The sequence below is a fragment of the Ranitomeya imitator genome, chromosome 2 (assembly GCF_032444005.1).
Source record: "Ranitomeya imitator isolate aRanImi1 chromosome 2, aRanImi1.pri, whole genome shotgun sequence".
NCBI classification, from domain to species: domain Eukaryota; kingdom Metazoa; phylum Chordata; class Amphibia; order Anura; family Dendrobatidae; genus Ranitomeya; species Ranitomeya imitator.
The window spans coordinates 823,338,915-823,411,003 of NC_091283.1; the positions used below are offsets into that span (position 1 = coordinate 823,338,915).

At 44.6% G+C, this 72,089-nt stretch overlaps 1 protein-coding gene across 2 annotated transcripts in view; it reads right to left on the reverse strand.

Annotated features, from left to right (window-relative positions):
- Positions 1–70,388: 70,388 nt before the first annotated feature.
- Positions 70,389–72,089, reverse strand: part of NKX2-3 (NK2 homeobox 3) — a 4,655-nt gene continuing 2,954 nt past the window's right edge. The window contains exons 2-3 of one of the 2 annotated variants that reach the window (XR_011318545.1): positions 70,789–72,089; positions 70,389–70,689 (exon numbers count right to left, since the gene is read on the reverse strand). The exon at positions 70,789–72,089 is cut by the window's right edge and continues 56 nt beyond it. Coding sequence is in view for 1 of the 2 variants with exons in the window: in XM_069753994.1 (XP_069610095.1) it covers positions 71,508–72,089 (582 nt within the window). In the remaining variant the exon portion in view is untranslated. The other variant, XM_069753994.1, reaches the window with a different exon arrangement.

Here is a 72,089-nt window from a genome sequence, read left to right on the forward strand (position 1 = left end):
GGATATCTGAGACATGGCTGGATGAGAGCCATGACTGGGCTGTTAACTTGCAGGGCTATAGTCTGTTCAGAAATGACCGTACAGATAAGCGAGGGGGTGGGGTGTGTCTATATGTAAAATCGTCCTTAAAACCCATCCGGCGTGATAACATAGGTGAATTTAATGAAAATGTTGAGTCCCTGTGGGTGGAGATAAGGGGAGGGGGAAAAAATAATAAATTACTGATAGGGGTTTGTTATAAATCTCCAAAAATAATGGAAGCATTGGAGAATATCCTCGTAAAGCAAATAGATGAAGCTGCGACTCAAGGTGAAGTCATTATTATGGGGGACTTCAACTACCCTGAAATAGATTGGAGAACAGAAACCTGCAGTTCCAGCAAAGGTAATCGGTTTTTGACAACTGTGAGAGACAATTACCTTTCACAACTGGTTCAGGACCCAACAAGAACGGCGGCACTGCTAGACCTAATATTAACCAACAGGCCAGACCGCATAGCAAATATAAGGGTTGGGGGTCACTTGGGAAATAGCGATCACAAAATAATAAGTTTTCATGTATCCTTTAATAAGATGTGTATTAGAGGGGTTACAAGGACACTAAACTTCAGGAGGGCAAATTTCCAACGGATGAGAGAGGATCTTGGTGCAATTAACTGGGACGATATCCTGAGACACAAAAATACACAAAGAAAATGGGAGACATTTATTAGCATCCTGGATAGGACCTGTGCACAGTATATACCGTATGGGAATAAACATACTAGAAATAGGAGGAAACCAATATGGCTAAATAGAGCTGTAAGGGGCGCAATAAGTGACAAAAAGAAAGCATTTAGAGAATTAAAGGAAGTAGGTAGTGATGAGGCATTAAATAAATACACAAAATTAAATAAATTCTGTAAAAAGCAAATCAAGGCAGCAAAGATTGAGACAGAGAGACTCATTGCTAGAGAGAGTAAAAATAATCCTAAAATATTCTTTAACTACATAAATAGTAAGAAACTAAAAAATGATAGTGTTGGCCCCCTTAAAAATAGTCTGGGTGAAATGGTGGATGAGGATGAGGAAAAAGCCAATATGCTAAATGACTTTTTTTCATCAGTATTTACACAAGAAAATCCCATGGCAGACAAAATGTCTAGTGATAAAAATTCCCAATTAAATGTCACCTGCTTAACCCAGCAGGAAGTGCGGCGGCGTCTAAAAATCACTAAAATTGACAAATCTCCGGGCCCGGATGGGATACACCCTCGAGTACTGCAGGAATTAAGTACAGTCATTGATAGACCATTATTTTTAATCTTTAAAGACTCCATAATAACAGGGTCTGTGCCACAGGACTGGCGTATAGCAAATGTGGTGCCAATATTCAAAAAGGGGACAAAAACTGAACTCGGAAATTATAGGCCAGTAAGCTTAACCTCTACTGTGGGTAAAATCCTGGAGGGCATTCTAAGGGACGCTATACTGGAGTATCTGAAGAGGAATAACCTCATGACCCAGTATCAGCATGGGTTTACTAGGGACCGTTCATGTCAGACTAATCTGATCAATTTCTATGAAGAGGTAAGTTCCGGAATGGACCAAGGGAACCCAGTGGATGTAGTGTATATGGACTTTTCAAAAGATACAGTGCCACACAAAAGGTTGATACATAAAATGAGAATAATGGGGATAGGGGAAAATATGTGCAAGTGAGTTGAGAGCTGGCTCAGGGATAGAAAACAAAGGGTGGTTATTAATGGAGCACACTCGGACTGGGTAGCGGTTAGCAGTGGGGTACCACAGGGGTCAGTATTGGGCCCTCTTCTTTTTAACATATTTATTAATGACCTTGTAGGGGGCATTCAGAGTAGAATTTCAATATTTGCAGATGACACTAAACTCTGCAGGGTAGTCAATACAGGGGAGGAAAATTTTATATTACAGGATGATTTATGTAAACTAGAAGCTTGGGTTGATAAATGGCAAATGAGCTTTAATGGGGATAAATGTAAGGTCATGCACTTGGGTAGAAGTAATAAGATGTATAATTATGTGCTTAATTCTAAAACTCTGGGCAAAACCGTCAATGAAAAAGACCTGGGTGTATGGGTGGATGACAAACTCATATTCAGTGGCCAGTGTCAGGCAGCTGCTACAAAGGCAAATAAAATAATGGGATGCATTAAAAGAGGCACAGATGCTCATGAGGAGAATATAATTTTACCTCTATACAAGTCACTAGTTCGACCACACTTAGAATACTGTGCACAGTTCTGGTCTCCGGTGTATAAGAAAGACATAGCTGAACTGGAGCGGGTGCAGAGAAGAGCGACCAAGGTTATTAGAGGACTGGGGGGTCTGCAATACCAAGATAGGTTATTACACTTGGGGCTATTTAGTTTGGAAAAACGAAGACTAAGGGGTGATCTTATGTTAATGTATAAATATATGAGGGGACAGTACAAAGACCTTTCTGATGATCTTTTTAATCATAGACCTGAAACAGGGACAAGGGGGCATCCTCTACGTCTGGAGGAAAAAAGGTTTAAGCATAATAACAGACGCGGATTTTTTACTGTAAGAGCAGTGAGACTATGGAACTCTCTGCCGTATGATGTTGTAATGAGTGATTCATTACTTAAATTTAAGAGGGGACTGGATACCTTTCTGGAAAAGTATAATGTTACAGGGTATATACACTAGATTCCTTGATAGGGCGTTGATCCAGGGAACTAGTCTGATTGCCGTATGTGGAGTCGGGAAGGAATTTTTTTCCCCAATGTGGAGCTTACTCTTTGCCACATGGTTTTTTTTTTGCCTTCCTCTGGATTAACATGTTAGGGCATGTTAGGTTAGGCTATGGGTTGAACTAGATGGACATATAGTCTTCCTTCAACCTTAATAACTATGTAACTATGTAACTATGAATAATTCCCGTACCCACTGTATGTATATGTATCTTCCATTCCGGTATCCTCCCCTATGTCATGACGCCACCTGCCGCCGCTCCTGCCACCGCGCCTACCGCTCTCTCTCTGCGCGCTGACATACTTACCCATCCCGGCACGCTCCAGCGTTATGCACGCGCCTTCCGGTCTCTTCTCCTGCCTCGTCGCCGGTCCCTGGCTCTCGTCAGGTGCACGTTCGTACCTCTTACTGCGCATGCGCACTTCCTCTCTCTGGTTTGCAGATGCTCTGTTCCTCCACTTTATGATTCTGGAGGATCTTGACCCGGAAGTTCTGCAGCACTCGGTCTATTTAAGGTAACTCCTTCCTCTGCTCCATGCCTGATTGTCATTTGTCCTCATTTGACCCAGGTCCCTCTGTACTTTGCTCTGTCCTGTGCGTCCGCCATACCTTGCTCTATCCTGTGCATCCGCCATACCTTGCTCTGTCCTGTGCGTCTGCCATACCTTGCTCTGTTCTGTGCGTCCATCATACCATGCCTGTCCTGTGTTTCCAGCATACCCTGCCTGTCCTGTGTTTCCGCCATACCCTGCCTGTCCTGTGTTTCCGCCATACCCTGCCTGTCCTGTGTTTCCGCCATACCCTGCCTGTCCTGTTTTTCCGCCATATCCGGTCAGCCCAGGACGTCCGCCATATCCTGCCTATTCTTAGTTTTAGTCATTGCCAGTCTGTCCTGTGTCTCCGTTATAGCCAGTTCTGCGTCTTTTCCGCTCCTACTTCCTGTCCCCGGGTATCAGCTTCTGCGGCAATGGTCTCCCTTGGGCCTACCCCAACACTCCCTGTATTGGGGGTGGTCCACCAGGCCAGCTTACCCTTTGGACGTTCGTTGTCGTGGTTCTGCGGGTTCACTTTAGGAGTTTCAAAAGATCTGACATCCTACTTGCATGAATATGCAGGTGCTTCTCACAAAATTAGAATACAATCAAAAAGTGAATTTATTTCAGTTCTTCAATACAAAAAGTGAGACTCATATATTATATAGAGTCATTACACACAGAGTGAGCTATTTCAAGTGATTATTTCTGTTAATGTTGATGATTATGGCTTACAGCCAATGAAAACCCAAAAGCCATTATCTCAGTAAATTAGAATAATTAACAAAAACCACCTGCAAAGTCTTCCTAAGCATTTAAAAACGTCCCTTAGTCTGTTTCAGTAGCTCCACTATCATGGGGAAGACTGCTGACTTGACAGATGTCCAGAAGGCAGACACACTCCAGAAGGAGAGTAAATTTTGCATTTCATTTGGAAATCAAGGTCCCAGAGTCTGGAGGAAGAGTGGAGAGGCCACAATCCAAACTGCTGGAGGTCTATTGTGAAGTTTCCACAATCAGTGATGGCTTGGGGAGCCATGTCATCTGCTGGTGTACAGTAGGTCCACTGTGTTTTATCAAGACCAAAGTCAGCACAGCCGTCTACCAGGAAATTTTAGAGCACTCCATGCTCCCCTCTGCCGACAAGCTTTTTGGAGATGGAAATTTCATTCTTCAGCAGGACTTGTCGCCTGTCCACACTGTCAAAATTGCCAATACCTGGTTTACAAAACAATAGTATCACTGGGCTTCATTGGCAGCAAACTCTCCTGACCTTAAAGGGAACCTGTCACCCCGAAAATCGCGGGTGAGGTAAGCCCACCGGCATCAGGGGCTTATCTACAGCATTCTGTAATGCTGTAGATAAGCCCCCAATGTTACCTGAAAAAGGAGAAAAAGACGTTATATTATACTCACCCAGGGGCGGTCCCGCTGCTGGTCTGGTCAGATGGGCGTCTCCGGTCCGCTGCGGCGCCTCCCATCTTCATTACAAGACGTCCTCTTCTGATCTTCAGCCACGGCTCCGGCGCAGGCGTACTTTGCTCTGCCCTCTTGAGGGCAGAGGATAGTACTGCAGTGCGCAGGCGCCGGAAAGGTCAGAGGCCCGGCGCCTGCGCACTGCAGTACTTTGTCTGCCCTCAACAGGGCAGAGCAAAGTACGCCTGCGCTGGAGCCGTGGCTGAAGATCAGAAGAGGACTTTATATAATATATGAGTTTCACTTTTTGTATTGAAGACCTGAAATAAATTAACTTTTTGATGATATTCTAATTTAGTGAGATGCATTGTACGTGTATCCTCCCCTTCCTAAGAATATATATATATATATATATATATATATATCCTCCATTCCTATGAAGAATACTGAATTGTTATCATACACAGCTTATTTTAGGAGATGCTGAAAATCAAACTCAATTTCTCTACTTTGGTGAAGGTCTACTGATATCTGTAGGAACTTAATTATCTGTTGATTTCATAAAATTGGCCACAAAAACCCAAATGTCAAAGAAGCAGCATGAGATGAATGATCAGGGCTTTCTCTTTTGCCTTGGGTTATGTGTGATGTAATACGTCAACCCTATTGAACTGTAATATGAAACACATCCTGTGCACTAGAGGGGGCGCTCTTTCTGGAAGAAAGCAGATGTTTTACCAATTCATACAAATTATTTTAAATTCCCTACAATCCAGGAAAGTTCTTACATGCGCAAAATTGTCCAATTATTTGGATGGAGGCTTATAATCTTGTTATAATAATTTTAGAAATGCCACAATTGTTTTAAAGACGATTCTCTCTGATAACATTTTTATTTTCCCTGCAGAACCGTAGTCCTGGCTAGCTGTACAGGGAAATGAAACGGACCCTATTCACTTGAAAGCGGTCTTGACTACGTCCTGATGATGAAGTTTGGGTGAGTTGTTGATGTTGCAGATTTTCTGCGCCATTTCTGCACCTATTAAGAAAAATAAGTTACTTGCGTTTTTTTAAAAATACGTAGCATAATAAAACTCACCAAAAACTCATAGTGGAAATACTTAAAGGGGGTGTCCGGAACTTGTTCTTAACGTTCCATGTGGGGTTAAGTAGTTATCGTCAGGTAGTTAACATTTGAGAACTGTTAGGCTGAGTGAGCTGTCAATCATCATGATGTCGGCAGTGACGCACAGAGCAGAGCGGAGGAGAAGGAACTGCCCTGTCACCGGAAGCTGGAGAATCACCGGCAGGAGCGGTCCGTGACCGATCTGAATTGAGAGAGATCGTCGCAGGACAGCATAGGCAGCTTGATAGGAGCTTTGTCCCCATAGGGAAAATTAAAAATAAGTCCCCGATAGCTCCATTAATGTCCCCTGCGGTGGCTCTTCAGGAGACCTGAACACTAGCTGAGGGGGCAGGATGTAACAGACAGATATGGGGGTCCTGCATACAGGTTTCCTTCTGAACTATTATCCAAGCAGCACATTGGTTCAAGTTTGGGTACAGTTCCGGTACCCATATCGAAAACTTTGGAATAAAGATTGGGTTAAGTACCTGAACCAGAACTTCCACGAGTCTGCTCATCCCTAGTACTAATTAATGAAGTTAATATTTACAATTAATTATTTATGTATTTATTATAAATTATTATGTAGCAATTTTCTGCATGTTATGTTATTAATTATTTCTTATTAATAATCTATTAATTATTGAATTAATTAAATTATAATTACAATTAACTATTGAATTGATTATTATGAATTAGTTATTAATTATGACTTCTTATAATTATGATATACTATTATTATCATCGTTAAAATTATTATTAGCATTATTTATTAAGTATGTAATAGCTATTATTTATCTATTAATGTATTTTTTATTTAATTATGTATTAATTATTGAATTCATTAAGTTAATAATTAACCAAAAAAATCCTAAAGCCTCAAAACAAGAATTAAACAAATCTATTTTATAGGATATGTCACACATATTTGAGAGGACCCCTTTCTTTTCATGTGGACCACCCTTTTCTATGGTAGAACCTGGATGGCGGTATGTGGGATGAAGAAGAGGAGTAGTGGAGAGGCAGTCGCTCCATTATAGTCTATAGGAGTTATGGAAAGAGCTGAGAGTGGCAATATAGACTATAATGGATTGTCGCATTGTTTAATAGGCGGGACCCCCTAATTCTTATTAGCAGACCCCTCTGGTTGATGCGTGCAGCAGATCACAGATTACAGCAGTGCTATAGTGAGCAGATGTAAAGCAGCGCTATCCCCTTGAACGGTATATTTAACACGACCGTCATATATTACCGCTAAGTGGATCCATGTCAGAATCATTGAGCTCGGATCCAGCCTCAATAGTGCCAGGTGGACGCTGCTGAGACAGGATTTGTATTCATCTGTCACTCCCTAAGTGGATGGAAGTGGCAGCTCTGAAATATGCTGCGGGGAGACCTGGTGGAACAGGCTCTGCTCGCAGTGGGGAAGGATCAGTCTGTTATTCCTGCATTCACAAGACCATAGAAAGAAACCTGGGTGGTCTTCTCCCCAATGAATGTATCTTTGGAGAGTCTCACCCTGCAGAACATTTGTATTGAGTGCCCTTGTCCAAATAACCTGTTCACGCTGAGCTTCGTCGAGGGCCGCTGTAAAGCGTGCGGCCGCCATGAGCACCATATTCCAGTGTACATATAGGAGAGGAGGAACTTTCTAGAACCATTATGTGAATTATCTTTTATTTTCTCTTTTAATCTTCAAGCTTCAGAGCTGAAATCCATCAGCATTTGTTTCTTAATTAGATTTTCTCACTAAATATGGGATAAATATATGATCCCAAAGATGGCGGTGTGAATGATGCAGTAGTGCACGTGCTATCTCCATCAGTCCCATAGAAGGTGATGGAGCAGTGGTCCATTTAATCAAGGTCTTTGGGACCCATCAATCCAATAATCACGCATTTATCACCTCGTATGCATAGAGTAAATTTGTAAATATCTTGCATTCAGAGCCGTATCTAGAGTGGGGGGGGCAGGCGGGGCGGCTGCCCTGGGCGCGTCCGGCAGGGGAGTGCCATTGGGCCACATAACGCTGTGGTCTGAAGTGTCACCCTGACAGCTACATTATATTGCCCCCAATGTGATCACACTGCTGACGTCACTCACCGACACAATGCAGCTGCGCACATTGGTAGTAAGTGCTCCAGTGGAGCTGAAGATACCAAAGATTCAGTGGAACAGAGGAGAATTAGGGTGGGGATACTTAGTTTGTGTGGAAGCTTTATGGTGGAGGTATTTAGTGTGTGGGAGAGATTTAGTGTGTGAGGGGGAGATCAGAGGACACAAGTTCGGGAAGCAAGGAAGGGACTGGTGCAAAAACAATATTGGGGAACAGGAGAAAATTGAATACACAAATACAAATACACAAATACAGTATGAGGAGCAAATGGGGAGATAGGGGGCATCTACGAGGAAACAATATGGGAGGATGGGAACAGGCACAATATGGTGAGTGGGGGTTGGGTGTGGACACAGCATGGTGAGAGGGATGGTGCAGACACAATATGGTGAGTGGCGGTTGGGTGTGGACACAGCATGGTGAGAGAGGGATGGTGCAGACACAATATGGTGAGTAGGGGGATGGGTGTGGACACAGTTTGAGGAGAGAGGGGGAATGTATGAGGAGGATGCGTGCAGACACAGTATGGTGAGTGGAGGGATTAGTGCAGACACAGAATGGGGAGACTGGGTGCAAACACAGTACGAGTAGCGAAAGCAGGAATGTTTGCTGACACAGTATAATGAGTGAGTGAGCGTATGGGTGCAGACACAGTATGGTGAGTGGGTGGATGGCTGGGGATACAGTATGAGTAGAAAGGGGAAAAATGGATGTGGACCAGTATGGGGAGTGAGGGTGATGGGATATGTGCAGACACAGTATAAGTAAAGACGGTGATGGGATGTGTGCAGACACGGTATGGGGAGTCAGAGGGGATGTTTGAGGAGGCAGTATGGTGAGTGAGGGAATACATTTATGAAGAGACAATATGGTTAGCAGGGGAAGTGAGAGAAGGAAAGGGGAAATGTGCGAGGAGACTATTTAGGGGAATAGTGTGATGAAACAATATGGGGTAAAAAAATGTGAGCAGGCACAGAACAGAGACTGAGTAGTGTGTGTGTGTTTTGTGATACTGACTAATTCTCAGATTTTTATTCATATTAACAGCATGAAAGGGGTTGTCTTACTTTGTGAGGAGTCTGCAGTCATTCTATGTGGCTGCAGACTTCTGAATTCTCACAGTGCGCACTGCACGCTGTCAAAATTCTCTGGTGTTGGTGATTTGCATACATTTGGTCAAATGCCAACTAAACATGCATGGCCTTACTCAATGAAATTGAATTGAGTGATGCCGGACACATCTAGTCGGAATGTGGCCAGAAGTATACAAATCACATGACAGTCCACTCTTGCCATTGGCAAGGGAGAATCCTAAATGTGTGCAGTGCATACTCTGTGGGAATTCAGAAGCCTACAGTGACATGGAGTGACTGCAGACTTCATCTGAAACCTGGATGCACCCTGTAATTATAAAATGAAACCATATAGAAAATCCTAACAGCGGGTAATAGCCTCACTGTCAGGATTCAGCTCTGCTTCCTGGTTCCAGCAGTCGTGACATAGCCACGTCACTCATGTATGATTTTTATACTTACGCTCACGTGACAACGAGCTTCTCTTCTGGCTTCTCTAAGTTCTTCACTGAATGTTGAGAGATTTAGAGAGCGCAGCTAATCGGCGCATTACTAAGTTTGTAAGTCACATACAGTACAGACCAAAAGTTTGGACACACCTTCTTAGTTAAATATTTTTCTGTATTTTCATGACTATGAAAATTGTAAATTCACACTGAAGGCATCAAAACTATGAATTAACACATGTGGAATTATATACTTAACAAAAAAGTGTGAAACAACTGAAAATATGTCTTATATTCTAGGTTCTTCAAAGTAACCACCTTTTGCTTTGATGACTGATTTGCACACTCTTGGCATTCTCTTGATGAGCTTCAAGAGGTAGTCACCGGGAATGGTTTTCACTTCACAGGTGTGCCCTGTCAGGTTTAATAAGTGGGATTTCTTGCCTTATAAATGGGGTTGGGACCATCAGTTGTGTTGTGCAGAAGTCTGGTGGATACACAGCTGATAGTCCTACTGAATAGACTGTTAGAATTTGTATTATGGCAAGAAAAAAGCAGCTAAGTAAAAAAAAACGAGTGGCCATCATTACTTTAAGAAATGAAGGTCAGTCAGTCCGAAAAATTGGGAAAACTTTGAAAGTGTCCCCACGTGCAGTTGCAAAAACCATCAAGCGCTACAAAGAAACTGTCTCACATGAGGACCGCCCCAAGAAAGGAAGACCAAGAGTCATCTCTGCTTCTGAGGATAAATTTATCCGAGTCACCAGCCTCAGAAATCGCAGGTTAACAGCAGCTCAGATTAGAGACCAGGTCAATGCCACACAGAGTTCTAGCAGCAGACACATCTCTACAACAACTGTTAAGAGGAGACTTTGTGCAGCAAGCCTTCATGGTAAAATAGCTGCTAGGAAACCACTGCTAAGGACAGGCAACAAGCAGAAGAGACTTGTTTGGGCTAAAGAACACAAGGAATGGACATTAGACCAGTGGAAATCAGTGCTTTGGTCTGATGAGTCAAATTTGAGATCTTTGGTTCCAACAACCATGTCTTTGTGCGAGGCAGAAAAGGTGAACGGATGGACTCTACATGCCTGGTTCCCACCGTGAAGCATGGAGGAGGAGGTGTGATGGTGTGGGGATGCTTTGCATGTGATACTGTTGGGGATTTATTCAAAATTGAAGGCATACTGAACCAGCATGGCTAGCACAGCATCTTGCAGCGGCATGCTATTCCATCCGGTTTGCGTTTAGTTGGACCATCATTTATTTTTCAACAGGACAATGACCCCAAACCCACCTCCAGGCTGTGTAAGGGCTATTTGACCAAGAAGGAGAGTGATGGGGTGCTACGCCAGATGACCTGGCCTCCACAGTCACCAGACCTGAACCCAATCGAGATGGTTTGGGGTGAGCTGGAAAGCAGAGTGAAGGCAACAGGGCCAACAAGTGCTAAGCATCTCTGGGAACTCCTTCAAGATTGTTGGAAGACCATTTCCGGTGACTACCTCTTGAAGCTCATCAAGTGAATGCCAAGAGTGTGCAAAGCAGTCATCAAAGCAAAGATGGCTACTTTGAAGAACCAAGAATAAAAGACATATTTTTAGTTGTTTCACACTTTTATGTTAAATTTATAATTCCACATTTGTTAATTCATAGTTTTGATGCCTTCAGTGTGAATTTACAATGATCATAGTCATGAAAATACAGAAAAATGTTTAAATGAAAAGGTGTGTCCAAACTTTTGGTCTGTACTGTATGTGTTTTGGGGGGAAGGGTAGCAAACTGAATTCTTGCCACAAGTGACAGAAAACGTATACTTATTATACGAAATAGGATTCTGGCTTGTTAGAGAAGGAGCGGAGCCTCTGTAGTAGCATGGATAAAGCACTGCTGTAACCCCTTTGTTACTACTTAGGTAGTGCTCCCTTCTTCTTATTAAAGAGAAGTTGTTTGCACCAAACTTATGAGCAACTTCTTTCCCTCCAACCTGTGACGCTAGTCACTGTTCACGGCCACCTGACGGAGGTGGTTCTCCAAAAACGCGCGTTGGGGTGGAGGCGTGCCCCACTGGACATCTAGACTGCACTCACTGATGGGTAATTACTATCGGTGCTATACTGCCAATTTACTGTATGTATTTTTTTCTATTGATGATGATGTTTTTCTACAGAAGACAGTTGTCCCAATGGGAGCTAAATATTCCCCATCTTTGGCCAATATGACTATGGCCTTTTGGGAGTACAAATATACATATATTCTGTGGATAATCCTTATTCCGGGGGCGTGGTCTGGTATGGCAGATACATCGATGACCTGCTCATTATATGGGGGGGAGATATGTCTGCCATACCGGACTTTGTTAAATACATGAATAACAACAGTTTTAATATTAAATTCACTCACAGGTGTGATAGGAAAAATTTCATTCCTGGATCTGGAGTTACTAGGCACAGAAGGTCATACCATTATTAGCAAAACACATATAAAACCAGTGGGAATACTGTCCTACATGCTACTAGTAGCCACCCCAAACACACCATGAAGTCGATACCAGTGGGGGAGTACACTAGACTAAAAAGAAATTGTAGCAGAGCAGATGATATGAATAAAGAATTTAAAGAACTGGAAATTAAATTAGGTGCAAGAAAAGATCCCAGATGGTCTTTAAAAAGAGCAGAAAATATAGTGGGTAAAAAACATAGAGAAAGCATGTTAGCACCTAGGAGACAGGATAGGAAAATAAAAGATCACAGAAAAAAAGAAACCATTCATCTGTTTACAATATAGCTCACAATTCAATCAAATAAAACATTATTAATAAACGCTTGCCAATTCTCTATGAGGACACTACACTATCCAATATATCGGGGGGGGGAGGGGGGGCATTAATGTGGCAGCCAGGAGGGCACCTACAATAGGAAACTTAATCTCCCCGGGACTATTTCTGACCAGAACCAAATCGAGAACATGGCTGGAAGTCAATGGCTTCTACAAGTGCGGATCCACATCGTGCAGCGCATGTGAACACGTACTTACAAGTAAAACCTTCACTGACAAGAAAAAATCATCAATGTATAATATAAAGCAATTCATAAATTGTCATACGACTAATGTGGTCTATAAAATAGATTGTGAGATCTGTAATCTAACATATGTTGGTTGCACCATAAGAAAATTAAAGACGCGCATATCCGAACATTTGAGCGACACACTAAAAGGAAATAGTAATAATCGCAATATTTCCATGTTGGCAAAACACTTTATAACCCACCACGCCGGAAATATATCAGCAATAAAAGTCCAAGGTATGGAACAAATAAAAAAATCACCGCGCGGTGAGATCTAAAAAGACGCTTCTTAACCAGAGAGGCATTCTGGATTTATAATCTTATTATTATTATTATTATTTATTATTATAGCGCCATTTATTCCATGGCGCTTTACATGTGAGGAGGGGTATACATAATAAAACAAGTACAATAATCTAGAAACAAGATATCCAAATGGCCTGAATAGGAGAAATGAATTCATGTTCCATTATTTGTAAATAGTTGTTGTATGTACTATGTCATTTATATGTATTATGACGTTCGTTTTAACGATTTGTAATTTTTCTGTGAAATTTTGATAGGCGCAGACTCTGCAATTAATACCAGGTGATCAAATCAGCTGTGTAAGAGTATATGGAACACCTTATAAGAACTAGAAGGGAGATGCAGGATTGAGCTGTGATAAAGATCTTAGTTGATCGAAACGCGTTGCTTATACCTTTCTTTTTCGCTGCCTATGCATCCATGATGTACGAGGATTGTTTGATTATGAAGTTTTAACTTGGAAAACAAAGACTTTGAATTTTAAGGAGCTGGAACTACCACTTCATTCCATATATTGTATCCCCTGCGCGTCGGGTCAGGACGAGTTCCGCGCACCTGTGGTATCCGTGAGCTGGCAGAGGCTTAGACTCTTTTTCTTTTGTTTTACTATACATTGCAGAGTATATCGACCCGGAGGAGAGATTATTGTGGATTTTGCCACCTATTGAGTAGCAGCAGACTTTATATTTGGATTTTGCCTCCCCAGGTTACATTGCAATATGTTTCTATTGTGACACATGATAGAGGCTATAAATCATTATACAGTTAGGGCCAGAAATATTTGGACAGTGACACAATTTTCGCGAGTTGGGCTCTACATGCCACCACATTGGATTTGAAATGAAACCTCTACAACAGAATTCAAGTGCAGATTGTAACGTTTAATTTGAAGGGTTGAACAAAAATATCTGATAGAAAATGTAGGAATTGTACACATTTCTTTACAAACACTCCACATTTTAGGAGGTCAAAAGTAATTGGACAAATAAACATAACCCAAACAAAATATTTTTATTTTCAATATTTTGTTGCAAATCCTTTGGAGGCAATCACTGCCTTAAGTCTGGAACCCATGGACATCACCAAACGCTGGGTTTCCTCCTTCATAATGCTTTGCCAGGCCTTTACAGCCGCAGCCTTCAGGTCTTGCTTGTTTGTGGGTCTTTCCGTCTTAAGTCTGGATTTGAGCAAGTGAAATGCATGCTCAATTGGGTTTAGATCTGGAGATTGACTTGGCCATTGCAGAATGTTCCACTTTTTGGCACTCATGAACTCCTGGGTAGCTTTGGCTGTATGCTTGGGGTCATTGTCCATCTGTACTATGAAGCGCCGTCCAATCAACTTTGCAGCATTTGGCTGAATCTGGGCTGAAAGTATATCCCGGTACACTTCAGAATTCATCCGGCTACTCTTGTCTGCTCTTATGTCATCAATAAACACAAGTGACCCAGTGCCATTGAAAGCCATGCATGCCCATGCCATCACGTTGCCTCCACCATGTTTTACAGAGGATGTGGTGTGCCTTGGATCATGTGCCGTTCCCTTTCTTCTCCAAACTTTTTTCTTCCCATCATTCTGGTACAGGTTGATCTTTGTCTCATCTGTCCATAGAATACTTTTCCAGAACTGAGCTGGCTTCTTGAGGTGTTTTTCTGTCTATTTTTGGTATTGATGAATGGTTTGCATCTAGATGTGAACCCTTTGTATTTACTGTCATGGAGTCTTCTCTTTACTGTTGACTTAGAGACAGATACACCTACTTCACTGAGAGTGTTCTGGACTTCAGTTGATGTTGTGAACGGGTTCTTCTTCACCAAACTGACAGCTTCACTGCGCCCCTGTACCGGATTGGATGGCCGAGCTGTCAGTAACTGCATTCCAGACACCGTAAGGGGTGGTACAGTGACAAAATCTTGCTTTTTCTATCAAAAGAAGAGACTTTCAGTTCACTGAGGAATAATATTACCGCTCACCATTTAAGTCTATGGAGAGGAGGAGGCAGGTGCCGCTGATCTCTGGTAAGTGTTTATTCCTGCCAGAGCAGGATTGGATTCACAGCTACAACACTCAGTACTGATGTGTAATGCCCTCCATGCTGCTGTTTCTGACCATGAGTTACATAGACAGGAGAAGAATAATTCCTCACGTCTGTCTAAGCTGTGTATGGGAGACATCATAGCATCTACAACCCCTGGCAAAATTTATGGAATTACCGGCCTTGGAGGATGTTCATTGAGCTGTTTAATTTTGTAGAAAAAAATCAGTTCACAGACATGGAACAAAACTAAAGTCATTTCAAATGCCAACTTTTTTGGCTTTAAGAAACACTAAAAGAAATCAAGAACAAAAAATGTGGTAGTCAGTAATGGTGACTTTTTTAGAACAAGCAGAGGGGAAAAATTAAGGAATCACTCAATTTCTGAGGAAAAAAATATGGAATCATGAAAAACAAACAAAAAAACACTCCAACACATCACTAGTATTTTGTTGCACCCCCTCTGGCTTTTATAACAGCTTGCAGTCTCTGAGGCCTGGACTTAATGAGTGTCACACGGGACTCTTCATCAATCTGGATCCAACTTTCTCTGATTGCTGTTGCCAGATCAGCTTTGCAGGTTGGATTCTTGTCATGGACCATTTTCTTCACCTTCCACCAAAGATTTTCAATTAGATTGAGATCTGGACTATTTGCAGGCCATGACATTGACCTTATGTGTCTTTTTTCAAGGAATGTTTTCACAGTTTTTGCTCTATGGCAGGATGCATTATCATCTTGAAAAGTGATTTCATCATCCCCAAACATCCTTTCAATTGATGGGATAAAAAATTGTCCAAAATATCAACATAAACTTGTGCATTTATTGAAGATGTAATGACAACCATCTCCCCAGTGCCTTTACCTGACATGCAGCCCCATATCATTAATGACTGTGGAAATTTGCATGTTCTGTTCAGGCAGTCATCTTTATAAATCTCATTGGAATGGCACCAAACAAAAGTTCCAGCATCATCACCTTGCCCAATGCAGATTCGTGATTCATCACTGAATATGACTTTCATCCAGTCATCCACAGTCCACGATTGCTTTTCCTTAGCTCATTGTAACCTTGTTTTTTTTCTGTTTAGGTGTCAGTGATGGCTTTCTTTAGCTTTTCTGTATGTAAATCCCATTTCCTTTAGGTGGTTTCTTACAGTTCGGTCACAGACGTTGACTCCAGTTTCCTCCCATTCATTCCTCATTTGTTTTGTTGTGCATTTCCCGTTTTGGAGACATATTGCTTGAAGTTTCCAGTCTTGACGCTTTGATGTCTTCCTTGGTCTACCAGTATGTTTGCCTTTAACAACCTTCCCATGTTGTTTGTATTTGGTCCAGATTTTAGACACAGCTGACTGTGAGCAACCAACATCTTTTACAACATTGCGTGATGATTTACCCTCTTTTAAGAGTTTGATAATCCTCTCCTTTGTTTCAATTGACATCTCTCATGTTGAAGCCATGATTCATGTCAGTCCACGTGGTGCAACAGCTCTCCAAGGTGTGATCACTCCTTTTTAGATGCAGACTAACGACCAGATCTAATTTGATGCAGGTGTTATTTTTGGGTATGAAAATTTACAGGGTGATTCCATAATTTTTTCCTCAAAATTGAGTGGTTCCATAATTTTTCCCCTATGCTTGGTTAAAAAAAGTAACCATTACTGACTACCACATTTCTTTTAGTGTTTCTTAAAGCCAGAAAGTTGCCATTTGAAATTACTTTAGTTTTGTGCCATGTCTGTGATCTGCTTTTTTTCTACAAAAGTAAACAACTGAATGAACATCTTCCAAGGCCGGTGATTCCATAATTTTTGCCAGGGGTTGTAGTTTGTGCCCACTACCTCAGAGACAACTGAAAATTGAAGCTAGAGCCTGCAGAGTGGAACAGAGGGTAAAAAAATGCAGGAAACAAGTCATATTATGGCACAAAATAGTGCTCGGCAGACGTCTGTGCAAATCAGGCTGCAATGAATGGATCCTCATATATGAAGCAATGACTCTCGGGTCGGGAGAGCCACGGCAAGTCCTTGTATTAAGGTCTGCGATCGAACCGATTTGCACAGACGTGTGCATGAGCCCTTACATCTTATTCTAAAATGTTACTGAAACGAAAAATTTACTTAAGTGCTCAAAAAATTTTTTTAGAACTCTGCTACTCAATATATCCATGAACCAGGAGGTGCAGGATGAACAGGACTACATCCCTTCCCCCTAGATATGTGATTTCAGAGCACACCTCAATGTTTGCCACAGTGTAACACCTGCCCGTGTTTTGTCATAACTCACATAACTCTTTTTCTAGCTGTCACTGAATACAAGGTCTCATTTGTGGGTGAGATGTCGCAGCTTCCGCTCTTAACACAAGTCAATTGAAAGTGTAAAATGTCTGAGACACGAGGCGTGGTAAGGAACGATTGTTCTCAAAGAATCGGGAGTAAAAACAAACAGCGTGGATCTTGCAGCGCCCCCTCTATACAAAGCTATTGGCAGAAACTGATTCTGTTTGTCCTCTGGAAATAATAGATTCCCTCCCCGGTGATGTATGGCCCTGACTAGTGCCTTCACCTTGTGCATTAAGTCGTGTACTTACTTTTCACTGAATGGCAGGCATCACTGAAGCCAGACAACAGGATCGGAGCAGGAAATGCGCTATCAATACAGAAAATGCCAGAAACAGCCACAAATGTAGCTATTTCAGAAGTGTAAACACGGGCTGACATCCCAAATAGCATGCTTCCGCACCCTATAGCGTGCAGACACAGCGCCACCGTCTATGCACTCTAAAATTATAGCGCAGCACAAGTTTTGGATGTTTATTTAGAAGGTAATGCATGAGAATTAAAGGGGTTCTCCAGGGCTAAAAAAGGCCATCAGTATCAGATCTGGGGGGGGTGGGGGAGGCAGACATAAGTATCTCACTTCGTTGCGCACCCTGACTTACGCAACTTGCACAGACTTCAATATGGGAGATGAATGCTTCCAGACTGCGTGGTGCTGAAGGTTTTTTTTTGGCAAAAGCCATTCCTTATTTGAAGCCTTACCCATTTTCTTACCTTCTCGCCTCCCTCCTTGCCCTGGTCACCTTCTCCTCCAATTAACAGAAAAGTTAAAAAGGAAACTTTCAGAATCTTTGTTTTAAAAAAAGGGCCCTAGAGATTTGCAGCCTGCACCAGGGGTCCAGAAGAGCTCCCCTTTCTCTTGGAAAATCCAAAATCTTTGGGAGAATCGGCACAGAGCCTTACTTTTAGCTGGTGTTGGTACTGTTCTACACAACGCTTGCTAAAATTACGGAGCTCTGCCTAGTTAAAGGTTATTTAGCTATTACCTTCAGTTTAGTTTTACCTACAATATTCATTCCTTGATTCATTATATGCAATTTGCAGCCTGATCCAAGTTACAGCTTTTTCTTTGAGGGAGTGTCTCTTTCAGTAATATAGGCTGGATGGGAGCTTTGTTGTCTATCCAGTGATGTGAATTCTGTGTATATCCACCTTCTATCCTGCAGTTATTTCCTCCTCATGAACTTTCCTCCTTGTTTACAGCCTGTTTTTTTCAGCCCTCTATAAAAGTTTAGATTCTTTCCTCTCTCTCCACTGTAGATCTGTGTAGAAACTCCTTCTCTGTTCTGCAATCTCTAACACTGAGAGAAGGGAGGAAGAGCAGAAAGTCTTCAGGAACAGGAGCTCGGATGGATTAATATTTTTTTTTGAACTTACAGTCATTTTTCAGAACCAAATAGGTATAAAACTCTAATGAAAGCTTTTTAGAACATTTACATTTAGTAAGAAAAAATAATTGAAAAAAATTCTGTGTGCATTACCTGCAAACGGTCTTCGACTTATTATATTGATGACTGATCATTCACGTCATTTTTCCTATTGACACCTACTGGGGGCAATTTACCCATAAGTGCATTCTTGGAATAAAGGAGAAAACCCGCACAAATGTGGGGCAAACATCCAAGCGCCATGCATACTTTGTATTTACACCCCCCCCCCCCCAACGCAGCAGAATAACAGTGCGATCCTGGAGTCACCATGCTATTGGGTAGGATTTTTTTTAATATTTAATGAGCTGTAACCTGAAATTTGTGTACTTTGAGTGCTTTGCAATGTGTAAAGGGGTGCCGACGAAGTGGGCACCCATCCTTGGGTCCAAAGGGGTCTATCATGGAACCTGAAAACCCACCTGTGACAAAACACTCTGGGATCGCCTTTGCTGGGGTCAAAGGTCACGTGGTTTGTGCATTGAATCTGAGGCGTACAGCAGGTTTCTGACCAGGCTGACCTCAGGTCAGATTTATTAACGTGAAAGCAACATGAACAAAACAAAACATAAAAATAAATCCTAGCCTGTCCGGCACTAACTAAACAAATACGTTGCTATCTCAACAACTGGGGGGGCTTCTCCCACCCAGCTAACATCACACAGATCTTGAGCACAGCTCTTCACTCACGTTTGTCTCACACAGGCAGGCAATCTGTGTGCCCCAGGCAGACACTGGAAACCCCCAGCTGGTCATCTTTTATTCCTGCAATCATTAACCCATTAGCACCCTGAAGATACTGAGTGGCCTAATTCACATAGGACAAACACCTGGGCGAGATATACCTGCCTCCAACTACCACACCAGCATGAGTCTTACATATCCCCCCCCCCTTGCTCAGACCACTCCGGTCGAGCAAGAACACTTTTGAAACAGTGCACTCGGGATAGGGCATCGGCGTTCCCCATCTGCACCCCAGGTCGGTGCTCCACCGTAAAAGAGTAAGCCTGCAGGGCAAGGAACCACCGGGTTACCCGACTATTACGGTCTTTGTGGAGGTGCATCCACTTGAGAGGGGCATGGTCTGTGACCAGCCTAAACTTCCTACCGGCCAGGTAATACTTGAGGGAGTCGAGAGACCATTTAATGGCTAGGCACTCTTTTTCAACCACCGCATACCTCTGCTCATGTACATTCAGTTTCCGACTGAGATAGAGGACCGGGTGTTCGACTCCGTCCCTCACCTGGGAAAGTACAGCTCCGACACCAGTATCAGAGGCATCAGTTTGTACCACAAACTCGCTGCTGAAATCAGGAGTCACTAGTACGGGCTGAGAGCACAAAGCCCGTTTCAGGCTGTGGAAGGCCTCTTCAGCAGCTGAGGTCCATTTTACCATGACGGAACCCTTCCCCTTGGTAAGATCCGTCAAGGGAGTAGCCATGGCTGCAAAATTGGGTATGAACCGGCGATAATAGCCGGCAATCCCCAGGAAAGCCTGTACTTGTTTTTTGTTCACTGGTTGTGGCCAGCCCTGAATTGCCTGTATTTTGTCGATCTGGGGTTTAACCACTCCTCGGCCAATCACGTAGCCCAAGTATCGGGCGTCTTCAAGCCCGATGTGGCATTTCTTGTGGTTTGCCGTTAAACCTGCATCTCGCAGGTCATCAATCACCGCTTGTACCTTCTGGAGATGAGTTTCCCAGTCCATGCTGTAAATTACGATGTCATCCAGGTAGGCAGAAGCGTACTGTCTGTGAGGCCTCAAGACTCGATCCATCAATCTCTGGAACGTTGCGGGAGCTCCGTGAAGTCCAAACGGCATATAGACATTAGGGAACAGACCTTCCGGTGTAGCAAATGCCGTCTTCTCTCTGGCCGCCTCGGCCAGAGGAATCTGCCAGTACCCCTTTGTTAAATCCAGGGTCGTAATGTATCGGGCTTTACCAAGCCGGTCGATCAACTCATCGACCCGGGGCATAGGGTACGCATCAAATTTAGAAACTGCATTCAGTTTCCTAAAGTCATTACAAAATCGGATGGAGCCATCCGGTTTAGGTATCAACACAATTGGACTGGACCAGGCGCTGTGCGACTCCTCAATGACTCCTAAGTCCAACATTGCCATCACTTCCCGGGAGACGGCTTCACGGCGGGCTTCCGGAATCCGGTAGGGCTAAATAATAATAATCTAATATATAATTGCCTAGAATACTACTTCCTGCAATTTGTGCCAACTTCCGTGGCTTTGTCCGGAGCTAATGTCCGGAGCTAATGTCCGGAGCTAATGTCCGGAGATAAGTGACGTCAACAGTGTCCAGTGTCTGATTGGTTGCCGCCTGCTGCGAGCGACCAATCAGAAACGTGCCGTACTGTGACACACTCCGCCCGCCATTTTGGTGTCATTTTTGAATTTTTACCTCACAGCAAGTTTCTACTGCGTGGAGGCGGGCCCAGTGACATTGCTCTTCAAGCTCCTGCCGAATTTCGTCAAAAAAATGATAATACCATTTACCAAAACTATATATATTTAGTTGTGAAGTGGTTCATTGACATTTTCACACCAATTTTGAACTTTTGTTTGGTGTTTTCTCCATATACTGCCTATTATTTTTGTTCTTTCTTACTATTATTTATTAATTGTATTATTCTTACATTTGAATAAATAAAGTATATATGGATTCTAGACTCCCGATTCTTTAGAATCGGGCTGCCATCTAGTAATAATAATAATAATCTTTATTTATATAGCGCCAACATATTCCGCAGCGCTTTACAGTTTAACAGTTTCAAACACAAAAGTCATAAGTAACAACGTTAACAATACAATAATTAAAGCAAAATGAACATGAACAGTGACGCCAGGCTCTGTGACAATCTCATGTTTCACCAACTTAGTCCGGCCAGGTTTTTCGGAGAAAAACTGTCGGTTCTGTAACAAAAATTGCTTAACCTCAGATTTTTGTCGTTCTGAGAGAGTCTCGGCAACCTGCACCTCTGGTATAGTAGGTGAACAAACCGGACAGGGCAGATCCGCCGTTAGGGCAGAGCGGTCTTTCCAGGATTTTATCAGATTCACATGATAAATCTGTTACGGTTTTCTCTTACCCGGCTGGTACACTTTATAGTTCACTTCACCAACTCTTTCTCGGACCTCAAATGGGCCCTGCCATTTTGCCAGGAATTTACTATCCACCGTAGGGATTAGGACCAACACCCTATCGCCGGGTGCAAATGTACGGACCTTAGCGCCTCTATCATAACTTTGCCTCTGGGCTCCCTGGGCCTGTAACATATGGTCCCTAACAATGGGCATGACAGCGGCAATACGATCCTGCATTTGTGTTACATGGTCGATCACCGTTTTAAAGGGAGTGACTTGTCCTTCCCAGGTTTCTTTTGCGACGTCCAGCAGTCCCCGGGGACAACGGGCGTACAACAGTTCGAAAGGCGAAAACCCTGTGGAAGACTGAGGAACTTCCCTAACGGCAAACAGCAAATAGGGTAACAAGTAATCCCAGTTCTTCCCATCTTTGTCTATCGCCTTCCGGAGCATCTGTTTTAAGGTTTTGTTGAAGCGCTCAACCAGGCCATCTGTTTGAGGGTGATAGACAGACGTACGCAACGGGTCTATTTGTAAGAGCCTGCAGAGCTCCTTCATTACCCTCGACATAAAGGGAGTCCCCTGGTCGGTGAGTATCTGTTTTGGAATTCCCACCCGACTAAACACTTGTACCAATTCCTTGGCGATCGTCTTGGTAGCTGTGTTACGCAAAGGGATGGCTTCCGGGTAACGAGTGGCATAGTCCACGATGACGAGGATATGTTGGTGCCCACGTGCGGATCGGGGAAGGGGCCCAACCAAATCCATCCCAATTCTCTCAAAAGGGACCCCGATGATAGGAAGGGGTACCAAAGGGCTACGGAACTGAGATTTAGGGGCCGCGATTTGGCACTCTGGACAGGACTCACAATAGTTACGCACATCATAATGTATTCCAGGCCACACAAAACAATGCAATATCCTTTCTGTGGTTTTTTGTACCCCCAGATGTCCCCCCATTATATGTCCGTGGGCCAAATCCAGTACCTTCCGCCGATAAGGTTTGGGTACCACTAACCGTTGCACTGTGTCTTCCCCTTTTTTTTCTTCCTGGTAGAGCAAATCATTTTCAAGAACCATATATGGGTACGCTAGCCTAGTGCCAGGTTCTACGAGTACCCCATCTATCATTTTTACATTTTTCCTAGCCGGAGTCAGGGTAGGATCTTTCATTTGCTCGCTGTGGAAGTCATCCACCTGGACTCCCAAATCTGGCAGGCAGGGTGCCGGATGGCTGTCTGCCTCCGCCTCTCGCTGAGGTTCCTCAGTTTCCTCTGTTTCCCCCGCCATGACAGAGAAGGGGTACTGAAGGTTAGATTCACTAACCTCCCCAGCAACATCTTCCTGTGGGGTCTCCTCTAGGGACTCGGGACCTCCAGATGGCATGGGAGAAGATTCACGGGTACAGCTACCGTGAAGGAGCAACTGATTCTCCCACAACTGCCAGAAATAGGGAAAATCCCTGCCCAGGATTACATCCTGTAACAATGCGGGGACGAGTCCCACTTTGTGCTGCACTGACCTATAGGGAGTAGAAATCCATATGACCGCTGTTAAGTACGAGCGGGTGTCACCATGCACACACGTCACAGAAAACTTGTCAGACGGACCAGACGGAAGTGCCACCAGACTAGCTTTCACCAGAGTCACCACACTTCCAGAGTCTAGTAATGCCGCAACATTTTTCCCATCAACAGATAATTCACACAGGTGTTTCGCTGTATCATTTTGACCCGCATTCACACTCACTAGCTGTGTAACCAAAGACATGCATTTTCTAGAGTCTATAACGTCGCACTGCATGGGTTCAGTGGTAACAGGACAGTTCGCAGAAACATGACCCTTCTCATGGCAGCGGAAACACCTAACAGGTCCCCTACTGAGACCACCGTCCAATACTCTTGGTCTCGGAGTGCGAGCAGTCCCGGACTCCTCCCCCACAGTTTTAAGCGATTTTCCTTCACCCGTGGTCCCTGGAACAGTCTTACCGGTTCCACGAGGAGGAGGCACAGACCGGGGTTTGGCGGTGTCGTCGGGAAGTCCTTCTGCCACGGAATAACGCTCGACCAACTCCACAAGTTGATCCGCTGTCGTGGGATTTCCTTGGCTTACCCACCTTTTCAGCGCTGGGGTAGTACTCTCAGGTACTTGTCCAGGACAACCCGCTGGATTATTTCGGGTATTGTCAGTACCTCAGGTTGCAGCCATTTCTTTGTCAAGTAGATCAGGTCGAACATCTGAGACCACGCCGGTTTATCTTGCTGGTATGTCCACTGATGTACCCTCTGTGCCCGGACAGCCGTCGTCACACCCAGCCGGGCCAGGATCTCAGCTTTCAGTTTCTCAAAGTCCTGAGCGACCTCCGGGTCCAAATCATGGTAAGCTTTTTGGGCCTCGCCGGAGAGAAACGGGGCAATCAAATCGGCCCATCGTGCCTTCGGCCACTTCTCTCTCAACGCCGTCCGCTCAAACGTTGTCAGGTATGCCTCGACATCATCTTCTGCAGTCAGCTTTTGCCAGTATCGACTCACATGGATCCTTCTGGACTCTGCTTCCGGGTCAGCGTCAGGCATGCTCACCAGGCGCTGCGCCACCTGTTGGAGAAGTTGGCGGTCTGCAACCGTCATGTCCAGTAACTCCTTCAGCTGTGCGGCCATCAAGTGATTAGCTTCGTGCTGTACGGCAGTGGACTGTACTAAGGCTTTCACCACGTCTTCCATGCTGTCGCCTGTGCCACGGTATGCCCGCGTTCTCCACCACAATGTGACAAAACACTCTGGGATCGCCTTTGCTGGGGTCAAAGGTCACGTGGTTTGTGCATTGAATCTGAGGCGTACAGCAGGTTTCTGACCAGGCTGACCTCAGGTCAGATTTATTAACGTGAAAGCAACATGAACAAAACAAAACATAAAAATAAATCCTAGCCTGTCCGGCACTAACTAAACAAATACGTTGCTATCTCAACAACTGGGGGGGCTTCTCCCACCCAGCTAACATCACACAGATCTTGAGCACAGCTCTTCACTCACGTTTGTCTCACACAGGCAGGCAATCTGTGTGCCCCAGGCAGACACTGGAAACCCCCAGCTGGTCATCTTTTATTCCTGCAATCATTAACCCATTAGCACCCTGAAGATACTGAGTGGCCTAATTCACATAGGACAAACACCTGGGCGAGATATACCTGCCTCCAACTACCACACCAGCATGAGTCTTACACCACCTTTTCAGGAAAGCCTACAGCCTGCACTGACCCCGCTGCCTCCTCATCACTACCAGAGCTACCACCTCACCAACACCGGAGCTCCTGCAACCCTCAACCTACTGTCTCCTTCCCCATAATCCTGTAAAATGTAAGCCCGCAAGGGCAGGGTCCTCGCCCCTCTGTATCAGTCTGTCATTGTTAGTTTGTTTACTGTAAGCGATATCTCTTACTTGTACAGTGGGGCAAAAAAGTATTTAGTCAGTCAGCAATAGTGCAAGTTCCACCACTTAAAAAGATGAGAGGCGTCTGTAATTTACATCATAGGTAGACCTCAACTATGGGAGACAAACTGAGAAAAAAAAATCCAGAAAATCACATTGTCTGTTTTTTAACATTTTATTTGCATATTATGGTGGAAAATAAGTATTTGGTCATAAACAAAATTTCATCTCAATACTTTGTAATATATCCTTTGTTGGCAATGACAGAGCTCAAACGTTTTCTGTAAGTCTTCACAAGGTTGCCACACACTGTTGTTGGTATGTTGGCCCATTCCTCCATGCAGATCTCCTCTAGAGCAGTGATGTTTTTGGCTTTTCGCTTGGCAACACGGACTTTCAACTCCCTCCAAAGGTTTTCTATAGGGTTGAGATCTGGAGACTGGCTAGGCCACTCCAGGACCTTGAAATGCTTCTTACGAAGCCACTCCTTCGTTGCCCTGGCGGTGTGCTTTGGATCATTGTCATGTTGAAAGACCCAGCCACGTTTCATCTTCAATGCCCTTGCTGATGGAGGGAGGTTTGCACTCAAAATCTCACGATACATGGCCCCATTCATTCTTTCATGTACCCGGATCAGTTGTCCTGGCCCCTTTGCAGAGAAACAACCCCAAAGCATGATGTTTCCACCACCATGCTTTACAGTAGGTATGGTGTTTGATGGATGCAACTCAGTATTCTTTTTCCTCCAAACACAAGTTGTGTTTCTACCAAACAGTTCCAGTTTGGTTTCATTAGACCATAGGACATTCTCCAAAAACTCCTCTGGATCATCCAAATGCTCTCTAGCAAACTTCAGATGGGCCCGGACATGTACTGGCTTAAGCAGTAGGACACGTCTGGCACTGCAGGATCTGAGTCCATGGTGGCGTAGTGTGTTACTTATGGTAGGCCTTGTTACATTGGTCCCAGCTCTCTGCAGTTCATTCACTAGGTCCCCCCGCGTGGTTCTGGGATTTTTGCTCACCGTTCTTGTGATCATTCTGACCCCACGGGGTGGGATTTTGCATGGAGCCCCAGATCGAGGGAGATTATCAGTGGTCTTGTATGTCTTCCATTTTCTAATTATTGCTCCCACTGTTGATTTCTTCACTCCAAGCTGGTTGGCTATTGCAGATTCAGTCTTCCCAGCCTGGTGCAGGGCTACAATTTTATTTCTGGTGTCCTTTGACAGCTCTTTGGTCTTCACCATAGTGGAGTTTGGAGTCAGACTGTTTGAGGGTGTGCACAGGTGTCTTTTTATACTGATAACAAGTTTAAACAGGTGCCATTACTACAGGTAATGAGTGGAGGAAAGAGGAGACTCTTAAAGAAGAAGTTACAGGTCTGTGAGAGCCAGAAATCTTGATTGTTTGTTTCTGACCAAATACTTATTTTCCACCATAATATACAAATAAAATGTTAAAAAAAAAACAATGTGATTTTCTGGATTTTTTTTTCTCAGTTTGTCTCCCATAGTTGAGGTCTACCTATGATGTAAATTACAGACGCCTCTCATCTTTTTAAGTGGTGGAACTTGCACTATTGCTGACTGACTAAATACTTTTTTGCCCCACTGTATGTAACCCATTCTCATGTACAGCACCATGGAATCAATGGTGCTATATAAATAAATAATAATAATAATAATAAATCACACTATGATGGTCTTCAGTAAGTAAGAGCGGCCTCAAACTGTCCCTGGAGCTGGGACTCTAACTATCCCTGTCCCGGGGGTACACTTAAAAGTAGAGAGGCCTGAGTCTCCGATCTTACTATAGCAGAAAACCGCTATCATACAAAAGCACTAACCAACAATAGGGAGGAGGATCGGGACAGGGAGGAATAAACTAAATGGGAAAAGGGACCAAGAGATAAACACACACGTACAACAGAAAACTACAGAACACCACAACTCCAACTCCTACTACTTAGCTTTAACACACAGCACAGGAAGACGAATCACCATTAGCAACAACGATCAATTATTCATCACAGCATCTCCTAAGAGAAAGGAAGCAGAGCTTTCACCGGCAGGATAGAGAGGGTCTGGCCATGTATTATAGGAAGAGGTAAGGACCAGATCAGAAGCAGCTAAAATGGAGCTGCGTCTTTGTGACCTACATAGAAAGGGTCGTTAACGTCTTCAGCACCAAAAGAAACCAAATTCATTTAATATGGGATCCAAATGCTAAATGGACGATCTGTGATTTACAATTCGCAGTGATCTCCTACCTCCCGATCTCCCAGGTTCGTATGACACACTCGTGACATTATTCCAGCCACATAGGAAGTCCCTAGTATTATCAACGACACGAGGAAGTTTTAAGATCCTGTAACAGATATTGTACGAGGATCTCAATTCTTCACGTTACGGCTCCAAGGTAAGTCAGTAAGTCACTACCTCTCCTGCCTTATCCCAGAGTATACGATTCTTCTATCTTGATTTCACCAACTTTTATGGGTCACTATATTTTTTTCTTATGTTTGGTTAAATCATTTGTAGAAATTTGCTAAAAAAGTAAAAGACTCAGAAAAGTTTTCACTAAGGATGTATTGGACCCTAGGCTTAGTTGTTTGATTCCCTGATGGCAGCCGATTATAAACTATATACTAACCCCCCTGATGGCATCATCTCAAGGTCAGTCCTTATGTCATTCCTTGGTACCAAGACTCAAACTAAAGCCAAGAAAAAGTTGCAGGAGGATTCTCACAAGGGAAAAGTTTCATTAGACTTTTCAATCCTTGTGAACACTAAACTCGCTTAGAAGTTGGAGTCTCTGGTGGCGGCCAGTTATAAAACTTCTGATGACGTCATGATAATGTCAGTCCTTATATAATGCAATTATCATTGCACCCAACACACAAGTGAAGCCATTACCCGGCCCGGAGGTGGTCATGGCTGTGAACCACAGCGCACTTAGGTTTTTCGTATTGTCTAAGCTATTGCCCTAGAAGCACCTGCTATAAATCAATGTGAAGTCCCATTTCTACTGGCCGCACATATTCTGCCATTACTAATTAGCATCGTCCATAGCAAATGGCACTTTAAGTCCAACATCTCAGGGTGGCAAGTTCCAGCTCGGCCACTTCTGAGCCACAATGATACCTCCCATCCGTGATACATCGATGATGCATCTGCTCCAAAATTAATTACTGTTGTCAGAATGATGGATACTTTATATTTTAACACCATTTTAGCGGGTTTGATATATGGTATTGATACTGATTATCATGGTGGCCGTCCATTATTGGTAATTATAGCTCCATGTTGGCCAAATTCAAGTAACGAGCCATTGATCTAGAAGATGGCAATCTGCGCACGTGTCCTAATATTTGGACATCTGATGACATTGGTGGGATCCATAATGGGATTACAATGGAAAAAAAATGTGATTGTGATATTTTCTCTCCTATGAGATTAAAAAAAAAGTTGGCACCATCTTTTTACATCCATACATTCTGTATACTTTATTCGTTAGTGCGCGTTTTGTTTTAGCACAGTTGCCTTAGCATGAGCTCAATTGGTTACATTTTTTCTTAAAAATCACAAATCCATCCTGTCTCATCATTCCATTTTATTTCTCCATCATACTTTATACTACAGCTCTGCTTGTTGATATGTTTTCAGAATGAATAGAATTAAATAGTCAGTGATTAGAAAAGAGATTATTCCATTACTCACCTTAAAGATGTTGTCCACTGATTTATCGTTGATGGTCTATTCTTAGGATAGGTCATCGATGTCTGATCAGTGGGAGTGTGACACCCGGTGCCCCCGGTGATCCGCCATTCCTGGTGTTGGCGGCCGCCGGAGTTGCTCAGTTGCGGAGCTGCGCAGCGCCACATCTACTGTATAGTGGCCGTGGCTGGGTACTGCACCTATTGATGTGCAGTACCTGTCCGCGGCCACTATACAGTAGATGTATCGCTGTGCAGCTCCAAAACTGAGCAGTTCCAGCCGTCACCGACATCGGGAATAGCTGATCGTTGGGGGCACCGGGTGTTGCACCCCCACTGATGAGACATCAAATAGGCCATCAATGTTAAGGTAGGTGACAACCTCTTTAATAAGGTGGATCGCAAATCACTGGTAGAAATTACCCGAATTTGTAGGTTAAATTTACAAATGAAGCTACATTGGTATTAGAACACCTCTGGGTAATGTAATGTCCGTACTTACATCTCTGGGGCAAGAGGCGATTATAATGGAAATTCACATAATTTGATGTTAATATGGACGACACATAGTTTCTCAGATGTTACCCAATAGGTGATGGGAAGGGTCCGATAAGCATATAGTTAAAGGGAAGCTTTCCCATGGGCAGCCCTATCTGCAGGCACCATGTTTATATCTATATAAATAATTGTCTAAGGGGTACTTCTGTCTTTCTGTCGGAAACTTCCGTAACAGAAATTCCGCGTCGCTGATTGGTCTCGCCAGCTGCCTGTCATGGCTGCCATGACCAATCAGCGATGGGCACAGTCCGATTAGTCCCTACCCTACTCCCCACAGTCAGTGCCCGGCACCCGCTTCGTAATTCCCTCCAGTCACCGTCCCCTACTCCCCTGCAGTCAGTGCCCGGCGCCCCCTCCATAATCCCCTCCAGTCACCGCTCACACAGGGTTAATGCCAGTGGTAACGGGCCACAGGACAAAAGTATTGGCACCCTCAGCCTAATACTTGGTTGCACAACCTTTAGCCAAAATAACTGCGACAACCGCTTCCGGTAACCATCAATGAGTTTCTTACAATGCTCTGCTGGAATTTTAGACCATTCTTCTTTGGCAAACTGCTCCAGGTCCCTGATATTTGAAGGGTGCCTTCTCCAAACTGCCATTTTTAGATCTCTCCACAGGTGTTCTATGGGATTAAGGTCTGGACTCTCTGCTGGCCACCTTAGAAATCTCCAGTGCTTTCTCTCAAACCATTTTCTAGTGGGGTTTTTTAAGTATGTTTTGGGTCATTGTCCTGCTGGAAGACCCATGACCTCTGAGGGAGACCCAGCTTTCTCACACTGGGCCCTACATTATGCTGCAAAATTTGTTGGTAGTCTTCAGACTTCATAATGCCATGCACACGGTCAAGCAGTCCAGTGCCAGAGGCAGCAAAGCAACCCCAAAACATCAGGAAACCTCCGCCATGTTTGACTGTAGGGACCGTGTTCTTTTCTTTGAATGCCTTTTTTTTCTCCTGTAAACTCTATGTTGATGCCTTTGCCCAAAAAGCTCTACTTTTGTCTCATCTGACCAGAGAACATTCTTCCAAAACGTTTTAGGCTGTATAACTGAAACAAAGACAGCTGTGAAGGAGGCTTAAAACTGGGTGAGGATCAGGCAAACTCTGCTATATAGGTGAGGTTGTGGAAGACAGGTTTATGTCAAAGTTTTATGTCACCATGACAAGACTGAGCACACCAAAAAGATACAAGGTAGTTATACTGCATCAGCAAGGTGTCTCCCAGGCAAAGATTTCAAATCAAGCTGGAGTTAGCTGTGCTGTACGAACTCTTTTGCAGAATCACCAAGAAATGGGTAAAGTTGAGGACTGCAGACGCAGTGGTCGGTCAAGGAAATGTATTTGAGCAGATGAAAGAAACATCATGATTACTTCTGTTCTAAATCAGAAGATGTTCAGCAGTGCCATCAGCTCAGACCTGGCAGCAGCAAGTAAGATCCAGTGACAGCCATCTACAGGCCAGAGAAGTCTGGCCAGAAGTAGTCTTCATAGAATAATTGTGGCAAAAAAAACAACATATTTTTATAATGGAAACAAGGACACGTGACGCAGCAATGCTTGAAAACACAATAATTGGGGTGCAGAAAAATGGCAGCGGATGCTCTGGTCTGATGAGTCAGAATGTAAACTATTTGGCAGTAACAGAAAGCTGTTTGCTTCCAAGAGTTGTAGAGCGGCACAATAATGAGAATTAGTATTTTCCAAGACATAATCATAGAAGAAGGGAATGGAATTAGTGGAAAGGGTTTGTCTCACTGCCAAACTTTTCCTTGAAGGCAGTAATACAAATATTTGGTAGGTGTTTGTGTACATGATCTGTGTCATAGCGCCCTCTACTGGCCCACACACCAGCCCTAGGCAGTCCCATAGGAATTTCCTTGGATACTTAGGAATGACTGCAGTCAGTTGTGATTAATGAAGGACCAGATGAGGTTCAGCTGCACATCAAGGAGCAAGGACTGGGCACAGCACCAGGGAGGAAGGACTGGGCACAGCACCAGGGAGGAAGGACTGGGCACAGCACCAGGGAGGAAGGACTGGGCACAGCACCAGAGAGGAAGGACTGGACACAGCACCAGGGAGGAAGGACTGGGCACAGCACCAGGGAGGAAGGACTGGGCACAGCACCAGAGAGGAAGGACTGGACACAGCACCAGAGAGGAAGAAATGGGCACAGCAGCAGAGAGGAAGGACTGGGCACAGCACCAGGGAGGAAGGACTGGGCACAGCACCAGGAAGGAAGGACTGGGCACAGCACCAGGAAGGAAGGACTGGACACAGCACCAGAGAGGAAGAAATGGGCACAGCACCAGGGAGGAAGGACTGGGCACAGCACCAGGAAGGAAGGACTGGACACAGCACCAGAGAGGAAGAAATGGGCACAGCACCAGGGAGGAAGGACTGGGCACAGCACCAGGGAGGAAGAACTGGGCACAGCACCAGGGAGGAAGGACTGGGCACAGCACCAGGGAGGAAGGACTGGGCACAGCACCAGGGAGGAAGGACTGGGCACAGCATCGGGGAGGAAGAACTGGGAACAGCACCGGGGAGGAAGGACTGGGCACAGCACCGGGGAGGAAGGACTGGGCACAGCACCAGGGAGGAAGGACTGGGCACAGCACCAGGGAGGAAGGACTGGGCACAGCACCAGGGAGGAAGGACTGGGCACAGCACCAAGGTGGAAGGACTGGGCACAGCACCAGAGAGGAAGGACTGGGAACAGCACCAGGGAGGAAGGACTGGGCACAGCACCAGGGAGGAAGGACTGGGCACAGCACCAGGGAGGAAGGACTAGGCCCAGCACCAGGGAGGAAGGACTGGGCACAGCACCAGGGAGGAAGGACTGGGCACAGCATCAGGGAGGAAGGACTGGGCACAGCACCAGGGAGGAAGGACTGGGCACAGCACCAGGGAGGAAGGACTGGACACAGCACCAAGGAGGAAGGACTGGGCACAGCACCAAGGTGGAAGGACTGGGCACAGCACCAGGGAGGAAGGACTGGGCACAGCGCCAGGGAGGAAGGACTGGGCACAGCACCAAAGAGGAAAGACTGGGCACAGCACCAGGGAGGAAGGACTGGGCACAGCACCAGGGACGAAGGACTGGGCACAGCACCAGGGAGGGAGAACTGGGCACAGCACCAGGGAGGAAGGACTGGGCACAGCACCAAGGAGGAAGGACTGGGCACAGCACCAGGGAGGAAGGACTGGGCACAGCACTAGGGAGGAAGGACTGGGCACAGCACCAAGGAGGAAGGACTGGGCACAGCACCACGATGGAAGGACTGGTCACAGCACCAAGGAGGAAGGACTGGGCACTGCACCAAGGAGGAAGGACTGGGCACAGCACCAAGGAGGAAGGACTGGGCACAGCACCAGGGAGGAAGGACTGGGCACAGCACCAAGGAGGAAGGACTGGGCACAGCACCAGGGAGGAAGGACTGGGCACAGCACCAGGGAGGAAGAACTGGGCACAGCACCAGGGAGGAAGAACTGGGCACAGCACCAGGGAGGAAGGACTGGGCACAGCACCAGGGAGGAAGGACTGGGCACAGCACCAGAGAGGAAGGACTGGGCACAGCACTGGGGAGGAAGAACTGGGCACAGCACCAAGGAGGAAGGACTGGGCACAGCACCAAAGAGGAAGGACTGGGCACAGCACCAAGGAGGAAGGACTGGGCACAGCACCGGGGAGGAAGAACTGGGCACAGCACCAAGGAGGAAGGACTGGGCACAGCACCAAGGAGGAAGGACTGGGCACAGCACCGGGGAGGAAGGACTGGGCACAGCACCAAAGAGGAAGGACTGGGCACAGCACTGAGGAGGAAGAACTGGGCACAGCACCAGGGAGGAAGGACTGGGCACAGCACCAAAGAGGAAGGACTGGGCACAGCACCGAGGAGGAAGAACTGGGCACAGCACCAGGGAGGAAGGACTGGGCACAGCACCAAGGAGGAAGGACTGGGCACAGCACCAGGGAGGAAGAACTGGGCACAGCACCAAGGAGGAAGGACTGGGCACAGCACCAGGGAGGAAGGACTGGGCACAGCACCAAGGAGGAAGGACTGGGCACAGCTGCAGGGAGTGGTAATACTTTCCTATCTTATTCTATGTTGCCTTAGCATAATAGATTTCTAATGGATTCTTGTCATAAAAAGCTGCTATCATTGTAGAATCTTCCGCAATCTTCCCACTGACTGTGTGTATATATAATAATGGATTGTTGGCTAAAGGATTTTTTTTTGCATTGTTTAGAAATTCCCCCAACACATATCTAGTTATCTCAAAATATCAATATCTATCCTCTATCTTTTCCTTTATATTTATCATCTGTTATTTCTTTCTTCTACCTATCTTATATCTATTTAAAAATGTATGTGTTTACTATGTATCTATTTGTCTATTTACAATCTTTCATGTCTCTATTGTTCTATCTTGTTCTCTTTATTTATCTGCTTACTATCTATAAATAATAGGGTCCTCCCAGTGAAAGTGACACCTTGTTGTGGCAGGTGGGTACACGTGAATTAGCCAATTTTGGCACTAAGTACCTTCATTTTATTTTGGTATTTCATAATTATATTCTTTATAGCAGTAATGCAGACTAAAGTTTATATCATCGATGCTTGCATATATTTTAGTTCATACACAGTACTGCTGTATTCTTTGCTTTCTGTTTATCAATATTTATATCCATCTTCTATTTATCTAGCAATCATTTATCTATTATCTATTAATCTATCTATCTATCTATCTATCTATCTATCCTATAGATCTAAAATATCTATCCATCTATCTATGCATTTAATATCTATATATGTATTTACTTTCTATGAATCTATATCTAAATTATCAGTTATGCCAGTACATAGGTTAATTGATTTATGTTCTCACTTTTATAGTATCTATATATAATTATTTATTGGTGTAATATGACAGTTCTTATTTTATTCCTATCGCTTGTAAAATTAAATTATTAAAATTAAATATAAAATACATATAATAATAAGAGAGAAGAACTCAGCAACCTGGATAAAAAAAAAACTTCCTCTATTTCCAAAATCCCAAAGTGCATATCATGGGAGAGAGTTACATGGTGAGGAACTGGGTATCAGCCATTTCGTGTTTACTTACGCTTCATCTGAGCCTCATATAGAAATCTGATCATTTCTGTAACTGTAGTTCCTTCCTATGTATCTATCGATCTATTATCTGTTCATGATGCTGTGACAACATTTGACTGCTAGGTGGCGCTCTAACCCTGTCCTTCCTATTAATGGGCCCAGCTGGTGTCTGCTGCACCCATCAGCACAAGGTTATTACTAAGTGATAATCTGACTGTGAATTTCTTGTACATAATTGCATGACTTCACAAGCGTCCTGAGAATATACACAGATCTACGTGATACCTCCATGTGATCCCAGACATCTGGAGGAGAGGAGAGGGATTCTGTAACACCCTACACCAATGGAGGATCTGTCATCACGTATAAGGCGGTATTTTCTCCACTCTGTCAGACAGGGCATAGCAGCGGTGGGGCATAGCAGCGGTGGGGCATGGGTGCAGGGGCATGGGTGCAGGGGCATGCATGGGGCCCCAAAGGGCTCTGCAGGGGAAGAAGTAGCGAAATATCCTAAAACCTAAGTGAAAAAAAATCTGTGCTGGTAGATTTTCTTAATGGGGATTTTCTCCTGCTCTTTTTTTTATTTAGGGTAACCATCATATTATTTACTTATTTCATAAATCAATAGTAGGCTAGTTTCACATTTGCATTTAAAAACGCAGCGTTTAAAACGCAAACGCAGGTGGTGAAAGAAACGCATGTAAACGCGTGCAAACGCTGCGTTTTTTAGACGTATGCGTTTTTGCATGTGGTAAAAAAAGTGGCGTTTTGACGCGTTTACATGCGTTTTTTCCTGCGTTTGCGTTTTTGAAACGCATGATGAGAAATGTGTGACAGCTGCCAATCATCAAAATCAACTAGAAAACCCACTATAAACAGAAATAGCTAGGGTTAGGGTTAGGGTTAGGATCCCTAGGGTTAGGGTTAGGGTTAGGATCCATAGGGTTAGGGTTAGGGTTAGGATCCATAGGGTTAGGGTTAGGATCCCTAGGGTTAGGGTTAGGGTTAGGGTTAGGATCCCTAGGGTTAGGGTTAGGGTTAGGATCCCTAGGGTTAGGGTTAGGGTTAGGATCCCTAGGGTTAGGGTTAGGGTTAGGATCCCTAGGGTTAGGGTTAGGGTTAGGATCCCTTTATCACCTTTATGGTGGGGGGTGGCTTATCAGTGTGTATTCTTGTTTTTTTCTTTTGAAACGCATGCATTAAAAAACGCAACCAAATGCATGTGCTTAAAAACGCATGTGTTTACATAGACAGCAATACGTTTTTTTGCCGCAAAAAATGCATGCGTTTTTTTGCGGCAAAAAAACGCTTCTAGAAATTACTACATGTTGCATTTCCGCAACAAAACGCAAGCATAGAAACGACGCATGCGTCGTCAAACGCGGCAAAACGCATACAAAAAAACGCATGCGTTTTTAATGTTAAGTATAGGAAACAAAAACGCATGCTTTTTTTGCGCTAAAACGCAGCGGCAAAAAACGCAAATGTGAAACCAGCCGTACACATGAAAATAAGCAACTTTGTAAAATATCAGATAAATCTGCTTTTTCCTCCTGGATTTATCTTTGACGCTCACTTCATGGGTAAATTGTGTCTTCAGTGAATACAGATTTTCCCATTACTGAGATAGGAGATGACAGTTGGTGCTCATAAAGTTCTATGGATCATGTAGTAGAATGTCTGTGTCTGCCTCTAGCTTCTCCCCTTCTTAGGAAATGAGTTAGTGCTCATAAACTTCTATGGAACTTGTAGCGGAATATCTGTGTCTGCCTCTATCTTCTTCCCTTTATAGGAAATGACAGTTGGTGCTCATAAACTTCTATGGAACTTGTAGTGGAATGTCTGTGTCTGCTTCTATCCTCTTCCCTTTATAGGAAATGACAGTTGGTGCTCATAAAGTTCTATGGAACCAGCAGCGGAATGTCTGTGTCTTGTGTATGCCTCTAGCTCCTTCCCATTATCCCCTTTATAGGAAATGACAGTTGGTGCTCATAAAGTTCTATGGAACTTGTAGCGGAATGTCTGTGTCTGCCTCTCGCTTCTCCTCTTTATAGGAAATGACAGTTGGTGCTCATAAAGTTCTATGGATCTTGCAGCTCAATATCTGTGCCTTGTATCTGCCTCTAGCTCTTTCCCCTTCTCTTCTTTATAGGAGATGACAGTTGTTGCTTTTGAAATTCTATCTCAGTAATGTGAAAATATGTTTTAATCGACTACAGATTGAGAGTGAAAGATCAGTCCAGGAGGAGAAAGATGCAGATTTCTCTGATATAGATATGATATATTACAAGGTTATTTTCATGTGTACTATTGATTTGTGAAATAAAAATTAAAACAACGGTTCCTTTCTAAATGCTTGTAATTGGGGACATACATTTTTTTTGCAATTGGGCTTTCTTAAACTTTTTACACCGTTTACCTTCCGTCTGTCTTTGTCTTGCAATGCATGTTGCTGGCTGCAGAATGAGTTAACTGAGAGCAGTCAGTGAGTTTGTTCTGATGGTCTGACTGGATCATTTGTATCTCCCTTATCTGATTTTTCTGAGCTCCTTTCAGCTGATTTATGACCACAGACCACATCAAAGTTGAAAGTGCAAAGAAACAGATGGACGGAAAAGCAAAATGATGCAATTTTTTCATGAAACACAAGAGAAAATATCACTTTTAGCCCCAAATGCGTGCCTTTTATTACAAAAAAAGTCCCCCAAGGTAGACAACCCCTTTACCAAATGTGCGCAAATGACGTTACATTCTGTTGTATATGACATTGTGCATATATCTGTATGCAGACGGCTCCCCCTAGTGGTGGCCATGATAGTGTTACATGAGTAATCCTATTTTAGACATTTATGGTATTTCTACAGGAAGTGTGGGAACACTTGGTCGTTTTTTTTTAACTTCCATGGAAATGAATAGAGTAAGCGACCTTCTTTCCATTCATAGCAGTTGCATTACCAATTCTGGAGATAAGTTGCAGCAATTTAACCCCTTAGGCTACTTTCACACTAGCGTTAACTGCAATCCGTCACAATGCGTCGTTTTGCAGAAAAAACGCATCCTGCAAAAGTGCTTGCAGGATGCTTTTTTTCCCCATAGACTTGTATTGACGACGCATTGCGACGGATTGCCACACGTGCTTTGGCAGACCGTCGGGAGCAAAAAACGCTACATGTAACGTTTTTTGCTCCTGACGGACCGCTTTTTCCGACCGCGCATGCGCGGCCGGAGCTCCGCCCCCACCTCCCCGCACCTCACAATTGGGGCAGCGGATGCGCCGGAGAAATGCATTCGCTGCCTCCGTTGTGCAGTGCGTTAAACGCTAGCGTCGGAATCTCTGCCCGACGCATTGCGACGGGGAGATTCCGACGCTAGTGTGAATGGAGCCTTAGATGCCACTGTCATGGCTGCCAAGGGCTCACTTAGAGCTGATGTATCTGCCGTGTTCGCACTCCAGTGCTTCACAGGAGACCTTTCATTCTACAATACTATATAATATTACAGCATTGCAGTGTATTATACAAGCAGTCACAGGTCCAATTCCTTCAGGGTGAATAATAGCAAATGTACGAAGCAATGAAAAATACATATAAGTTCGTATCACCCTCTTAAAATTAAAAGAAAAAATGGCATAATGTAAAAAAAGAAAAATAGCAGAATCGATGTGTTTTAGTTACTTCAGCTACCATGAAAATGGACTAGAAAGGGATCAGAAAGTTCTCAGTCACTCAAGGATCAACATGACATATGCCTTGGATATGCTATAAATGCAGTTGTGTGAAAAAGTGTTTGTCACGCTTAAATGTTTCCGCAAACAAATATAAATATTAGACAATTAACACAAGTAACACAAAATGCAGTTATTAAATGAAGGTCTTTATTATTATTTAGGGAAAAAGAAATCCAAACCTACAGGGCCCTGTGTGACAAAGTGGTTGCCCCCTAATCCTAATAATATTTTGGGTCACCCTTAGTGCAGCAACTGCAGTCAAGAGCTTGCTGCGATAACTGGCAATGAGCCTTTTACAACGCTCTGGATGTATTTTGGCCGCTCATCTTTGCAGAATTGTTGTAATTCAGCCACAATGGAGGGTTTCTGAGCATGAACCGCCTTTTTAAGGTCATGCCGCAGCATCTCAATCGGATTACACCAAAGTCTTAATTTTGTTTTTCTTAAGCCATTCATTGGTGGACTTGCCGGTGTGTTTTGGATCATTGTCCTGCTGCATAATCCAAGTGCTCTTCAGCTTGAGGTCACAAACAGATGGCCGGACATGCTCCTTCAGGATTTTTTGGAAGACAGCAGAATTCATTTACCACAGCAAATCTTCCAGGTCCTGAACAGCCCCAGACCATCACACTACCTCCACCATATTTTGCTGCTGGTATGATGTTCCTTTTCTGAAATTGTGTGCTCCTTCTACGCCAGATGTAATAGGACATATACCTTCCAAAAAGTTAAACTTTTGTCTCATCAGTCCACAGAGTATTCTCCCAAAAGTATTGGGGCTCATCAAGATGTTTTCTGTCAAAACTGAGATGAGTCTTTATGTTCTTATTGCTCAGCAGTGGTTTTCGTCTTTGATCTCTGCCATGCAGACCATTTTTACCCAGTCTTTTTCTTATGGTCGAGTCATGAACACTGACCTTAACTAAAAATATAAATATTAGACAAAGATAACACAAGTAATTACAAAATTGCATACATTTAAATCCAAATGACCTAAGCACAAAGCTTGGTCACATTCCGTACCAGTACATAAAACCACAGTACCAAACCAAAGAAAATAAAGGATTGGCACAAGGAATGTAAAATTTCACAAATTTTATTATAATAAACCAACAATTTAACATGTATCATAATTACCTAAGTACCTCAAACCACAACTAGAGACCACTAGGAGTAGGGCACAAGTCACCGCAACTGCTATATTTGTACATAACACGAAAAATAGAGCCATACAGTGTAGCACATCACATACACATGAAACCTCCCTATACCATACTTAATTAAAGCCACTGGCACACGCCTAAGTGGCAAAAAAGCCAAGGGAAACTATCCATGAGTTTGATACACTGCCTGCATAATATCAAAGTATCCCTATAGCAAGTGTATAACGGTATATTACCTGTATAGTGCCCGCGTCCTAGTGTGCGACCCACCCCGACGCGCGTTTCGCCAGTTCTTCTTCCGGGGGCATATATCATTAGGGAGGTAAGCGGACCTTATAAATGCCCCACGACCAATCAAAAAGTGGCGTCCCTAGTAACCCTACATTATGTGTCCGTGACGTCGGATGTAAACAAAGGCGAGGGTATGACGGCGCATCCGGCGCCCAGCATCGCTGCCAGAAGGACAACCCCTCGCCAGTCAATGGCGTTGGCCGCATTCCGCCCAGGTGATCGCTGAGCGGAAGGCAGGCAAGACCAAACAAGACCAGATCAGGGACGTCCGGAGCGACCGAGGCAGCGCATGCGCACAACCCCAATGCCAGAACATAGCCATGCAATCACATTACCGCCTCATGAAGTGCCCATATATCTGCTGATACTGCAGGATAACACAGGAATAAGGTGCCGATGTGACTATGAGAAAGTGCAAAAGTGCATGGTAATAGCAGCATAACTCTAACCGCAGTATAGTGGCTCTATATTCAATGATAGTGACCCGTAACTCTAATAATGTACGAATGATAAAAGTGCTTTGTGCCAATATATGTAAATAAACCTATATACAAAATACTTATGTTTAAACCCTAATAACCTAAAGGGAAAACAACGCTGTAACACAGCTACATATATAAAGTGCATTATAACAGTAAAACTGATGCGACGAGTGCAATAAATACAATAATCAATATATAAAAAATACAATGACAATGTTGCAAAATGCAGTTTTTACATGAGGGTCTTTATTATTAAGGGAAAAATAAATCCACACTCAGGCCTGATTGCCGCCACACCTGTTCACAATCAAGAAATCACTTAAATAGGACCTGCCTGACAACATGAAGTAGACCAAGAGGTCCTCAAAAGCTAGATATCATGCTGTGATCCAAAGAAATTCTAGAACAAAAAGTAGTTGAGAGCTATCAGTCTGGAACAGGCTATAAAGCCATTTCTAATAATAAAGACCCTCATGTAAAAACTGCATTTTGTAATTACTTGTGTTATCTTTGTCTAATATTTATTTTTTTTGGTGATCTGAAACATTTAGGTGTGACTAATGTGAAAGAATAGGAAATCAGGAAGGGGGCAAACACTTTTTCACACAAGGGTTCATAAGATGGGAATTAGGGGAGTCCGTGCCGTATGGGGGTCCTCTCGCTCCCTGTGCCCCCCAGCAGTCTCCCTCTTCTATAGTAGAAATATCACCCATTGCAGCTGACCCAGACGCCATTAGTGTCCATCGCCGTACACCACCGTATATGATTGATGTCAGGATTTGACAACCTCCGTCACAAAGAAGTTACCAGTGAGAAATGACAGGATGTTGAACAATGGGGTTGTACTATATCTTCTATCAATCGCACCTAAAAATGACACTTTTAGGAATAAACAGAGGAAGGGGAACATGCGTGGAAATAGGGAGCTGTGCATCCATGAGAAGGAGGTAACCCGGATGGAAATCACTCACATTTACTATGTGATACATGAGCGTTGGCTATGGCTTAGGTGGCCGACATCTTTCAGTCGGTGGATGGATGTATTATTGACCTTGTACAATCTTCTCGGTTAAAGGTCCATGGCCAAAGGAGGCAACGGGTCTTTGATCAATATGACAATGCCCATTATTACACACATCTCCTGGATTCAGTGCCAGCCAATGTGTCCTTCTATTTTCACCTCTCTCTGCTCCTCTGCACATCGTCTTGCCACTGCAACCAGGAGTGCCCCTCTGACATCACGCTCTCAGGTGGCGGTATTCCGCCTGAGTATTCAGGTAGTTGTTACTGTAGACTGTCTTCCATAGGCCTTGTGACAAACCTAGCTCTGCTACATCACTGGTTACTCTGCTATTTTGCAGGTCACTTCTGCCTTTGACTGTGTGGCAAACCCAGCTCTGCTAAATTCTTGATTACTCTGCTACATAGTTGGCCAGCTCTGCATTGGACTCTGTGACAAACATAGCTCTGCTATATCATTGTTCTACTTAACTCTTCTTCAATAATTCCCCATTGCTGTGTCTAGTCTGCTTCATCTGATCCTGTTATTCCTGTTTGTTCCTGTTCTGCCATCACTGCATCTGGATCTCCCTGCTGCGTCACCGTCATCTGTCCGTGCTGTATAACAACTGTTCATCCGGGCCAAAGACTTCAAGGAGCAACCTCACCAGGTAAGACGCATCACCCATTCCTCTATGGGCCTATGCGCACTTGGCAGTTCATGCATCCACTTCCCATTCACTCAGCAGGGGGTGACAAGATGCCTAGAAAAAAATACGTTTTTTAACCCATCAAATAAGTTAGGACTGCTCACTACACCAGTAATATCAATGACTTGACTGCTCCTTTAAAGGGGTCCTCTACCCATCATTATTTATGCTAAGGGCACGGTAAGACAGCCATATAAATCAGAGCAAGACAGGAACGCAGTGCACGGACTGGCCGGTGGCTCTACCCTTCATGCATTTCTATGCAGAATTACATGGCCGTCTGACTGCACCCTAAGGGAGCTAATCTTAAGATTGGTTGAGGCTCAGCCACTAATACCCAAACCCCGGTCCCTTGTCCTTCTCCTTCAAGTATAACAGTGGGGGATGGAAATGTGTTAAACATTGGCCAAGCATGCAAGCTGCTCCTCCATACTTGTAGAAGTCTGGAATGGTCCTGGTGGGCAGTGGCATAACGCAAAGTTCATGGACCCCAATGCAAACTAATATTATTGGTCTCATCATATGGACCAATGTGATCTTTTGAGCCCCCTAAGCTCCAGGACCTGGGTGTACTGCAACCCCTGCAGCCATTACTATACACCCCTGCTGGAGGGTGGGGTTGGGTCTCCGAGCTTCCTAATACTGGGAGGTGTACCAGCTGTCAGATCCTTCTTTTACTTATTCCATGGATAGATGATTAAATAGTAAAAGGCGGAATGGCCTTGTAAAAAGTTTCCAACCTCATAATCCTTTTAAGGCTTTTCCAGATTCCCCTGAATATTTTTTTTTCTCTTTTTTGCTTCCTCCTCGCACTCCCTATAATCGCGCCGTGCACCCATTGGTTCCCATGCACCACTTTTCGCCATAGCAGTTTCTGGTCGACCTCCCTAGTCTTTCTCAGGCTGCCTGCGTCTCCTCTCAGCATGCGTGGTAGAACGATGCCCCGACGCGCGTTTCGAGGCTGTACTTCCGACTCAAAATTTACGCATGGTCAGTTATGATGCTCCACATGTGGAAGAGAAAGCTGATAATTCCAGAACAAAACAAGCGTCAAAATTGTGGATCAGTGGCATCCCGCGACCGCCGTGGAGATTGGGAAAATAGCGACACTTGGCAGGAAAAAGGCAATGAAGGATTTGTAATTAGTGGTGGAAAACCCCTTTAAGTTGCTTTGGTTTTTTTTTGTTTTTTTTAATATATATTTTGTTTTTACTTACTTACGTACAGTATGTCGCACTGAAAGAGTTAACCTTTCTCCAGGATAATATGATGAAGGAGAAGATCTCCAGCCGGGCTCCTCCACCTCCCTCCTCATTCCCTGCCAGAGCTTATCCCCCGCTCTCTGATTAATATTTCTGTATCCATGTTTTTCCATGGTTGCTCCAGCAAACAGAAAGTTTCATCCTTGCCTTGCTAGCCAATTCGGAGCCTGTATCCGCTATAAATCAGTGCGGCTCGTCTCCCGGCCTGGAAATTCCAGACGTATTTACTTATTTATTTCATACAAAAAGGAAAACTGCGCTAAAGATCGGCTGATGCGAGTGGGTCCGACGTGCTGCAATGCGATGATTCCATCTGGGGATACATTAAAAAAATGATAACTTTTTCAGTGCTTCAAGAAACGTTCAAGAAACCTAAGCGGTATGTGCACACGACCGGATTTCTTCAGGATTTTTCTCATTTTTTTAGCATTTTTTCGCTATAAAAACGCTTACAATCCGCATACATATGCATCCTATCATTTAGAATGCATTTTGCATTTTTTGTGCACATGATGCATTTATTTTCCGCAAAAAAAATGCATTGTGGAAAAATAAGCATCATGTTCATTATTTTGGCGGATTTTATGCGGATTTCCCATTATATTATGGAATTTGGAGTGTCTGGGAAAAAACGCAAAAAAAATCTGCATAAAATCCGCAAAAAAAAAAGTGCAAAAAAACGCGACAAATACGCATGCAGAATTCCTGCGGAAAACCTCAGGTTTATCTCAGGAAAATTCTGCATGCATTCCGGACGTGTGCACATACCCTAAAGCGGTTTTGGAAGAATTTTTTTTTTTTTAATCAAGTGTCTTTTTTGCCTACTGATAAGACAGTGCCAAGTTTGGAGAAGCAGGTTTCATCAGGAGCTGTTTCAATGGAGCGTCATGCACTTTTTTCCACCAGGGATTTTCAGTTTTCTTGCTGCATTTTTGGAGCATAAACTTTCCAAAATCCTCAACATGAGCGCAAAACTCCTAGAAAACTTGTAGATTCTGCCCCCAAAACTCAGAGAAAAAAACCTCAGAAATTAATAAGAAGAGTTTTCTAAGCGTATTAAAGTAACATACTGAGCATATAAAATCTGCAGCCATTGCCATCACATATAGGTGGCGCCATCCCAGAGGGGCATCTTTTCGGCACCCATCGATCCTCTGGAAATGCCAAAATTGCTATTTCCACAAGTCTGTGGAAAAATGTAATGAAAGCAAATATGAACAAGTTGTTCAGCGATTGCAATTGTTCCAATAAAAAGTTAAGTTTAGCCTGAAAACACCAAGTCCTCATACAGCTAATTCGACTGAAAAATAAAAAAAAGTATGGGTTTAGGAAAATGGCGACACAAACCCCCTTTATTATTTTTTTTTACAAACTTTTTAATTTTTTAAGCAACTAAAATAAAAGAAAAAAACTCTAGAAGTTTAGTATCGAATTACCTGTGTTTCAAATTAACACAGTAAAAGGATAATTAAAAAAAAAAAAAAAAAAAACACAACGGAGGAATACCATTTTTTTTTTATTTTTTTTTTCACCATTTCACTTCATTTGTTTTCCCTATTTTTCGTACATTAAATGGTAATATAAATGATGTCATTCAAAGCTACAACTCGTCCCATTAAAGAAAATAAGTCCTGATATGAAGGAAAAATAAAAAAAAGTATCCCTTGGAAAAAGGGGAGGAAAAAATGGAAGCGCAGAGATGAAAAATGGCTTTTGGGATTTAATTTGATCAAGCGACAAAGTAAAAGAAGGGTTAAAATAATGAGTATTTGAGCAGTGACCTAATGTAACGGTCATGTGGCCCCTTGGGAGCAGAACTGTTTGTCCCATCTTTGATTTACGATGTTTATGTGTTTGCGAAGTTAGAAATTAGTCGTTGTAGGGTCCGTGTCCGCCCGCTCAGGAGTCAATGATGGTTTACAGGAAAGATCACAAAAACAGGACAAAATGGCGATTCTCTCTAAATGAATGTGTCATCGGAAAAAATAATCTATTGCATAAATCATTTTTTATTTTAAGAGATGGATTAATTTTCCCATATTACTATCTGTATTACAAATAAAAATGAGAAATCTTGCAGTTTTCACTGGTGCTTTAGGGAATCCACATGTACATTGACAGCAGTGAACAGATTCGGGTGCTATATTTTGTACTGAAGCATCTAATGCGCATGTGCATAGGTCAATGTGAAAAGATGGGAGGAGGTGAGCTGTGACATTGCGTATTGTGAATGGTGGATCCTGTGTTATCTCCTATATATAGAGGTGTTATCAGTCATTATACAGGAGGAGGTGAGCTGTGACATCACCTATTGTGAATGGTGGATCCTGTGTTATCTACTGTATATAGAGGTGTTATCAGTCATTGTACAGGAGGAGGAGGAGGAGGTGAGCTGTGACATCACCTATTGTGAATGGTGGATCCTGTGTTATCTACTGTATATAGAGGTGTTATCAGTCATTGTACAGGAGGGGGAGGAGGGAAGCTGTGACATCACCTATTGTGAATGGTGGATCCTGTGTTATCTCCTATATATAGAGGTGTTATCAGTCATTATACAGGAGGAGGTGAGCTGTGACATCATCTATTGTGAATGGTGGATCCTGTGTTATCTACTGTATATAGAGGTGTTATCAGTCATTGTACAGGAGGAGGAGGAGGAGGTGAGCTGTGACATCACCTATTGTGAATGGTGGATCCTGTGTTATCTACTGTATATAGAGGTGTTATCAGTCATTGTACAGGAGGGGGAGGAGGGAAGCTGTGACATAACCTATTGTGAATGGTGGATCCTGTGTTATCTACTGTATATAGAGGTGTTATCAGTCATTGTACAGGAGGAGGTGAGCTGTGACATCACCTATTGTGAATGGTGGATCCTGTGTTATCTTCTGTATATAGAGGTGTTATCAGTCATTGTACAGGAGGAGAAGGTGAGCTGTGACATCGCGTATTGTGAATGGTCGACCCTGTTATCTACAATATATAGAGGTGTTATCAGTCATTGTACAGGAGGAGGAGGTGAGCTGTGACATCACCTATTGTGAATGGTGGATCCTGTGTTATCTGCTATATATAGAAGTGGTATCAGTCATTGTACAGGAGGAGGAGGTGAGCTGTGACATCACCTATTGTGAATGGTGGACCCTGTGTTGTCTACTGTATATATACCTCTTGAAGCTCATCAAGAGAATGCCAAGAGTTTGCAAAGCAGTCATCAAAGCAAAAGGTGGCTACTTTGAAGAACCTAAAATATAAGATATGTTTTCAGTTGTTTCACACTTTTTTGTTAAGTATATCATTCCACATATGTTAATTCATAGTTTTGATGTCTTCAGTGTGAATGTACAATTTTCATAGTCATGAAAATACAGAAAAATCTTAAAATGAGAAGGTGTCCAAACCTTTGGTCTGTACTGTACCAATAAGTCAGATCCAAAGGTTTATTCATGGGTTACTTTATGTTTTATGCCAGAGCTGGACACAATCACAAAGGTTAGGTACCCTATGGTCTGGTCCACAAAATATGCACCCAATGGTCTGGTCCAAAAATTATGTACCCAATGGTCTGGTCCAAAAATTATGTACCCAATGGTCTGGTCCAAAAATTATGTATCTAATGGTCTGGTCCAAAAGTTATATATCCTTTGGTTTGGTCCAGTGTTTAAATTGAAAACAGAAAAATGCTGCATGCAGTGTTTTTGATCTAACACTGACAGAACCAGTAATGCACTGTACCCCAGAAATAAACCCATAAAAAATTGTGAGTTCTGCTCTTTCGTGGAATAAGTTGTACACATTTTGTGGATGTGTTTTTTTTACCTTCTTTACTATAGAGAAAATGCCTAAAATAGTCCCATACCTAGATCATGCTGTGTTTCAAAAATATGCACCAAAATGTTACAAAAACAACTGTCACCAAAAATGCCCTGTTTGTAGTAAATTGCATATTTTACTATTAATTCACAGCCAACATCTGGCCACAGAAAACAGCAATAAGGTCGTAAAAATGCCAAAATAAATTAAGTGTGCAGTCCAGCCATTCAGTTATTATTATTATTGTTTGTAGATAGAGCACCATTCATCGCATGAGTATTCAATAATTGAGGAACTATTTCCAAAACGCGTTTGCCCGTAAATCCCCACTCCTTTCCTAGTTGCATCACTTTTTGTCTCTCTTTATCTATTTTCATACAAAATATATTAAAATGTGGAATTTTAACCCCTTAATCCCATTGGACGTACTATCCCGTTGAGGTGACCTGGGACTTAATTCCCAGTGACAGGATAGTACGTCCAGCGCGATCAGCCACGCTCACTGGGGGAGCATGACCGAGCGCGGCCGGGTGTCAGCTGACATCCGGCACTATGTGCCAGGAGCGGTCACGGACCACTCCCGGCACATTAACCCCCGGCACACTGCGATCAAAGATGATTGCAGCATTCCGGCGGCATAGGGAAGCATCGCACAGGGAGGGGGCTCCCTGCGTGCTTCCCTGAGACTCTCGGAGCAACGCGATGTGATCGCGTTGCTCCGAGGGTCTCCTACCTCCTCCTCACTGCAGGCCCGGATCCAAAATGGCCGTGGGGGGCCTTCCGGGTCCTGCAGGGAGGTGACTTTCAAGCGCCTGCTCAGAGCAGGCGCCAGGAAGCCTCCCTGCAGTGCCTGTGTGATCTGTCACTATAATGTGATGTCCCCCCTGGGGCAATGTCAAAAAGTAAAAAAATAATATTTACATGTGTAAAAAAAAAAAAAAAATCCTGAAGAAAAAAAAATATTGTTCCAATAAAAACATTTCTTATCTAAATAAAAAAAACAAAACAATAAAAGTACACATATTAAGTATCGCCGCGTCTATAACGACCCGACCTATAAAACTGGCCCACTAGTTAACCCTTTCAGTGAACACCGTTAAAAAAAAACGAGGCAGAAAACTACGCTTTATTATTTTAACGCCAAACAAAAGTGGAATAACATGCGATCAAAAAGACGGATATCAATAACCATGGTACCGCTGAAAACATCATCTTGTCCCGCAAAAAACGAGCTGCCTTACAGCATCATCAGCGAAAAAATAAAAAAGTTATAGTCCTCAGAATAAAGCGATGCAAAAATAATTATTTTTTATATAAAATAGTTTTTATCGTATAAAAGCGCCAAAACATAAAAAATGATATAAATGAGGTATCGCTGTAATCGTACTGACCCGAAGAATAAAACTGCTTTATCAATTCTAACCAAACGTGGAACGGTATAAATTCCCTCCCCCCCCCCCCCCCGAAAGAAATTCATGAATAGCTGGTTTTGGTCATTCTGCCTCACAAAAATGGAATAAAAAGCGATCAAAAAAGTCACGTGCCTGAAAATGTTACCAATAAAAACGTCAACTCGTCCCGCAAAAAATAAGACTTCACATGACTCTGTGGACCAAAATATGGAAAAATTATAGCTCTCAAAATGTGGAGTTGCAAAAACTATTTTTTCCAATAAAAAGCGTCTTTCAGTGTGTGACGGCTGCCAATCATAAAAATCCGCTAAAATACCCACTATAAAAGTAAATCAAACCCCCCTTCATCACCCCCTTAGGGTATGTGCACACGTTGCGGATTAAGCTTAGGAATTTCTGGGGCGGATTCTACAACTCTCGGCAGAAAGCGCAGGTGCGGATTTGTTGCGTTTTTTGTGCAGATTTTGTGCATTTTTGGTGCGGATTTGCTGTTTTTTTACGCCTGCGGATTTCTATAATGGAATGGGTGCAAAAACGCTGCAGATCCACAAAAAAGAAGTGACATGCTACTTCTTTTAATCCGCAGCGTTTCCACACGGAATTTTCCGCACCATCAGCACAGCGGGTTTTTGTCACATTGATTTACATTGTACTGTAAATCACTTGCGGATCTGCAGCGTTTCTGCACCGCAAAAAACGCTGCGGATCCGCAGGAAATCCGCAACGTGTGCACATACCCTTAGTTAGGGAAAAATAATGAAATTTTCAAAAAATGTATTTATTTCCATTTTCCCATTACTGTTAGGGTTAGGGTTGGGGCTAAAGTTAGGGTTAGGGTTGGGGCTAAAGTTAGGGTTTGGATTACATTTATGGTTGGGATTAGGGTTGGGATTAGGGTTAGGGGTGTGTTTGGATTAGGGTTCCAGTTAGAATTGGGGGTTTCCACTGTTTAGTCACATCAGGGGCTCTCCAAACGCGACATGGCATCTGATCTCAATTCCAGTCAATTCTGAAAAAGTAAAACAGTGCTTCTTCCCTTCCGAGCTCTCCCGTGTGCCCAAACAGGGGTTTACCCCAACATATAGGGTATCAGCATACTCAGGACAAATTGGACAACAACTTTTGGGGTCTAGTTTCTCCTGTTACCCTAGGGAAAATACAAAACTGGGGGCTAAAAAATAATTTTTGTGAAAAAAAATGATTTTTTTTTATTTTTATGGCTCTGCGTTATAAACTGTAGTGAAACACTTAGGGATGCATAACATCACAACACATCTAGATAAGTTCCTTAGGTGGTCTTCTCTCCAAAATGGTGTCACTTGTGGGGGGTTTCAATGTTTAGGCACATCAGGGGCTCTCCAATCGCAACAAGGTGTCCTATCTAAATTCCAGTCAATTTTGCATTGAAAAGTCAAATGGCGCTCCTTCCCTTCCGAGCTCTGTCATGTGCCCAAACAATGGTTTACCCCCATATATGGGGTATCAGCGTACTCAAGACAAATTGCACAACAACTTTTGGGGTCCAATTTTTTCTCTTACCCTTGGGAAAATAAAAAATTGGGGGTGAAAAGATCATTTTTGTGCAAAAAATATTTATTTTTACGGCTCTACATTATAAACTTTTGTGAAGCACTTGGTGGGTCAAAGCGCTCACCACACATCTAGATAAGTTCCTTAGGGGGTCTACTTTCAAAAATGGTGTCACTTGTGGGGGTTTCAATCTTTAGGCACATCAGGGGCTCACCAAACGCAGCATGGCGTCCCATCTCAATTCCAGTCACTTTTGCATTGAAAAGTCAAACGGCGCTCCTTCGCTTCCGAGCTCTGCCATGCGCCCAAACAGTGGTTTACCCCCACATATGGGGTATCAGCGTACTCAGGACAAATTTTGCAACAACTTTTGCGGTCCAATTTCTCCTGTTACCCTTAGTAAAATAAAACAAATTGGAGCTGAATAAATTTTTTGTGAAAAAAAGTTAAATGGTCATTTTTTTAAACATTCCAAAAATTCCTGTGAAACACCTGAAGGGTTAATAAACTTCTTGAATGTGGTTTTGAGCACCTTGAGGGGTGCAGTTTTTAGAATGGTGTCACACTTGGTTATTTTCTATCATATAGACCCCTCAAAGTGACTTCAAATGTGATGTGGTCCCTAAAAAAAAATTGTGCTGTAAAAATTAGAAATTGCTGGTCAACTTTTAACCCTTATAACTCCCTAACCAAAAATTTTTGGTTCCAAAATTGTGCTGATATAAAGTAGACATGTGGGAAATGTTACTTATTAAGTATTTTGTGTGACATATCTCTGTGATTTAAGAGCATAAAAATTCAAAGTTGGAAAATTGTGAAATTTTCTAAATTTTCACCAAATTTCCATTTTTTTTTACAAATAAACGCATGTAATATCAAAGAAATTTTACCACTATCATGAAGTACAATATGTCGCGAGCAAATAGTGTCAGAATCATCAGGATCTGTTGAAGCTCTCCAGAGTTATAACCTCATAAAGGGACAGTGGTCAGCATTATAAAAATTGACCCGGTCATTAACGTGCAAACCACCCTTGGGGGTTAAGGGGTTAAAGATGTTTTGGACGCTAGAGTCAAGGGTTACTCCGAGGCAGTGGATTTCCGGTACAGTTGAAAGCATGATGTTGTTTATTGTGATAGATCTGGTAGGGAAGATACGTGAGATGGAGGAAAGATTAGGAGTTCAAATTTGTCCACCTTGAAGCGAGAAGAGAAGAAGGATATGACTGATAGACAGTCTGGGATTCTGGAGAGCTCAGAGGTGATGTCTGGGCCAGAGAGGTAGATCTGAGTATCATCAGCATATAGATGGTACTGGAAGCTATAGGACTTTATGAGTTGTCCCAGGACAATGGTATAGATTTAGAAGAATAGGGGGTCCTAGGACAGAGACTTAAGGAACACCAACAGAGAGATGGCGGGATGAGGAGGAGGTAGTATGGGAGTAGGAAATAATAAATGTGCGGTTGGTAAGGTATGAAGAGATCCAGGATAGGGCTAGGTCTTTGACGACATAGTAATAGAGGATCTGTAGTAGGAGGCAGTGGTCAACTGTGTCGAAAGTAGAGGATAGGTGTACAAGGAGTAGTATAGAGAACTGTCTGTTAGCTTTGGCTGTAAGTAGGTCCTTAGTAATTTTGGTCAGGGCAGTTTCAGTGGAATGGTGAAAGCGGAAGCCAGATTGCAGGTTGTCGAAGAGAGAGTTAGATGAGAGATGGCATGAAAAGTTCAGCATGAACGTGCTGCTCAAGGAGTTAGGAAGCGAATGGGAGCAGCGATATGGGGCGATAGCTGGATATAGTGATCGAATCGAAGGATGCCTTTTTGAGGATAGGCGTGATTGTGACATGTTTGAAAGCAGAAGGGAAGGTGCCATAAGTTAGTGATAGGTGGAAGAGATGGGTTAGGGATGGGATAAATGTGGTGGTGAGGTTGGGGAAGAGATGGGATGGGAAGGGGTCAAGTGCCCAAGTGGTGGGTGTAGTTTGGAGGAGACAAGTAAGCTCCCATTCTGTGATCTTAGAGAGGTTATGGGGTTAGGGCATTGGTCTGGTATACAAAGGGGTTGTGGTGGTCAAACAATAAAGATTTGCCTTGTTTGATTGATCTTATATTTTAAGTGTGTGGCAGAGTCCTCAGCTGAGATGAGGGAGGTTTGGAGGAGGCAGTGGGGAGCGGAGGAGGGAGTTAAAAGTTTTGAGTAACTGTTTGGGGTTGTAGGATAGGGAAGATACGAGGTTTGTGAAGTAGGCCTTCCCGCCCCATGATCCTGCACCATGTCTCCATCCTGCCCCATCTGTTTCCATCCTGTCCCATGATCCTGCACCATGTGTCTCCATCATGTCCTCTGTTCCTGTCCCATGATCCTGTACCATGTGTCTCCATTGTACCCAATGTTCTTGCCCTATCTATCTCCATCCTGTCCCATGATCCTGCACCATGTGTCTCCATCATGTCCTCTGTTCCTGTCCCATGATCCTGTACCATGTGTCTCCATTGTACCCAATGTTCTTGCCCTATCTATCTCCATCCTGTCACATGGTCCTCTACCATGTGTCTCAAAATCCTGCCCCATGATCCTGCACCGTGGGTCTCCATCCTGCCCCATGGTCCTGCACCATGTGTCTCCATCCTGCCCCATGATCCTGCACCATGTGTCTCCATCTTGTCCCATGGTTATGCACCATGTCTCCATCCTGCCCTATCTGTTTCCATCCTGCCACATGATCCTGCACCATGTGTCTCCATCCTGCGCCCTGTTCCTACCCCATGATCCTGTACCATGTGTCTCCATTCTACCCCATGTTCTTGCCCCATCTAGCTCCATCCTGTCACATTATCCTCTACCATGTGTCTCAATCCTGCCCCATGTTGCTGTCCTATGATCCTGCACTATGTATTCCCATCCTGCTCCATGTGCCTACCCCATCTGTCTCCATCCTGCCCTATGTTCCTGCACCATGTGTCTCCATCATGCCCCATGATCCTGCACAATGTGTCTCCATCCTGCCCTATGATCCTGCACCATGTTTCTCCATCCTGGCCCATGTTGCTGTCCTATGATCCTGCACTATGTATTCCCATCCTGCTCCATGTGCCTACCCCATCTGTCTCCATCCTGCCCTATGATCCTGCACCATGTGTCTCCATCATGCCCCATTTGTTCCATGATGCTGCCCAATGTGCATACATATTGGGGCTTGCTGCTTTCAATTTAAAAAAAAAAACACTTTCTCCTTACCTGGCCATGGTCCAGCATCATCGCCTCCTCCATCCATTTGAAGCATGGGCTCACCGGCATATGACAGTGACGTTATATGCAGGCAATATGTCCACTGACAGTGAAGTCATATTTGGTAGGGAGGAATAGGAGGGGGAGTTAACTGGAAGTATCAGCTGTGTGGGTCCAGGATTGGGAGATATATCGCCAGCAGTGAGAAGCAGAGAGAGGGAGAGCAAGTGGGAGAAGTAAAGTGGCCAACTTGTTTTATGTTTTATTAGGAGAGGTCTGAGGTTGAGGAGCAGGTCTGCAGAGGAGGTCAGGTGGAGCGGTAAGAGGGAAGGAGAGATGATTATTTCATTAGAGGACACTGGGGTTTGGGGATAGCGAAGGAGAGTGAGGATTAGTGGAGTAAAAACTGTTAGGTAATCAAGGTGAAAGAGTAAGTGTGAGGAAGAAAGGGAACCTAAGTACTTTTATTAAATAGTGGTTACTCATGCCTTTCATTCACTTCTGGGACTTTTCTGGTATATTTCTGCTTTGCACTTAAAAGTCAGCACTTTTATAAGCTGCAACAGAGACTTCTTGCGCTATAGTTACTGAGAAGCCCCACAGCAGCGCTTTTACCTCCAGCAGCATCAGCGGTTCTATCACCAGCAGTAACAGCGCTATTGTCTCCAGCACAACTACTCTTATCTGCAGCAGCAGTGCTCTTATCTCCTTCAGCAACTCTCTTACCTCCAGCAGAAATGGAGCTCTTACCTCCAGCAGCAATGGAGCTCTCACCTCCAGCAGCAATGGAGCTCTTACCTCCAGCAGCATAGGAGCTCTTACCTCCAGCAGCAATGCTCTTACCTCCAGCAGCAGTGCTCTTACCTTCAGCAGCAGTGCTCTTACCTCCAGCAGCATTGGAGCTCTTACCTCCAGCAGCAATGGAGCTCTTACCTCCAGCAGCAATGGAGCTCTTACCTCCAGCAGCATTGGAGCTCTTACCTCCAGCAGCAATGCTCTTACCTCCAGCAGCAATGCTCTTACCTTCAGCAGCAGAGCTCTTACCTCCAGCAGCATTGGAGCTCTTACCTCCAGCAGCAATGGAGCTCTTACCTTCAGCAGCAAAGCTCTTACCTTCAGCAGAATGGAGCTCTTACCTGCAGCAGCAATGGAGCTCTTACCTCCAGCAGCAAAGGAGCTCTAACCTCCAGCAGCAGCGCTCTTACCTACAGCAGCCATGGAGCTCTTACCTCCAGCAGCAATGGAACTCTTACCTCCAGCAGCAATGGAACTCTTACCTCCAGCAGCAATGGGGCTCTAACCTCCAGCAGCAGTGCTCTTAACTCCAGCAGCCATGGAACTCTTACCTCCAGCAGCAATGGGGCTCTAACCTCCAGCAGCAGTGCTCTTACCTCCAGCAGCCATGGAGTTCTTACCTCCAGCAGCAATGGGGCTCTTACCTCCAGCAGCAATGGAGCTCTTACCTTCAGCAGCAATGGAGCTCTTGCCTCCAGCAGCAATGGAACTCTTACCTCCAGCAGCAATGGGGCTCTAACCTCCAACAGCAATGGAGCTCTTACATCCAACAGCAATGGAGCTCTTGCCTCCAGCAGCAATGGAACTCTTACCTCCAGCAGCCATGGAGTTCTTACCTCCAGCAGCAATGGGGCTCTTACCTCCAACAGCAATGGAGCTCTTACATCCAACAGCAATGGAGCTCTTGCCTCCAGCAGCAATGGAACTCTTACCTCCAGCAGCAATGGGGCTCTAACCTCCAGCAGCAGTGCTCTTACCTCCAGCAGCCATGGAGTTCTTACCTCCAGCAGCAATGGGGCTCTTACCTCCAACAGCAATGGAGCTCTTACATCCAACAGCAATGGAGCTCTTGCCTCCAGCAGCAATGGAACTCTTACCTCCAGCAGCAATGGGGCTCTAACCTCCAGCAGCAGTGCTCTTACCTCCAGCAGCCATGGAGTTCTTACCTCCAGCAGCAATGGGGCTCTTACCTCCAACAGCAATGGAGCTCTTACATCCAACAGCAATGGAGCTCTTGCCTCCAGCAGCAATGGAACTCTTACCTCCAGCAGCAATGGGGCTCTAACCTCCAGCAGCAGTGCTCTTACCTCCAGCAGCCATGGAGTTCTTACCTCCAGCAGCAATGGGGCTCTTACCTCCAACAGCAATGGAGCTCTTACATCCAACAGCAATGGAGCTCTTGCCTCCAGCAGCAATGGAGCTCTTACCTCCAACAGCAACGGAGCTCTTACCTCCAGCAGCAATGGAGCTCTTACCTCCAACAGCAATGGAGCTCTTACCTCCAACAGCAATGGAGCTCTTACCTCCAGCAGCAGTGCTCTTACCTCCAACAACAATGGAGCTCTTACCTTCAGCAGCAAAGCTCTTACCTTCAGCAGAATGGAGCTCTTACCTGCAGCAGCAATGGAGCTCTTACCTCCAGCAGCAGCGCTCTTACCTCCAGCAGCCATGGAGCTCTTACCTCCAGCAGCAATGGAACTCTTACCTCCAGCAGCAATGGGGCTCTAACCTCCAGCAGCATTGGAGCTCTTACCTCCAGCAGCCATGGAGCTCTTACCTCCAACAGCAATGGAACTCTTACCTCCAGCAGCAATGTTCTTACCTCCGGCAGCAATGGAGCTCTTACCTCCAACAGCAACGGAGCTCTTACCTCCAGCAGCAATGGAGCTCTTACCTCCAACAGCAATGGAGCTCTTACCTCCAACAGCAATGGAGCTCTTACCTCCAGCAGCAGTGCTCTTACCTCCAGCAGCAATGGAACTCTTACCTCCAGCAGCAATGGAGCTCTTACCTCCAGCAGCCATGGAGCTCTTACATCAAGCGGCAATGGAGCTCTTACCTCCATCAGCAATGGAGCTCTTACATCAAGCGGCAATGGAGCTCTTACCTCCAGCAGCAATGGAGCTCTTACCTCCAGCAGCAATGGAACTCTTACCTCCAGCAGCAATGGAACTCTTACCTCCAGCAGCAATGGAGCTCTTACCTCCAGCAGCAATGGAACTCTTACCTCCAGCAGCAATGGAACTCTTACCTCCAGCAGCAATGGAGCTCTTACCTCCAGCAGCCATGGAGCTCTTACATCAAGCGGCAATGGAGCTCTTACCTCCAGCAGCAATGGAGCTCTTACTTCCATCAGCAATGGAGCTCTTACATCAAGCGGCAATGGAGCTCTTACCTCCAGCAGCAATGGAGCTCTTACCTCCAGCAGCAATGGAGCTCTTACATCGAGCAGCAATGGAGCTCTTACCTCCAACAGCAATGGAGCTCTGACCTCCAGCAGCATTGGAACTCTTACCTCCAGCAACAATGGAGCTCTTACCTCCATCAGCAATGGAGCTCTTACATCAAGCGGCAATGGAGCTCTTACCTCCAGCAGCAATGGAGCTCTTACCTCCAGCAGCAATGGAGCTCTTACATCGAGCAGCAATGGAGCTCTTACCTCCAACAGCAATGGAGCTCTTATCTCCAGCAGCATTGGAGCTCTTACCTCCAACAGCAATGGAGCTCTTACATTCAGCAGCAATGGAGCTCTTACCTCCAGCAGCAGTGCTCTTACCTCCAGCAGCAATGGAGCTCTTACCTCCAGCAGCAATGGAGCTCTTACATCGAGCAGCAATGGAGCTCTTACCTGCAGTAGCATTGGAACTCTTACCTGCAGCAGCAAAGGAGCTCTTACCACCATCAGCAATGGAACTCTTACCTCCAACAGCAATGGAGCTCTTACCTTCAGCAGCAAAGCTCTTACCTTCAGCAGAATGGAGCTCTTACCTGCAGCAGCAATGGAGCTCTTACCTCCAGCAGCAAAGGAGCTCTAACCTCCAGCAGCAGCGCTCTTACCTACAGCAGCCATGGAGCTCTTACCTCCAGCAGCAATGGAACTCTTACCTCCAGCAGCAATGGAGCTCTTACCTCCAGCAGCCATGGAGTTCTTACCTCCAGCAGCAATGGAACTCTTACCTCCAGCAGCAATGGGGCTCTAACCTCCAGCAGCCATGGAGCTCTTACCTCCAACAGCAATGAAGCTCTTACCTCCAGCAGCAATGGAGCTCTTACCTCCAACAGCAATGAAGCTCTTACCTCCAGCAGCAATGGAGCTCTTACCTCCAGTAGCAATGGAGCTCTTACCTGCAGTAGCATTGGAACTCTTACCTGCAGCAGCAAAGGAGCTCTTACCACCATCAGCAATGGAGCTCTTACATCGAGCAGCAATGGAGCTCTTACCTCCAACAGCAATGCAGCTCTTACCTCCAGCAGCAATGGAGCTCTTACCTCCAGCAGCAATGGAGCTCTTACCTCCAGCAGCATTGGAACTCTTACCTCCAGCAGCAATGGAGCTCTTACCTCCATCAGCAATGGAGCTCTTACATCGAGCAGCAATGGAGCTCTTACCTCCAACAGCAATGCAGCTCTTACCTCCAGCAGCAATGGAGCTCTTACCTCCAGCAGCAATGGAGCTCTTACCTCCAGCAGCAATGGAGCTCTTACCTCCAGCAGCAATGGAGCTCTTACCTCCAACAGCAATGGAGCTCTTACCTCTAGCAGCAATGGAGCTCTTACCTCCAGCAGCAGTGCTCTTACCTCCAGCAGCAATGGAGCTCTTAACTCCAGCAGCAATGGAGCTCTTACCTCCAGCAGCAATTGAGCTCTTACCTCCAGCAGCAATGGAGCTCTTACCTCCAGCAGCAATGGAGCTCTTACCTCCAGCAGCCATGGAGCTCTTATCTCCAGCAGCCATGGAGCTCTTACCTCCAGCAGCAATGAATCTCTTACCTCCAGCAGCAGTGCTCTTACCTCCAGCAGCAGTGCTCTTACCTCCAGCAGCAGTGCTCTTACCTCCAGCAGCAATGGAGCTCTTTCCTCCAGGAGCAATGGAGCTCTTACCTCCAGCAGCAATGGAGCTCTTACCTCCAGGAGCAATGGAGCTCTTACCTCCAGGAGCAATGGAGCTCTTACCTCCAGCAGCAATGGAGCTCTAACCTCCAGCAGCATTGGAGATCTTACCTCCAGCAGCAGTGCACTTACTGTAACGTCGGTGGTAGCCGTGGGCAAGTCACTCATCTCTTATGCCCCGGCCCATTACATGAAGGTGTAGGTCCTGGTTGAGTGTGTGGACTTGGGCTGTGAGGGCGCTATGCCCTTGCAGGCCGCATGTAACTGAGGACTTTGGTTGGCCAGGACCAGATGTTAGTTTAATTAGGGAGAACACCGGTCAAAAATAAATGTTTGACTCAACGATAACTTGGTAGGGATTATATTCCGTCGATAGAGTGTATATAACTTGAACGTTTCCTTCACATTACCGAGCATTTTGCATGCACAGTTTCAATGCCTTCCTCTTTACTCGCTTGTTCTCTACTTTCAACGTTCCTTTACACTTCACCACAGCCCAGCTCAGTACTACAGTCCAGTTAGTAAGAGTCCTGTGGAACTCCTGCCTGGTGCACTCTCTTTGCCTTACATACTGTGTCCCGTCTAGGCCTGTTACCTCTGTGAGTTATAAACTCTGGGCCGTACTGCTAGGTGTCTGGACCCAGGACCCATCTCTGATCAATCACCAAATTCCTACAGTGACTTATCTTCTACTTTCCTCTAGAATCTTACTATCTTTTATCTCGGTCTCCTATCACACTAGTGACACCTAAACCATGTAGCATTGGTCACATCACACCTAAAGTCTTCTTTCTACACACACTGGGCCTTATCTGACATTCTGACATTAACTGTCTGTGTCCCTTCAGCCTAGTCCCTCCCACTCTGGGCTAGTCCGAACTATTAACTTTTATTTTCCCTACTGTCAGTCAGCACACAACATTAACAACATTAATACAATTCATATTCCACAATATAACATTACACTTGTTCTTCAAAGGGGATCATGGGCAATATGTCCATCTCCATATATTACCTCCAGCAACAAAGTTCTTACCCCCAGCAGCATTCTAACTTCCAGCAGTGCTCTTACCTCCAGCAGCAGCACTCTAATCCCCAGCAGCAGCGCTCCTACCTCCAGCAGCAGTGCTCTTACACCCACCAGCAGCGCTTTTTGTCCACAAGCAGCGCTCTTACACCCACTAGCAGTGCTCTACGTACACTAGCAGCACAATTACCCCCACCATCAGTGCTCTTTCCACCACTAGCAGCGCCCTTACCCCCACCAGCAGCACTCTACATCCACCAGCAGCGCTCTTAGGCTGCCTTCACACTAGCAGTATTTGGTCAGTATTTTACATCAGTATTTGTAAGCAAAAACCAGGAGTGGGTGATAAATGCAGAAGTGGTGCATATAGGTCTGTTATACTTTTCCTCTATTTGTTCCACTCCTAGTTTTGGCTTACAAATACTGATATAAAATACTGACCAAATACTGCTAGTGTGACGACAGCCATACACCCACCAGCAGCGCTCTTACACCCACTAGCAGCGCTCTACGTCCACCAGCAGTGTTCTTACACCCACTATCAGTGCTCTACGTCCACCAGCAGCGCTCTTTCCTCCACCATCAGCCCTCTATGTCCACCAGCAGAGCTCTTATTCCCACCAGCAGCGCTCTTTCCCCCGCCATCAGCGCTCTACGTCCACCAGCAGCGCTGTACGTCCACCAGCAGCGCTCTTACACCTACCAGCAGCGCTCTTATCCCACTAGCAGCGCTCTTCGTCCACCAGCAGCTCTCTGCGTCCACCAGCAGTGCTCTACGTCCACCAGCAGCGCTCTACGTCCACCAGCAGCGCTCTTACACCTACCAGCAGCGCTCTTACCCCAATAGCAGCGCTCTTCATCCACCAGCAGCGCTCTTACACCCACTAGCAGTGCTCTACGTACACTAGCAGCACAATTGCCCCTACCATCAGCACTCTTTCCACCACTAGCAGCACCCTTACCCCCACCAGCAGTGCTCTACATCCACCAGCAGCGCTCTTACACCCACCAACAGCGCTCTTACACCCACTAGCAGTGCTCTACGTCCACCAGCAGTGTTCTTACACCCACCATCAGCGCTCTACGTCCACTAGCAGTGCTCTTTCCCCCACCATCAGCCCTCTATGTCCACCAGCAGAGCTCTTTTGCGCTCTACGTCCACCAGCAGCGCCCTACGTCAACCAGCAGCGCTCTTACACCTACCAGCAGCGCTCTTCGTCCACCAGCAGCGCTCTTCGCCCACCAGCAGCGCTCTTACACCCACTAGCAGTGCTCTACGTACACTAGCAGCACAATTACCCCCACCATCAGCACTCTTTCCACCACTAGCAGCGACCTTATACCCACCAGCAGCACTCTACATCCACCAGCAGCGCTCTTACACCCACCAGCAGTGCTCTTTCCCCCACCATCAGCCCTCTATGTCCACCAGCAGAGCTCTTATTCCCACCAGCAGCGCTTTTTCCTCTGCCATCAGTGCTCTACGTCCACCAGCAGCGCTCTACGTCCACCAGCAGCGCTCTTACACCTACCAGCAGCGCTCTTACCCCACTAGCAGCGCTCTTCGTCTACCAGCAGCGCTCTGCGTCCACCAGCAGCGCTCTACGTCCACCAGCAGCGCTCTTACACCTACCAGCAGCGCTCTAACCCCACTAGCAGCGCTTTTCGTCCACCAGCAGCGCTCTTACACCCACTAGCAGTGCTCTACGTACACTAGTAGCACAATTGCCCCTACCATCAGCACTCTTTCCACCACTAGCAGCACCCTTACCCCCACCAGCAGTGCTCTACATCCACCAGCAGCGCTCTTACACCCACCAACAGCGCTCTTACACCCACTAGCAGTGCTCTACGTCCACCAGCAGTGTTCTTACACCCACCATCAGCGCTCTACGTCCACCAGCAGTGCTCTTTCCCCCACCATCAGCCCTCTATGTCCACCAGCAGAGCTCTTTTGCGCTCTACGTCCACCAGCAGCGCTCTTACACCTACCAGCAGCGCTCTTCGTCCACCAGCAGCGCTCTTCGCCCACCAGCAGCGCTCTTACACCCACTAGCAGTGCTCTATGTACACTAGCAGCATAATTACCCCCGCCATCAGCGCTCTTTCCACCACTAGCAGCGCCCTTACCCCCACCAGCAGTGCTCTATATCCACCAGCAGTGCTCTTACACCCACAAGCAGCGCTCTTACACCCACCAGCAGCGCTCTACGTCCACCAGCAATGTTCTTACACCCACCATCAGCGCTCTACGTCCACCAGCAGCGCTCTTTCCCCCACCATCAGCGCTCTACGTCCACCAGCAGAAATCTTTTTCCCACCAGCAGCGCTCTACGTCCACCAGCAGCGCTCTTTCCCCCGCCATCAGCGCTCTACGTCCACCAGCAGCGCTCTTACACCTACAGCAGCGCTCTTACCCCACTAGCAGCGCTCTTCGTCCACCAGCAACGCTCTACGTCCACCAGCAGCGCTCTACGTCCACCAGCAGCGCTCTTCATCCACGAGCAACGCTCTTACACCCACTAGCAGTGCTCTATGTACACTAGCAGCACAATTACCCCCGCCATCAGTGCTCTTTCCACCACTAGCAGTGCCCTTACCCCCACCAGCAGTGCCCTTACCCCCACCAGCAGTGCTCTACATCCACCAGCAGTTCTCTTACACCCACCAGCAGCGCTCTACATCCACCAGCAATGTTCTTACACCCACCATCAGCGCTCTACGTCCACCAGCAGCGCTCTTTCCTCCACCATCAGCCCTCTATGTCCACCAGCAGAGCTCTTTCCCCTGCCATCAGCGCTCTATGTCCACCAGCAGCGCTCTACGTCCACCAGCAGTGCTCTTACACCTCCCTGCAGTGCTCTTACCCCACTAGCAGCACTCTTCATCCACCATCAGCGCTCTATGTCCACCAGCAGCGCTCTACGTCCAAAAGCAGTGCTCTTACTCCTACCAGCAGTGCTCTTCGTCCACCAGCAGCGCTCTACGTCCACCAGCAGTGCTCTTTCCCCCACCATCAGCACTCTACATCCACCAGCAGCGCTCTTACTCCCACCAGCAGCGCTATACGTCCACCAGCATTGCTCTTTCCCACACCATCAGCGCTCTACGTCCACCAGCAGCACTCTACGTCCACCAGCAGCGCTCTTACTCCCACCAGCAGTGCTCTACGTCTGCCAGCAGCGTTCTTACCCCCACCAGCAGCGCTCTTACTCCCACCAGCAGCGCTCTTACTCCCACCAGCAGTGCTCTACGTCCACCAGCAGCGCTCTTACACCTACCAGCAGCGCTCTTACCCCACTAGCAGCGCTCTTCATCCACCAGCAGCGCTCTACGTCCACCAGCAGCGCTCTTTCCCCCACCATCAGCGCTCTACATCCACCAGCAGCGCTCTTTCTCCCATCAGCAGTGCTCTACATCCACCAGCAGCGCTCTACGTCCACCAGCAGCGCTCTTACGCCCACCAGCAGAGCTCTACGTCCACCAGCAGCGCTCTACGTCCGCCAGCAGCGCTCTACGTCCACCAGCAGCGTTCTTACTCCCACCAGCAGCACTCTACGTCTACCAGCAGCACTCTACGTCCACCAGCAGCGCTCTTACCCCCACCAGCAGTGCTCTTACCCCCACCAGCAGCGCTCTTACTCCCACCATCAGTGCTCTACGTCCGCCAGCAGCGCTCTTACCTCAACCAGCAGATATCTTGCCTCTAGAAGTGTCCTCTGGACAGATCTGGATCATTTCATCATGTAAAGATTACATTTTTTTTTTATTGTAACATAACATTAAACTATTCTTCCCGAAGGTCAAATATACACTTCAGGCTGGTAACAAAACGCATTTCCAAAATTTGCAGAATATGTTGCAGTGGGGGGACATTGTGGGTCTCCGATCCCCATCTTGGAGCAGGTTTGGGAAGCCTCAGGCACAGACACAGTGATACAATCTCAAGTGTCCTCCATTGTGGCGGATTCCTCCAGGTCTCTTGTCTCCAGCTTCATTTACTGCAGTCAGAGGATGTTTGTGGCACTTTCCTCAGGAGCAGCACAGACACATGAAGATGTATGGAGGATGGAGGGCCGAGTCCTCAGTCATGCCTAAATACCTTAGAGGAGATGTATGGGAAGATAGGAGACACTCAGTGGGTGACACTGTTATGTGATATGGGATGAAACAGGCTGGACTGTCCTGGATGCACCAAAGCTGCACTTAAGGGCAAGTCCCTAATCCCTCAGCCCTGTCCTGGGTGCTGGTCCACCTCACCAGTCCAGGGAAAGGCTAGGAATCTAGTGGAGGAGCAAGAGAGGGTCTACAGCCTAGAAGACAACAGAATGATTGGCACAATGACGCTCTTAAAATGAAGATTTCACAGGTCTGATGAGTGGAACAAGATAATAGAACTCGCTACAGAAACTGGAGGATGAGGATGGAGGCTGCATACAGTGACTGGAGGAGGAGGAGGATGGAGGCTGCATACAGTGACTGGAGGAGGAGGATGGAGGCTGCATACAGTGACTGGAGGAGGAGGATGGAGGCTGCATACAGTGACTGGAGGAGGAGGAGGATGGAGGCTGCATACAGTGACTGGAGGAGGAGGATGGAGGCTGCATACTGTAACTGGAGGAGGAGGAGGATGGAGGCTGCATACTGTAACTGGAGGAGGAGGATGGAGGCTGCATACAGTGACTGGAGGAGGAGGATGGAGGCTGCATACAGTGACTGGAGGAGGAGGATGGAGGCTGCATACTGTAACTGGAGGAGGAGGATGGAGGCTGCATACATTGACTGGAGGAAAAGGATGGAGGCTGCATACTGTAACTGGAGGATGGAGGCTGCATACAGTAACTGGAGGATGAGGATGGAGGCTGCATACAGTGACTGGAGGAGGAGGATGGAGGCTGCATACAGTGACTGGAGGAGGAGGAGGATGGAGGCTGCATACTGTAACTGGAGGAGGAGGATGGAGGCTGCATACATTGGAGGAAAAGGATGGAGGCTGCATACTGTAACTGGAGGAGGAGGATGGAGGCTGCATACAGTGACTGGAGGAGGAGGATGGAGGCTGCATACAGTGACTGGAGGAGGAGGATGGAGACTGCATACAGTGACTGGAGGAGGAGGATGGAGACTGCATACAGTGACTGGAGGAGGAGGATGGAGGCTGCATACAGTGACTGGAGGAGGAGGATGGAGGCTGCATACAGTGACTGGAGGAGGAGGATGGAGGCTGCATACAGTGACTGGAGGAGGAGGATGGAGGCTGCATACAGTGACTGGAGGAGGAGGATGGAGACTGCATACAGTGACTGGAGGAGGAGGATGGAGGCTGCATACAGTGACTGGAGGAGGAGGATGGAGACTGCATACAGTGACTGGAGGAGGAGGATGGAGGCTGCATACAGTGACTGGAGGAGGAGGATGGAGACTGCATACAGTGACTGGAGGAGGAGGATGGAGACTGCATACAGTGACTGGAGTGTGGACAGATGGGTAGATATAGTGAGTTGTGATTACACACTCTTCCCTGGTGTTTACCCTATGGTTTTCCCTTTTTACCTGTAAAGTCGCAGCGCCAGGCGGAGAATAGTCGCATTGTCGGAAATCGTCCTGATGAGCTTTGGCTGCGTTGTTCTCACAGATCAGAGTCAGGAGCTTTTTTCACCAGTTCATATATTCATGAGACACATTCACTGAACGTTGCTGTTATGAGCAATAATATATATGATGATGAGGATGATGATGATGATGATGATGATGATAATGAAGAGTTGTCCAGGAGATTAAAGATTGACATTACCCAATATATGGTCTCCAGATATACAAGGGTCAGTAACAACTATCTCCCTATTACCAGGTAAAAATGCATCATGCCCTCCAGCACTTGACCTGTGCATCATATTGGGAGTTGTAGTCAGGAGTCTGAATGGGGATAGAGGAATCAATGCTATACTTAAGACCCCCAATCTAGGGGAATAACTAAATATACATGATCATTAATATTACACCTACTATAGTAATTTATTTCTGCATCTTCAGGAAAGATAATAGTTTTTATCATAGAAAACACTATGACCCGCGCTCCATATTGTGGACAGGAATATATAATGTATGTAATGTGTGTAATATAATATGGACATGCATGTTATATGTACATAGTATAAACCACTTGATAATCTGCTGCGGAGAATATCCAGTACAACATATATCATATACAGGAAGACTATAAAGAATCGTGACTTCATACTTTAGGCATCAGTGTTCCCCATTCTGTAGCGCTTGTGCAAAACTACAACTCCCAGCAAGTCCGAGGCTGTCAGGAAATGGAGCTTTGCAGTTGCTATAAGACCACAGTTTGGGAAACTCTGCTCTAAATAAAATAGTCACCAATGTGTAGCAGACGCAGCAGTCGGCATGTAATGTACCTGTATGCAGGGGAGGCAGAGAGCGGTATACAGGAGGCAGGGCTATAACAGGGGCTATATATAGGGAGTCACAGTGTCTACTGTATACAGTGTGTAAAGCACATGCAGGGCATCTCTGCAGGGTATAGTATCAATTACTATTATAGCAGACCATCTATGAGTTGTGGAACAATATAATAATTAAGACAAAGGTCCCACATTATGCCAACTACAGAATCTAGAGAAAGAAAGAAAGAAAGAAAGAAAGAAAGAATGAAAGAAAGAAAGAAAGAAAGAAAGAAAGAAAGAAAGAAAGAAAGAAAGAAAGAAAGAAAGAAAGAAAGAAAGGACGGACGTTCGGACAGACAGACAGAAAGAAAAAAAGAGAATTGAAAACAATGCAGTAATATGGGTGTCAAAACCTTCCAGGCAAAAAAAAAAAAACAACAGAAATTGTGATTGTAATAATAGCCCACTGGGGATTAGCGACGTTTCGGTTCGACTGAGAACTTTTTTCAAGCCTTGAAAAAAGGTTCTCAGTTGAAACAACACCTGGCTGATCCCCAATGGGCTATTATTGCAATCACAATTTCTACTTTTGTCCAAGTGGCGTGCTGCCTTCATTTTTTTGGAAACAGATAGTTATGAGATAGATAGAAGACAGATAACATATAGATAGACAGATGTATATATATATATATATATATATATATATATATATATATATACTGTATGTATATATATATATGTTTATATATAGTATATATATATATTGAAATAAGTATTGAACCCACCACCAATTTCCTAAGTAAATGCATATTTTTTTCCCTGTGTCTTTTCTCATTGTTACACATAACTTAATTTATGGACATCTATGGCTTGATTTCTTTGCCTGTGTGGATTGGATGTGTTTTTACCGTCATCTGATTAACATTTCATGTCAATAGCATCTTTAGAAATACATTTACTGGTGATGTGTTAAATTTTTATTTCACGCGTTGGATAGATGATAGATTGATAAATAGATAGATAGATAATAGATAGATGATAATATATAGATATATAGATAATAGATAGATAGATAGATAGATAGATAGATAGATAGATAATAGATAGATGATAGATACATAGATGATAGATAGAATAGATAATAGATAGATAGATAGATAGATAGATAGATAGATAGATAGATAGATAGATAGATAGATAATAGATAGATAGATAATAGATAGGTGATAAATAGATAGATGATAGATAGATAGATAGATAGATAGATAGATAGATAGATAGATAGATAGATAGATAGATAGATAATAGATAGATGATAGATACATAGATGATAGATAGAATAGATAATAGATAGATAGATAGATAGATAGATAGATAGATAATAGATAGATAGATAATAGATAGGTGATAAATAGATAGATGATAGATAGATAGATAGATAGATAGATAGATAGATAGATAGATAGATGATAGATAGATAGATAGATAGATAGATAGATAGATAGATAGATAGAATATATAATAGATAGATAGATAATAGATAGATAGATGATAATAGATAGATATATAGATAATAGATAGATGATAGATAGATAATAGATAGATAGATGATAATAGATAGATATATAGATAATAGATAGATGATAGATAGAATAGATAGATAGATAGATAGATAGATAGATAGATAGATAGATAGATGATAGATAGAATAGATAGATAGATAGATAGATAGATAGATAGATAGATAGATAGATAATAGATGATAGATAGATAGATAGATAGATAGATAGATAGATAGATAGATAGATAGATAGATAGATAGATAGATAGATGATATTTTGCTTGCAGTCTGATATTCCCTATGGCTGGAGGGTCTGGGTGATATGGGAATATATAAATGCTGCCAGCAGCTGGCTTCAGGCTTCTCCTGACACATTAGTTTTTATTTCTGCGGCCTCTTTCCTGTCCCTTCCCCCCTCTGTCCCAAGCAAATTGCTAGACATGTTGCAATAATGACCTGGCATTGAGGCTGGCAGCCTCCTGCTGAAAGGCCCGGCCAGGACATAGCCTTCTCCCTAATCAGCCTCCTCCACCCCCTGCTCTCCCTTTACCTCCATTCTCCAGCCTCAGAATAGGGAACACACTGGCCACATTCTCCATCCCTGGGCCCAGCAGAGGCTTAATAATAACCTTGCTTCTGGAATCAATGGGGTATATAGAGGAACGTCAATCTGGCCTCTGTGGAGGGTTTTGTCCCCAGCACACACCTATTGTCCCTGAATCCAATAAAAAGCCATTCTCCTTCCCACCTTCCTCGCAGCTCAGAGGCTTCCATTCACCGCAGCCTGCCCCTACAATGGCACCTCCCTGGGCCTTGTTCCTCTGTGTCCTTCATTCACACACTGGCACAATCAGCCCGAGTGTGGCAGCTCTGGAGAGGTGAGGAGCAGTCCACAATCTGCTGGGGGCTTCCTTACTAACATGGGGTCTACTGAGAAAGCTGCAAAACGTCCCACCATACACAAGTACTATGAGGGACTTGTGTGTATATGTGTATTGTCCCTGGAGATAAGATGTATCTGATATGCACTGTGCGAATTGTCTCTACAAGTCTAATCTGTTCTCATGCAAATATCTACATTAAATATACACCATAAACGTATTCAAATAAACTTATACATTTTTTTACAAATAGATGGAGAGATAAATATATGCAAGTAAATTAGTTTATAAATATAGATATGATAGAGAGTGGACTGCTAAATAGAAAACAATATATATTCATATGTGAAATGCATTGATAGATGCATAGATAATAAAGAATTAAATATATAAAGATTTAAAATGGAAGGAGAGGTAAATAGATGGATAGATGCATATGTAGAAATTAGATAGAAAGATAGATAGATAGATAGATAGATAGATAGATAGATAATAGATAGATAGATAGATAGATAGCTAGATAGATAGATAATAGATAGATAGATAGATAGATAGATAGATAGATAGATAGATAGATAGATAGATAGATAGATAGATAGATAGATAGATTAGATAGATGGAAATGGAAGGTGACGGGTACAAGGGGGCATTCTTTGCGTCTGGAGGAGAGAAGGTTTTTCCACCAACATAGAAGAGGATTCTTTACTGTTAGGGCAGTGAGAATCTGGAATTGCTTGCCTGAGGAGGTGGTGATGGCGAACTCAGTCGAGGGGTTCAAGAGAGGCCTGGATGTCTTCCTGGAGCAGAACAATATTGTATCATACAATTATTAGGTTCTGTAGAAGGACGTAGATCTGGGTATTTATTATGATGGAATATAGGCTGAACTGGATGGACAAATGTCTTTTTTCGGCCTTACTAACTATGTTACTATGTTACTATGAAATATATTTATTTATTTAAAGACAGTGGAACAGCACAAAAGTTTAGATAGTAAAAGGTGAAAGGCCTCCCATCCCATATCAAGATCCAAATATTACACTACATAAAAAAATCTAATAAATAAATAAATAAGAGAGGCAGCAAACCCATGTGGCAACGTTTAGCTTCACAGAACCTTGTAGGAATGGGAAAAGGTGTTGTGAACCAAAATGTTGCCACATAGACTGATTAAATTCCACCCGTCTTGCAATTTTTTAGAGCGCTGCCGCTTACAGTCTATATATGTATAAACGGCATGGATAAATTACATTGTTTCATAGATTAAAACGGTAATCTTTAAGCTTATCATACAATAAGTGGCCGAGAGCATGGTCATAATCCACCAAAGAAAACGCTCTCCCAAATATCAAACCATAAAGGTCATATGCACAGGAGTGTCGCTCCTAAATATAAGTATATAACACTAGCGAAAAAAGGGGAGTATCGACACCACAATATGATAAAAAGGATATACAACTTTTATTAATAAATACATATACAACAAAATAACATATACATAACACAAACATGGGGGACTATGACAACTCCACCATGCGAATAAAAGGGAAAAACCAACCGGTACACAAATGGTAAGGTGTGCCAGCACCTATACGACCTGGGTATATAGTTCGCCGAATACCAAACAAGTCAAGGTTTCCAGGAATATAAAACAATATGTTTTCCTTTCAATATCATATTGGCACTATCTCCAATTCTCTCATGTACTCCCAAGTACGATGTCATATCAAGAAACGGAGACCTCGGAACTTACCCATCATAAGTCTGTGCTGGCGTACCCTTACCACGACCCCTGACGCGCGTTTCGCGTTGATCGCTTCTTCCCCTTTGAAGAAGCGATCAACGCGAAACGCGCGTCAGGGGTCGTGGTAAGGGTACGCCAGCACAGACTTATGATGGGTAAGTTCCGAGGTCTCCGTTTCTTGATATGACATCGTACTTGGGAGTACATGAGAGAATTGGAGATAGTGCCAATATGATATTGAAAGGAAAACATATTGTTTTATATTCCTGGAAACCTTGACTTGTTTGGTATTCGGCGAACTATATACCCAGGTCGTATAGGTGCTGGCACACCTTACCATTTGTGTACCGGTTGGTTTTTCCCTTTTATTCGCATGGTGGAGTTGTCATAGTCCCCCATGTTTGTGTTATGTATATGTTATTTTGTTGTATATGTATTTATTAATAAAAGTTGTATATCCTTTTTATCATATTGTGGTGTCGATACTCCCCTTTTTTCGCTAGTGTTATATATTGTTTCATAGATAGATAGATAGATAGATAGATCGAGATAGGTAGATAGATAGATAGATAGATAGATAGATAGATAGATAGATAGATAGATAGTAGATAGATAGATAGATAGATATGAGATAGATAGATAGATAGATAGATAGATAGATAGATAGATATGAGATAGATAGATAGATAGATAGATAGATAGATAGATAGATAGATAGATAGATAATGGATAGATAGCTAGACAGGCCGGAGCGGTACAGTGAGGTGATCACAGTATCTCTGTAATACACCAGGTCGCAGATCTCTCCACACACAGACAGATTCACACTGTGCGATATTGCACCTCGGTTTATTCAGGTTTTAGTGCATTCACCGGAGATTGTCTTGGGGTAGAAGGTGCTCTGTACAGTAATAAAATAGTCTTTGTACAATTAGTGTTTGTTCCTCTCTATGATACAGACAATGGTAACAGAGACAATACTGCATACAGGGCTCTGCCACCTGCAGCTCTCTAGCTGTGGATAACTACAACTCCCAGCATGGACAGTGAGCTGTAGTCTCCGCGCAGCCGCACATCCACAGGTGGCAGACCTCTGCTTCATAATGTAACTCAGATAGAAATATACCGATAAATAAGGATTTCCAGCAACACACAGGTAAATGGGCGCACAGGCCTATTACATAGACACGCATGTAGCAGAGCTGACTGTGTCATTTCATTCAGATGGAGTGCTGTAAGTCAGCACTGCTACAACTATGTATATATACACAATGACTGGATCTGCTATCTATATACACTGCAGGCTGTACAGCTTCTATCCGGGTGTAGTCATCCCATCTGCTGAGTCACAGCTCGGAGGTCTCAGGGTCACAGGACGTATTCAATATTCATTGCATCTTTATTATCTCTGCTTGGAAGAATTGATAGGAATGCAAGTCCCAACATGTCATGCCAGGCTGTCATAAGCATGCTGTGAGTTGTAGTCCCAAGTGATGCTATGAATAGAATACCAGTAGTGACAGTTATCGCCAGCTTACTTACTCTGCCTGCATTATTGCTGTATATACATCAAGTCTTGGAGGGAGAGATAAAGGTTGAAGGCCTCTTCTTCTTCTTCTGGATCCTCATATAACGCTCCTCTAATATAACAACCTGTACTGTGATCTAGTAATGGACGCCTGGGGGTCAGTGTTACACTCCATTGGCCACTCAGCACCAGGCACTGGATCCTGGGGATCTCTTGTGATCAGATAGATATATTTTATATATTTCCTATATCCAATGTTCAGTAATGTCTGTAGCTCTGGTCCTACCAGGCACGGATCCCCTGCAGTGTCCCCTGGCAGGATGGCATCGCTGCCCCCGGGTGGCTCTGTGGCTGGGGGGCATTGCCCAGCTGGCTCAGGCTGCCCATGTTTACAAATGGATGAGTCCCTGCTGCCCCCGCATTGTGCTGGATGGCTGGCACCCCCGAGTAGCTGCAGCTGTAGTTGCTGTTGTAGGAAGAGCTGTTGTTGTAGCTGTAGGTCGGGTAACTGTTGTAAGAGTAGGGACTGGCACCGACATTGTAGGCAGAGTTATAGCCCTGGCTGCCAGCAATGCAAGGCTTGCCATCCCTCACCAGCACTGGCACTGCCACCCTCCTGGGCGGTGGTGGAGGCTGGTGGCTGCCCATCTCCAGGGACTTGTCTTGCCTTTGTCTTTTGCACTTGTATCTCCTGTTTTGGAACCAGATTTTCACCTGGGTAGAGGTGAGCTTCAGGCTGTTGGCCAGGTGTTCCCTCTCTGGGGCGGACAGGTATCTCTGCTGCTTGAACCTCCTCTCCAGCTCAAAGACCTGGGCCTGGGAGAAGAGCACCCGGGGCTTCCTGCGGCTCCTCTGCTTGGGCCT